The 72089-nt window shown below is 35.0% G+C and overlaps 7 protein-coding genes across 7 annotated transcripts; 2 read left to right on the forward strand and 5 right to left on the reverse strand.

The window, feature by feature from the left end:
- Positions 1-3252: 3252 nt before the first annotated feature.
- Positions 3253-9563, reverse strand: LOTGIDRAFT_223114 (hypothetical protein; the record flags this gene model as incomplete). Its single annotated transcript, XM_009068078.1, has 13 exons — positions 9476-9563; positions 9205-9295; positions 8427-8753; positions 7929-8110; positions 7327-7405; positions 6860-6945; positions 6566-6647; positions 6135-6229; positions 5766-5879; positions 5139-5229; positions 4456-4782; positions 3771-3952; positions 3253-3327 (listed from the first exon to the last, which is right to left on the reverse strand). Exons 1-13 carry the CDS (start codon positions 9521-9523, stop codon positions 3253-3255), a joined length of 1779 nt encoding a protein of 592 aa, XP_009066326.1. The 5' UTR covers positions 9524-9563.
- Positions 9564-10863: 1300 nt separating this feature from the next.
- LOTGIDRAFT_169785 (hypothetical protein) lies at positions 10864-15612 on the reverse strand (the record flags this gene model as incomplete). The annotated part of the gene is made up of 9 exons (XM_009068079.1): positions 10864-11027; positions 11496-11571; positions 11803-11906; positions 12125-12290; positions 12727-12896; positions 13213-13312; positions 13504-13687; positions 13985-14138; positions 15501-15612. Coding segments are annotated over 9 exons (1230 nt in total), but the record flags the coding sequence as incomplete, so codon positions are not given.
- Positions 15613-16447: 835 nt separating this feature from the next.
- On the forward strand, positions 16448-20916 carry LOTGIDRAFT_197780 (hypothetical protein). The gene is made up of 7 exons (XM_009068080.1): positions 16448-16522; positions 17294-17435; positions 17806-17899; positions 18232-18362; positions 18989-19117; positions 19760-19882; positions 20343-20916. Coding segments are annotated over exons 1-7 (636 nt in total). The 5' UTR covers positions 16448-16520; the 3' UTR covers positions 20358-20916.
- A 13-nt stretch (positions 20917-20929) lies between these two features.
- On the reverse strand, positions 20930-22422 carry LOTGIDRAFT_169787 (hypothetical protein; the record flags this gene model as incomplete). The annotated part of the gene is made up of 4 exons (XM_009068081.1): positions 20930-21079; positions 21386-21540; positions 21898-21985; positions 22286-22422. Coding segments are annotated over 4 exons (530 nt in total), but the record flags the coding sequence as incomplete, so codon positions are not given.
- Positions 22423-22711: 289 nt separating this feature from the next.
- Positions 22712-28909, reverse strand: LOTGIDRAFT_134177 (hypothetical protein; the record flags this gene model as incomplete). Its single annotated transcript, XM_009068082.1, has 11 exons — positions 22712-22872; positions 24429-24575; positions 25091-25205; positions 25403-25487; positions 25822-25991; positions 26272-26396; positions 26711-26836; positions 27478-27544; positions 27825-28017; positions 28254-28399; positions 28769-28909. Coding segments are annotated over 11 exons (1476 nt in total), but the record flags the coding sequence as incomplete, so codon positions are not given.
- A 1748-nt stretch (positions 28910-30657) lies between these two features.
- LOTGIDRAFT_169789 (hypothetical protein) lies at positions 30658-42927 on the reverse strand (the record flags this gene model as incomplete). The annotated part of the gene is made up of 27 exons (XM_009068083.1): positions 30658-30756; positions 31058-31220; positions 31538-31627; positions 31926-32095; positions 32563-32875; positions 33314-33434; positions 33735-33880; positions 34074-34191; positions 34566-34671; positions 34904-35007; positions 35236-35359; positions 35650-35820; positions 36201-36416; positions 36598-36732; positions 37064-37188; positions 37301-37450; positions 38032-38135; positions 38433-38554; positions 38865-38983; positions 39212-39315; positions 39637-39751; positions 40502-40589; positions 40851-40981; positions 41408-41580; positions 42041-42194; positions 42508-42588; positions 42747-42927. Coding segments are annotated over 27 exons (3723 nt in total), but the record flags the coding sequence as incomplete, so codon positions are not given.
- Positions 42928-50308: 7381 nt separating this feature from the next.
- On the forward strand, positions 50309-62836 carry LOTGIDRAFT_134252 (hypothetical protein; the record flags this gene model as incomplete). The annotated part of the gene is made up of 19 exons (XM_009068084.1): positions 50309-50432; positions 50901-50988; positions 51374-51439; positions 51768-51813; positions 52187-52279; positions 52640-52700; positions 53026-53093; positions 53489-53580; positions 53774-53842; positions 54226-54362; positions 56282-56349; positions 56758-56839; positions 57162-57174; positions 57434-57499; positions 57829-57968; positions 58365-58564; positions 58869-58985; positions 61894-62059; positions 62529-62836. Coding segments are annotated over 19 exons (2004 nt in total), but the record flags the coding sequence as incomplete, so codon positions are not given.
- Between the last annotated feature and the right edge of the window lie 9253 nt (positions 62837-72089).

Consider the following 72089-nt stretch of genomic DNA (forward strand, 5'->3'; position numbering starts at 1 on the left):
CTAGGATATCCTAGAAACAGTGTCAGAAGTTTAGACTCTAGGATATCCTAGAAACAGTGTTAAAAGTCGAGACTCTAGGATATCCTAGAAACAGTGTTAGAGGGTTAAACCCTAGGATATCCTAGAAACAGTGTTAGAGGGTTAAACCCTAGGATATCCTAGAAACAGTGTTAGAGGTTAAGACCCTAGGATATCCTAGAAACAGTGTTAGAGGTTAAGACCCTAGGATACCCTAGAAACAGTGTTAGAAGTTAAGACCCTAAGATATCCTAGAAACAGTGTTAGAGGTTAAGACCCTAGGATATCCTAGAAACAGTGTTAGAGGTTAAGACCCTAGGATATCCTAGAAACAGTGTTAGAGGTTAAGACCCTAGGATATCCTAGAAACAGTGTTAGAGGTTAAGACCCTAGGATATCCTAGAAACAGTGTTAGAGGTTAAGACCCTAGGATATCCTAGAAACAGTGTTAGAGGTTAAGACCCTAAGATATCCTAGAAACAGTGTGAGAAGTTAAGACCCTAGGATATCCTAGAAACAGTGTTAGAGGTTAAGACCCTAGGACATCCTAGAAACAGTGTTAGAAGTTAAGACCCTAGGATATTCTAGAAACAGTGTTAAAGGTTAAGACCCGAGGATATCCTAGAGTCAAGAGTGTTTGGAGGATACATATAGAAGGTACTTCTTGTTTTTCTGCAGGCTAACTGCACTGCCTACGAAAAAAAACAGGGGAATTAGCCCACAGCCAGAAAACTACTGTGAAGTAAGGGTGATGTGCAGTTTAATCAGATTTAAAATCTAAACTTTCAATTGATTTTCATACATTACTAGTAATTCTGAAGACTATTTACATAATATATTCAAGACCTAAATCAACCCTTGAAAATGGCGAATTTGTCCCTTCAATACTAACTATATGATAAACATGTATTGTAGTTGATATCTACAAGAATTGTAGTTGATATCTACAAGACAGTGTATAAATGGTAAATATTGGAATACCGTCTAATTGTTGGAATGATATTGTTAGTTTGTGTTCAGCCTTTATGATAAATGAAATATTCATGATCATGCTTTGTTTTGATAAACTCAGATGGGCTTATTTAGTCAATGACTTGTAACAAATTATGGATAAACGAATCAGACCTTACGCCCAAGGACAAACATTGATGCATTGTGAAACAGTTATAAAAAATCAGACCTCTGTCGTTTTATAAGACCTTTATTATATTTAAATACATGCACCTAAACATTACAAGGCAATGTCTTCTGAACTTTTATTAAGATAAGAAATTGAAGTTTGAATAATATCACAGATATACTATAAATAATGAGACATTAAAAATATACAATTTCTAAAATATCTACTGTACATAAAAATTGGCTAAAAAATACTAAATAATATAACAGTACAATATAACAAACTAAAAATATAATAATCTGGAGATATTTATGTATATCCTGGAACTTTTCAAATCATTTAGTCTCAATCAAATATATTTAAAAAAAAGGCTGTCCTGGTCCGATTAGAAACAAACGCAGAAGAAAATGTGACAAATGATCAGAGGCACTTGTAGTTAAATAAAGAATAAGTGCCAAAATCTTACAATTTATTTCACAACTATCTTGGCAATTAGAAAGGCACCTGGGCCTTTTAAGGTTTAAGCTGCTAGCTTTTGTGAAGGAATTTGGGATATTTGTTACTTGCATTTTTTAATTTAATTTTGAAAAGTAAGTTCCACAGGTTTACATTTAATTTCACAATTGTAAAGGCAGTTGGAATTGGACCAGCTCCTTTTGAGTGGTGAAGGCATTTGATAGCTTGAGTAGGATTCAAAAATTACTAAGGCCTACTCTACTATCAGATAGCATACAATAGCACAAGACATCACAAGTAAGATAAAGAAGAGAATATTATGTTTTAGAAGACAAGGATATCTTTAGTTTGATTCAATTAAGAGCTTGTTCATGATTATCTTTACAGTAAAAATAAATTAAAAGGTCTTTACATAATTTACATCCATATATTGGTATATATTTCTTTATTCTTTTTATCTGGAAAAACAAAACATCAATTATGTTGTATTTATTGATAAGCTATATGGATGAGCTATATTGATAAGCTATATGGATGAGCTGTATTGACAAGCTATATGGATGAGCTGTACTGATAAGCTATATGGATGAGCTATATTGATAAGCTATATGGATGAGCTATATTGATAAGCTATATGGGTGGGCTGTATTAATGAGCTATATTAATGAGCTATATTGATAAGCTAAATGGATAAACTAAATTGATCAGCTATATGGATGAGCTATATTGATAAGCTAAATGGATAAACTAAATTGATCAGCTATATGGATAAGCTATATTGATAAGCTATATGGATGAGCTATATTGATAAGCTATATGGATGAGCTGTATTGATAAGCTATATAGATGAGCAATATGAATGAGCTATATTGATAAGCTATATGGATAAGTTATATAGATGAGCAATATGAATGAGCTATATTGATAAGCTATATGGATGAGCTATATTGATAAGCTATATGGATGAGCTATATTGATAAGCTATATGGATGAGCTGTATTGATAAGCTATATTGATAAGCTATATGGATGAGCTATATTGATAAGCTATATGGATGAGCTATATTGACAAGCTATATGGATGAGCTGTATTGATAAGCTATATAGATGAGCAATATGAATGAGCTATATGGATGAGTTATATTGATAAGCTATATGGATGAGCTGTATTGACAAGCTATATGGATGAGCTGTATTGATAAGCTATATGGATGAGCTGTACTGATAAGCTATATGGATGAGCAATATGAATGAGCTATATTGATAAGCTATATGGATAAGTTATATTGATAAGCTATATGGATGAGCTGTATTGACAAGCTATATGAATGAGCTGTACTGATAAGCTATATGGATGAGCTATATTGATAAGCTATATGGATGAGCTGTATTGACAAGCTATATGGATGAGCTGTACTGATAAGCTATATGGATGAGCTGTATTTATAAGCTAAATGGATAAACTGTATCAATAAGCTATATGCCGATTTAACAATACCAGCAATGAAGTTGAATTAGTATCAGTTGCTCCAAAATGGTTAATACTAACATGTCCTGTTTGACATCTGTTTCCATTGCACAATAATATGAAGATGAAATGGAATAAATCTACTGAGTGCTTTCAGGAAATTTGTAAGGCTTTAACAAGTCTTAACTTACCTATTTTTTCTTACTAGGTGCCTCATCTCCAATCAGAATTAATAAAGCTTTCTTATAATCCCCAGAGGTATCATCCTAGAATAAAACAATGTTTGATCAGAATCTTAACAATAATACATACAGACTTGGTTCTTTCCTTTCTCTAAATCTTGTTTGCTTTCAAATAAATATACATGTAAATGAATTTCATCTGATACCTTGACTGCAATAACCACCTTTCTTGTATCACAAAAGTTTGTAAATGCTTCGATTTTTTTTAATTGTATGTTAGCGAATACAGTTAATCACAGTCCTCAACAGAAAGTTTGTAAATAATAAGCCATGCCATAATGTTGACAGTCTATCTGTGACTGGCTTACAATCCAATCAAATCATTGCATTATGTGATACAAGATAGGTGATTATTGAAGTCAAGATAAAAGAAGAAGTTTATAATAGCTTGACATTGCGAAGATATCCTCAGACAAGAGTCCGGAAGTATCGATAAACATCAAGCCAACTGTCAGAACATTACTTACCGTGATAAACATTCCCAGAGTTTGTTTATAATTCTTCTGAAATTCTTCTTTAATTTGAACCATGTCCACCTCACATCTAGAGACGACTATTCTTACCAGCGTGTCATCATCAGTTCCTAGACCTTTCATAGCACGATATAACTCACTAGCAAAATACGCTGCCTTGTTACGAATACACTTCACTGAAAAACATCATGTTCATTAATTTGATTGTTGATTAGTCAACTTAATATGCTAATTTAATGTAACTAGCACTAGAGACTGTCTTATGAAGATTACACTTCACAGAATAACATGATGTTCACTATTTTACAATGTTGATTAGTCAACTAAAGAAATTGTGAAAAGCATAAATTTTTGTATGTATCAGGGGCACTGGGTATGTTGATTTGCACCATTACAATTTTCATTCAGATATCTCTAAGTTTCCAATCCACTAAAACTATCCCAAAGCCCTTTAGATAAAATAAGTTTATTTTGCAACAGTAAAATTGTTAAGCATTTCTATATTTACAGAAACCACAGGAAGAAAATTGGAATGGTGCAAATAGAGCTATTAGCGCCCCTGATACACATGAAAAAAGTTAAGTTGACCACTTTGATAACGATATCAAAATGACGTTCTCTTTACAATCATATAGTTTTGTAATGTAAAAACAGTTTATATTCAGAAAAGATCTCTTACCAATGGCTAACATACTGTTTTTGATATCACCAGACATTTCACTCTTTATAACATCTTCAATATCATTATTAGCCAGCTTGGCATATTCTTGGAAGGTAGCTCGTAATTGTGCGTAGCTTCTCGATGATAAGATAACATTAAATCTTGATTCATCAGTTCCCCATTTCTTCTCTCCTGCTTCATGTAAAGCTTGAGCATCCTGTCTGGCCTTATTTCTATCAAATTCTGTTCCCTCTGGTCTGTTACATTGTAGTATGGATACAAGAATTCGTTTGAAATGACCAGATGTATCACCTTCTACATCTTTCTCTAGTTCTTTATTATATACTGAAATGAAGGAATCGAAATGGAGTTTTACACCCTACTGTTGAGCATCTAGAGTTTATAAGACTATCAGTGTAACCATATCCCCTAATGTTGCAGGCCTTCCTATATCAAATTAAAAAAAATCATAAATATATCTGGCTTTTTTTTTTTTGCACAGATTTTAAGTTACAAAATCCCATAACTCTAGTAAAATATATTACCCATAACTCTAGTAAAATATATTACCCATAACTCTAGTAAAATATATTACCCATAGCTCTAGTAAAATATATTACCCATAGCTCTAGTAAAATATATTACCCATAACTCTAGTAAAATATATTACCCATAACTCTAGTAAAATATATTAAACTTACATGATTTATAAGTTTCTTTAATAGTTTTCAGTTGTTCATTTGATCTGGTACAAATAATTTCCACTAAAACTTGTTCATCTGTACCTAAACCCTGTTGAATATCAAATAATATCAATAAGATATTAGCACCAAACTTAACTTTCTATTGTATATTCAGTTTGAGCCCGGTAACTCAAACAAATGGTTGTCTTGGGTTCTAATCTCAATCGGCTTGTGAAAGTCACATGACCATGAATAAGTCATATTTCCTCATTATTCCTATTAACCCAGATGAAAATGGGTATTGCTCATCCGGAAAAGATCAATGCCAAGAGGTTTGGTCAAGGACCAACTTGTTGAAAAGATGTAAGTTCTTATTCTTGTAAACGAAATGGTTGTTTATTCCATTGAATATCCCCAATTCACAACTTTGGCAGCTAGAAAACCTCTTTTAAATCTGTTCATGCAAGTTAACCTACAGTGTGCACAAAGTAAAAGGATGAACAAACCAAATACTAACGATCCGTAACCGCAAAACGAAACCAGAAATCCAAAAACAACATAATGGCGAAACATTGGTTGCAGCTAACCAAAAGATGTAATATTACTACTTCCAAACGTATTTAACAAAAGCAGATCCTAACTCACCTTGATGGCTTTATTGAGTTTTTTAGCATCAAATTCAGCACTAGATAACAATAGATCTGTACAAATTGTTTTAAAATTACCACTCAATTCGCTTTTCAACTCACTGGCTAAATCCTGTCAAAAAAAATAAATACATTAGGTTTAAAGATTACAAGGCACTATATTACTGAGGACAGATTTTACCAGATACACTACATGATGAGAATGTGTATACATTATACAGACTAGTCACAATTTTATGGTATGTGACAATACTGAAAATTCAAAAACTCAATGGTAATTAACTCGTTTAAATATATGGATGCATGGTTCAAAGCTATAAGAAAGATGAAATAATAAATAGTTATAACATCTTTTGGTATAAATTACCTTTCCGAACATTGTTTTAAATGATTTAGCTATCTCTATTCTCTGTTCATTTGATCGTCGTGGCAACACACTCAAGATGGCGGCCTCATCAGTTCCTGTAGAAATGAAAAATATAACAAACTATATATTCCAAGTTAGTGGGATATTAGAGAATGACAAGACGATGTTTTTTTCCATTACATACATTAAATCTAAAGATTGTGTAAATGCCATCTTTTAAAAATTAAATTAAATATATTTTCTTCTCCATTGTAATCTAACAAGTTTTCTTCCACAGTTCTGTTCCAATGACATTATTTTTAACCAATAAAAGCGTATCATGTAGATCCTGTTACTTGATCAGGACTGTGGTAAATTTTAAACTAATCAGATTAGGATAAATGTAAGTGATTCACCACAATGATCGCAGTAGAAATTATATGTGAACTCACCAAATCCTTTCATAGCTTTTCTCAGAACCTCACAGTCTTCTTCAGCATTAAAACCTTCAAATGGTTTGACAGTAGGATCTTCCTGTAAATAAAACAGTAGATACAGTCATTTCAAGTTAATTCATTTGTGATTTGCCATATCTTAAACTTACCGGTAAGTGTCAGTGGGAAAATATCACATAAATAGGATAAATGACTCAGCGAGTATGCCAGAAAAAGTATACCATACTACTGTCTCCCATTATTTAACAAGATACTTTGTAGGACTTCAGTTATTTTAAGATTAATACAAACCTGTCTTGGTTCATTTTCTAATTTAACATCCTCATCTAATTGTTCATCTGTTTTATTTTTAACAGCTTCCACAAAACCTTTACCAGCTGCAAGTATATAAGAATAAAACATTGGTCTCAATAGTTACAAGTGTCACATTACAGACTGGATAATGAGGAACATTGAAGGCAGTGAAATTAGAAATGTTAATATATATCAGTAATTTGTATATATGTAGCACAATTTGTCACTGATATTTAAATTCTTACAGACATAGAGATTAGTCATAACCAAATGAAATGTGTGACTTTGTTTTGTGAGGATTTGTGTAAATCTTAAAATAGTGGAAGAGAACTTGTGAACCTTTCATCATCTCTTCAACACGATCAAAACACATGTTTCTTAGCGTTTTCTTTTTAGCCGATAAGCCTCAAAGTTAGTGATAAGGGGATGAGGTTCTTACAACAAAGTAACAAAGGAAATCTTACATTTTGATGCTGTATCTGGTGGATCACCACCTAAAACCAGAGCTAGAATAACATTACGATAATCTCCAGAGATATCATCCTACAATAATATTTAATCAAGATAGATCAGAAGTGGCAGGATGACATTACTATTACTATAACACCTTGTATCACATAAACTCTTAAGTTTTCACCCACAGGGAAATTTAATTGTAAGCTTTTATACACTCATAGATTATATTATATCATTACCATTTTTTAAACTGCTCTTTCAAACCATAGGTCATCCATTTTTTTACCTCTTGATAATCTCAATGCAAACACTGAGCTATAGATAATCTCATTGCAGACACTGAGCTATAGATAATCTCATTGCAGACACTGAGCTATAGATAATCTCATTGCAGACACTGAGCTATAGATAATCTCATTGCAGACACTGAGCTATAGATAATCTCATTGCAGACACTGAGCTATAGATAATCTCATTGCAGACACTGAGCTATAGATAATCTCATTGCAGACACTGAGCTATAGATAGTAACAGTGGCAGCAGATATAAAATCAAGAGAGAGTGCTTCTGCATAGTCTAAAATTCAATCTAGTGAAAGAAATTAACTTACTGCAATATATTGTTCTAAAGTCTGTCCAGTCAATTTTTCAAATTCTTCTTTAATTTGAACTAAATCTGTTTCACATCGAGAGACCACAACCCTTACTAGAGTATCATCATCAGTTCCAAGACCTTTCATGGTTTTCTGGAGTTGACGAGCAAAATGGCCGACTTTATTTTTGACACATCTTACTGTAAACAAAATGATAGACCCATTAGAGATGGAATCATAGTTTTGTATCTTTCTTATTTCCATATAACAAGATGACATACAATAGCCCAAAATCACCATTTGTTTAACCATTTACTACATAACAAAGCATTTGATGTTAAGACTCCAATTGTGCTACAATCAAAACAACACAGTTCCATTTCTTAGTAAGTTGTTTGAGTGTTAAACAAGTAAAGTTATGAAAAGCAAATAAATAACTATGCATAATAAGGCGATTAAAAAATTCTTTGGCTCGTCTGGTAGCCATTTTAAAATGACAGTTCCAATGATACTTACCAATAGTTAACATAGCTCTTAATATATCTCCTGACATCTCACTCTTTAGAACTTGTTCAATATCCTTCTTTGATATCTTCTTATATTCTTCAAACGTGGCACGTAACTGAGGGTAGCTTCGACTTCCTAGTATCACATTGAATCTAGATTCATCCGTGCCCCATTTCTTCTCTCCTGCTTCATACAGAGCCTTGGCATCCTGATGAGCTTTATTTCTGTCAATCTGGTTACTATCGTTACGATTCGCCTGTACTAACGTCACCAGCAGACGCTTAAAATGACCAGACGTATCTCCAATTATATCTTTCTCCAGATCTTTGTTGAATTCTGGAATAGCATTATAAATATTTGATGTGCTTTTTTCTGCAATATATGTCATGATTTATTTTTGCTTTCAAAAGTAGGAAGATTATGAGAAAGAATAGAGTGAGTTAAATAAGACAATTTTATAGATAGATACTTCTAGAATATTTATTACTTCAACGTTTCAATGTGGTTCTCACACCGTCACCAGGAATATAATGAAGAGTGAGGTTCAGCACTTAGTTAAGACCTTGGTGGAGCTCATTTGGTGACTACTGCTCCTTTAGGATTCATGAAATCAACCAGAAATTCAATAAAACAAGTTGAAACAAGGTTCAGAATGTGTTTCATGTGCACCGAAAAAAAAGAAGATGTAAACAGAATTCATAACAACTTTTTAATGTAACAAACTTAGTCCCATATAGTCAATTGAGTCCGTTATTGTCCTTTTAAGGAATTAGTAACTCATACTTACTTTGTTTATAAACTGTTTTGATATGATTTATCTGAGCATTAGATCTGGTACATAATATTTCTATTAAAACATCTTCATCTGTTCCTAATCCCTACACAAAACAAAAACAAGATTTTAGAATTAAGTTAAACATGGATATTTGGGCTCTACATTCTTGGAAAGAATAGGGAAGAATTTCCACCTTTGATAATTCCGTCTATTGACCTAATGAGTCTTAGAAAAGCTACTGAATACTGTACTTGATGTAATTCCTAGTTGACTATGTTCATACCTTGATGGCCTTTCTGAGTTGGTAAGCATCAAATTCTGCTGGTTTCATACACAAACATTTTATAGTTGTAGACAAATTACCACTTAATTCACCTTCTAGTTCTTTTACCAAATCCTGAAATTACCGGTATTTAATAAAACATTTGGTTAAAGTAAGATAACAAAAAATGAAATGAATGGAGTTTTACGTCCTACTTTTCAGCACCATGTGGGAAGTAAGATAACAGACATAGTTGCTGAAAGAACAGACAACTTTGTTTTTATCACAAGAGATATATTCGAATCATACATCTTCATTAAATAATATAGGATGGTGTTTCACTTTATCCAAATAGCTTTGTATGAAGTGGTAAATTTAAATAAATATGAAATTCAAGACTTTTGTCTGTGTGTTCATATTCACTAAACAAAGAGTGTGTAAAGGTTTTTTGATTGGCTAGTTTGAAAATCATGTTAAAATGATATCAATCGTTTTACAATGATATCTTATATTAGGTTGACCTACTAAAATGAAACATGGTAGAAATATATATACATGTAACTTATAATTTTCACAATTGGCGTGTTTTGGATGTCATATGCAATGACAGCACAATTTCTATCTCTAATTTAGGAAATATAGTAGTCACCTTTCCAAACATTGTTTTAAAAGCAGATATTATCTCCTGTCGTTGTGGGTTGGTTCTATAAGCTAATACATTAATAATAGCATCTTCATCTGTACCTAAAATTGAAAACAAGTATACATGTATAAAATCATTTTCTAGACATACAACAGGCCAAGCATAAGATAGTTTCTAACACTAACAGCAATATGGAGTAATATAAGGATTGTAAAGAGGTTTTAAAACTGCTTGTATAAGGGACACTGATATCATCAATTTGCACCATTCCAAGTTTCTATCAGACGTCTGTTGTTCTGGCAGTTCCACTTAAACCTAATGTTTTATATGACACAACTATGTAATGGCCCTTAAATATTATTTGCAGCTTTTGTGATAGTAACAACATATATGGTTTATTAAGTATTTCTATAAATAAGAAACTTACCAAGCCCTTTCATAGCAGCTCTCAGTACTTCTGCATCATTTTCAGCATTAAAATTAGCATATTCTTTAACTGTTCCTTGGTGCTAAAAAATTAACACAAGATTAAGGAACAATTGTACAATCATTTAAAGTAATGTTCACAAAAGAAGATAAATGAAACAAATAGAGTTTGACATTCTACTTTTCTGAAATAAACGGGCTAATGAAAACAGGACCATGCAGTGTGCAGTGCCAGGTCAGCAGTATTAGCCTACTGGTTTTTTTTTATTTCTAACTGTTGAGAGATCTTTTAAATGCATATCCTGTAGCACACAAGACCTTGACTGACAGATACACTTACATCAAAATTTTCAGTTTCCATGGCGAAATAAGGATCTGATTTTTTAGGTACAGGTGGTTTTACTGGCGTAGTTTTTTTACTTGCTGTACTTTTATTAGAAGAATCTGATGAATTTCCTGGGGTAGGTTTCTTTTTTATTACTGGTGACTTCTTTACTGTCCCTCCTATAAAAATTAAAGATAGTGGACCACAGCCATATACGCCCACCACGGCATGCGGATGGTAAAAACGAAACATCCATTTTAAGTTTCATCAAAATCGGTTGAAAACTAATCGCATATTCAAGATTTTGGGGCAAGGGCAATAACTCTGCATCTAATGGTCCAAAATAGCTCAAATTCGAACTTGATCTTCGTTTTAAGAATATGTATACACATACCGAATTTCATTTGATTCAATCAAAAAATCAAGTTTTTAGAGCGTTTACAAGCAAATGTTGACGGACAGATGGACAGACAGATGGACGGACAGGGATGCCGACAATATACGTCCACATACAGAGATGTGGGCATATAAAAGCAATAATAATAATAATATAACATCATGAAACTTCAATTTTTAGGACAAAAAACATAGAAGTAAGATGATGGCAAATACAATCTAGCAATCTCTAATGATAACTTTATGCTTACTTTGAACACCAGGTTTGGCTAAGACCACAGTTAATTTATATCCATCACCAACATCTTCAAAATCTGCTTCATGAATCTAGAAATACAATACACACTATTTACATGTATATTACTTGGTTTAAGGTTTTCACGTGCAATACCTTCCCAATAAGGTACACAACTTGTCCTAACTACGGAAAAACTATTCTGCTTTTAATATACATAGCAATCATCCTCCTGCATAGTTTCTCTTGCATAGTTTCTCCTGCATAGTTTCTTTATCAACTTGAAGATTTATATAAAAAGTTGTTTGAAGCATTACTATTACCTTTCCTATTTTGGGTTCTGCCACAGCTAATCTGAATTTGTTGTTATTTTTAGCTCTGTCTATCATGTGGGCGTAAATATGTAATAAATTATCTTTAAAATCACCTGCAACACAAAACATTAAGTAATTGATAAACAAACAAAACCGGCCAATAATTACACAATATATAAGTGACGTCACACAATGTTAACAGCATACATTTTAAGTTATATTACTTATTATGTTCAGAATATATGACACTATTTCATTTACAATCAGTGTTCAAAGGGTTAAGGATATATATGTCGTTTTATTTCATTTACACTCAGGGTTAAGTACTTACCATTTCCAGCACTAACATTATTTAACGGTGGATCTTTATAGACTGGTTTATATTCTATGGCAGGAGCAGCCTGTGGGGGTGGGGTTTTTACTCTTTTATCATTCTGTTCATTTAACAACTTTCTTAAGTCACCTATTGTCACACTGGAATCTTTGGGCATTTTGCTCTGAAAGAAACTTGATTATTTAAGCAATAAACTGTTACCGTATGGCGGTTATGGTCGTATATCAAGACAAAGTTTGGCTGGGAAATTAATCATTAGTTATTAGTTCAATGGAAAAAATATTAGATAATGTATCTATTACTCAGTTAACATAATAATTTGAGAAATTAAATAGCATCAGATCTTAAAAGGAGTTCAGTTTTTTATCAGTTGTTTTATCAAAGACTTTGTTTTCACTTTGCTAGTTACATTCTCAAATGTTGATTTCACCAATAGAAATATAGATTTAATTGCAGACTATCCATACAACTGATTGTCTTTTTGAAATACACTATGGATTGCTGAAATTCAGTCCATACTATTCCCAGTATTCATTTAACTTCTGTCAAAAAGAAATTTACATGAAGTTTATCTGAATTTTCAGAAAAACTGAACCAACCTGTATCATTTGTTCAGTGAGGTAGCCATATTGTACAGGATAGGGTTGATTGGGATTACTGACATTGACTAATCCCTGCTCTAATCCCTGTAATCCCCCAGGGGGTGCTCCCCATACATTAATCTGGGTACCGGCATAGTTGGTAGGGTTGAAGGGTCCATCTGGTATAGCTGAAATAAAGTTAACATGTTTTCAGAAATAAAAAAAATGCAAACGGAGTTTAAAATCCTTCTTTCCTGCTCCTGTTTCTTTTTAGAAAAAGAATTAGTAATTAAAAATTGCTAAAGTACAAATAAAACAGGAACAGCACATGACATGTTTAACATCCATCTGCTCCCGACTTTACTAATGCAGACAGACAACACTATGCAGAGTGTAATAAGGGGAAATTTGGTCAAAACAGTTTTATAAGCTATATATTATCAAACCTCGAGACTTCAGGTTGACATGAAAGTCTTTGTAGTCAAAATAAAGAAATATACTTACTGACTTCATTGTAGGCTCCAGATTCATAATCAGTATCACCATTACTGGCCCAGGCTTCTCTAGGTTCAGTTTTAGATCTACGTAGTGAATTGGATCTCTGCTGAAAATAACACTTAAATAAAATTTCTTTTCCTGAGGCAAATAATTTCATAAAGGATAGAAGAATAAGTTTGACTTTTGTTGCAGTCAAAATATTGTTTGAAAAAAAAAGAGAAAGCCTAAAATTAAAGAGATAATGATTGCTTTCAGACTTACTGCAGGAAGATAAAATAAAAAAAAATATTTACTCACCCCTCCTTTTAAATTTTGAGATCTGCTACGAGGTCTCAATGTATTGTCTGTATCTGTGGTATCATATTGACTAGAATAACCAGTCCCATAATCATCTGTATAGCTATCACTCTCAGCAGTTGTTGTTCCTACATCATCCACTGAAAATGTTTTTGTGACTACCACACTTTCTTGTAGGCCATCTCTATCAAAAACAAATGAGCTCAATATTTATATCTATTGTAATCTAACAATTTTTTTTAACACAGTCGCATGAAGAATAGTGAGATAGTGTGAACTAAATCCAATTATTTGTTAATTATTGTTAATCCTTGAAATCATTGCCACAGGAGCTGGCCAAGGACAACATTAGATATCTTTGTAATCAAACAATTAAATGTTATTTTTTTTCAAAACAAATAGATTCTCAGTGATTGTTGCTCCATAAAGCTGTGTTTATATTGCTAAATTACTAAATGCCATTCTAAGACTAGATTCTCACCTGCTAACACAAATGGCCTTTAATGTTCTTTTACCAGGTTTTAAAGTAAAAGGAGCTATGTATTTAAATGTTGTTTCTCGACCAGAGATTTTACGTTGAAATGGTAGAGGTTTACTTCCATCTGTTGTAAAATAGATTCTACATCCTGGTGATTCTATAATAGACATGTTGAATTGTGGAAATCAGTGGCTGTAACAATCAGTTCTAATTATCAAAACTTTAATTAGGGGAGAATCTTCCTGGTTGCTCTGACAGTTTGTCCACTATTTAGTTAATCTGCCTCCTTTTACAACCAGTTCCAATGCCACTACTTGTTGAAATCTCATCAGGCATATCATGGTCATCAATTCTGTGTATAGTTCAATAAGGTATAATTTTGTGAACCTGGGGCACGGGGGCCGGGTGTGGTTCAATGAATTAGAAGCTTGCTCTGTAATTTTGAGGTGCAACACCATCAGGCTAGAGTCAGCATCAGTAAGAGATTATACATTGGAATTTTCAAGCCAATTTCCCCATAAAAAATTAGAAAAAAAAGGAGAAAACATAGAAATGAAGAAAGAACAGACTTGCCTGTGCTTATTTCAATGTATGTAAAATTATCTAAATAAGTACTGCGTACATCAGCATAGGGAGGTCTTAATGGCGTTATTTTAGGGGAATCAAGTCCCCCTCTAACTATAGGCATTTTAATAAGCTGTTATAAAACTCTAATAAAATATTTTCACTTATTAAATCTTTAGATCTGAAAGATCAAAATGGGAACTGATCAGGAAATTGAAAGACATGATGGTTTGAAAGTGAATTGTGAACACAGTGTGATAAATTGATTAAATGTTAATGAAGACAAAAATTAATGAAGTAAGTTAATGGGTATTGTGGCAGCATATTCCACTGTTATGTAATTTTGAGATGGAATAATGGAGTTTAACCTCCAATTTTTCTGTACCTAATTTGGCTAATGAAGACAGTATGTTCTTTTGAAAGATGGTATTGTGAAAAATACATACTCATTTGATTGTTACGAAAAGTGGTAAAGCCTAGTTTAAATGAACTTATGAACCTGTTGATAAGACAATATGATTTTATGATGCAGAAAAGAAACCTAAGGCTACTGCTTGAAGATAGTTATTATTATGAAAGAACATGTCAAGAAAATTTATTAAACATAATGTATAAATTTGTTAATCTGTTAGTAACCATGGAAATAAGCACAGTTAAGTTAACACACAAAATTAATATTTTAAACCAACATAATTTCTTAATCAATTTTGAAAACTAAAGATTAGAGATATTTCTATGAATCATTATGTCAAGTAGGGGAGACAGAATTTTCCAGGTGGGCTGACACAGGTGTTTCTTTACCAACATAAAATAATAAGAAATTTAAAAGAAGTGGAACATAATAACAAAGTTTGGAAAAAATCGAAAAAAATCTAGTCTTGGTTATATTTTCAATAAACTACTCAAAAGAAAAATTCAAAAGATTTAACAGAAAATTATTATGGCAGATTCCTACCTGAACTTAATGCAAAATGTGTGTCAATGTTGATCCGTTGTGCTGGTGCTGAATCAAAATTTTCTTTTAATGGTGTAATCACAGGAGCACACAGAGCTCCAGCACTGGGCATTTTCTTTATCTGAAACAAATTAATGAATATTTTTTATAGGCCCATATATGACAAAATTTGAAGAAAAAAATACTATTTTTGGCCTTGATAAATGGTATCATAACGTTTCTATGACACCTATCTAAAATGATTGTGGGTCATCATTGCAATAACAAGAATTTTAAAATGTTTATAAAGATCATTTAAGAAATAAAAACAGGCAAAATGTTTATTTCAATATTAGGCATTAATGAATGCCAGCAAGTTCTTACAAGTTTTAATTTTGTCTGTCTCTATTTTTCGCTCACATTTCATATAAATCTCTTACTTTTACCCAAAGATCAATGTTTTGTATTTTTGCACATTTTTGTACGTAGTTTTTTGAAGAAAACATTCAGAGAGAGGCAAAGAAGAAGCTACTAACCTTTTTTAAACCTCGATTGTTATCAATTGTTTATTTGTTGTTAGGCCGCCATGACACTCAACCGAAACCAGTTGAGTTAGGGCTTCGTCCCTAATTTTTTGGCCAATTTTTGTGGCCAATGGCCAATTTTTATGGCCGGCCAGTGGCTGTGTACAAAGGAAAGAATTTAATTATAAAAATTGGTCATTCTTCATTATCCATATTGGCTATCCGTCACTGGTGAAAGAAATGTTGAGAACTAAGTAATGATTCTATTCATTACACGCCTTTAGAGGCTTTATTTGAAAAATGAAATGAATTACAAATTTTTCGTTTTTTGATTTAATTACAACAATTACAATCAATCCAAAAAATTAGTGTATCCATCGGCCACAAAAATTGGCCGGCCACTGAAGTAATGATGAAGTGTCATTTGAACCAGTTTCAGTGGGAGCACCTGCCGGATATGACGTCAATATTCATCCCTTGCCGCCATTGACGATCGAGGAGAAGAACACAAACATACATGTGAGTTTATAATCCATCGACATCGGACAACAGATGATCGTTGGGTTTTGTACGTATCAGTTTTATGATGGAAGAACGATGGCTGGACATTTTAAGATCATAGATACTTTGTAAAATGGCAGTCGAAGGAGATAAATATCGTTGTATTCATCGTTAGGAGACATGATAGTAACATGTGGAACAATCGTTGTTGTGACTAACTGTTCGATCATCTCTTAGAACCTGTATTCTGTTAGCCTGATTGCCTTTATTTTGCGATGATGACAACTTTCCCCAACGTAACGATGAATGAAGAAAGCATTGCTGCATTCACATGCCAAATATGTCTGAGCAAATTTATGGCCATCATAAAACATTGGATTATATTGTCTACTGTCTAGTCTCTGCTGATTGGTTTATCACTAGTTTACGGACAGTTAGTAGGCTATATTAGCAGTTTCAGATAGATGACAAATGGTTTTTGCCATTTGTCCATATCACTTAATATTTCAAATAATCTCTGTTACTGTTAGACCTAATTGAGATCTAATTGAATGTGAGAATAAAGCAATCAGAGACTAGGCCCTCCTAGATTTCGTTATTTTCCCAGTGGCCTCAACTCTCCTCAATCTTTGGATTCTTTTCTGGATTTATCATTGTTTAAGATTTGGGCCTTGCTTTCAATATCAACTTATGGAATTAGCCATATCATTGCAAGGTTCCAAAGCTCTCTTTGAATAGATCCTATTTATGTCACTATAATTTAGTAATTACCGGTTTTTTATATTATAGGATGCCTACAGAAGCCGTGGAGAAGCCTATCATAGAAGATAAACCAGAAGATGTTTCTGGATCTGATGATTCAGATGGTGATGATGATTCTCCACCAGAGTTAGAGGAACAAGATCCAGCTACCTTAGCTCAACAAAGTCAGGTAGGCCTATGAGAAAGATATATGACCAGCCAATCAACCAATGACCAGCTAGTAAAATGGATCCTCCTGAACAAACCTTGTTATCCTAGGTTTCTTTTGATATGAGGTGGACTTTGAATGATTAGATTCTTGCAAATGATGAAATCTTTCCCCAACTAAACGATATATGGTGATAAAGATGCTGCTTTTAATAGCCAAACTTATCTGATGCAAGAATCTTGATCATTAATGATGTATTTGTTAAATATAGAATACATTCTAATTGATCAGTGCATTGGAAGAAACTGTAACTTACTGCCCTTCTCTAGCTCAATTGATTTGAGGTATTGGTAGACATATAGAGTATTTTAAAATGTCTTTTCTTTTGTAGTTGGCACAAGCTGCTGGTCTTAATGAAGAGACAGTCAGCAGACAGAAACAAAGTAGAAGTGAGAAGAAAGCAAGAAAGGCTATGGCTAAATTAGGTCAGTGCTTATATTTCTAATTCATTGCTAGGGTAATGATTCAAGGGAATAGTTTTGTAGCCTTACTATGGTTATTGGGGTCACATTTTTGGCTTTTTTTGTACACCATTCAGACTTGTTCAATGTCTGTGGTACTCATATTGTAGATATTATTTGAATTTAGTACTGGTAATTCTTGCAAATGATGAAATCTTTCCCCAACTAAACGATATATGGTGATAAAGATGCTGCTTTTAATAGCCAAACTTATCTGATGCAAGAAATCTCATTCTTAAAAAATACTTTGTGCAAGATATATATAATTTGATTTTATTATATTTTTTTCTCTGCAGGGTTAAAAGCTGTTGGTGGGGTCACTAGAGTTACCATTAGAAAATCTAAAAATATTTTATTTGTCATTAACAAACCTGATGTTTTTAAAAGTCCTGCATCTGATACCTATATTGTATTTGGTGAAGCTAAGGTGAGTACACAGATTTATATCTTATAATTGCATAGTCCAGACAATTTTTTCATCCCATTTTGCAGTTAATTGCAAAGATTAATTTCGCTAACCTTGATTTTCCAAGAAGCACTTCATTAGACTAAATACATTCACTTTTCACAAACAAAAGGTTAGACTAAAAAACAAGAATTGCTTGGATATTCTGTTTTCTTGAACTTGTACAAGGTATTTGCTAAGTTTAAAAAAAACTAAGATACAACATTATAGCTACAGAGAACTGTCCTGGAAAATTGTCAGTTTCCTGGGGTTGGAATTGTGTGGAATTCACAGATATCCCGTTTCAATGATGACAGCTTTCCCCAACGTAACGATGTATGAAGAAAGCATTGCTGCATTTACATGCCAAATATGTCTGAGAAACCAATACCTAGATTTCATACAAATGGAATATTAGCTCATTCAAAAGCCAGTAAGATTGTCTGCTAGGTGATTAGATGTCTTGTTTGAATCCTCAAGTTAGATAATTGGAATGCTGTGGGCAGGGCTTATGAAGGCTGTTGGTTTTTAACCCCCTTTACTAGTAAACAGAAGTTTTTTACTACAAAATATTTGGTTTTAGAGACTTGAACCCTTTCCCTTTTCAGATTGAAGATTTGAATCAAGCTGCCCAGATCTCAGCAGCAGAGAAATTTAAAGCACCAGATAGTGCAGGTGGTTTAGATGCTGGTACTATTCAACCTCCAATACAAGAAGAATCTGAGGATGATGAAGAGGTAACACTGAAGTATTTGATATCTCGATATCCTAAGGTGTAATAAGATGAGACCTCGAACCCATAAGTTCTCATTTGATAACCTAATGCACATGGAGTTTAAATGACTATTTTTTGGCATTCCGCATTGTGTGCTTAGTCAAAATTTTAAATTTCAGTAAATTAATGTTAGTAAGCAGAGAATACTCCTATGTTTCTGTCAACTTTTGACATGGTTTTGGTTGTGAAATTGGAATCTGATCAGAGGTTTTGACTTATTTTCAATGATGACAGCTTTCCCCAACGTAACGATGAATGAAGAAAGCATTGCTGCATTTACATGCCAAATATGTCTGAGAAAATTATCAAATATCAATGCCATAACCTTGGATTCTGTAAACATTAGCCGAGGCTGGTTTTGCTACAGGACAAATCTATGTATATGCAGTCTACAGTAGTATCACTGGCAAAAGTTATGCTTTCTATTCAAGATTAAATGATATATCTTGCAAATGATGAAATCTTTCCCCAACGAAACGATATATGGTGATAAAAATGCTGCTTTTTATAGCCAAACTTATCTGATGCAAGAACTTCACTTTTGGAAACAATGTCAAAAATACTTGCTGTTTTTATTAACCGTGATCTATGATTTATCTTTCAGATTGATGATACCGGCGTAGAAGCTAAAGACATTGAACTAGTCATGTCACAAGCCAATGTTTCTCGATCAAAAGCTATTAAAGCACTCAAAAATAATAGTAATGATATCGTCAACGCTATTATGGTAAGTACATTTACATTGAGGTTTTTTCAATCCTCTGGAATTTCTCCATTAGGCCCATTGGCCTGACAGTCATTTGCACAGATTTTGGCTTGACCAACCCAAAGTATGACTATAAAGACGCTTTTGAAACAGTTCTGATTATCTTGCAAATGATGAAATCTTTCCCCAACTAAACGATATATGGTGATAAAGATGCTGCTTTTAATAGCCAAACTTATCTGATGCAAGATAATCAAGTCAACTCTGCCTGTCAACAATTCATGTCCCTGATAAATTGATTTTTATATATACTTGACAAACAACAAATTGAGAACATAAAACCTTTTCACAAAATTTGGTACAGCATGTAGTCTGTTAGCAAGTATTCATGTTAAAAAAATAGTCATTATCTTAAAATCTTGTGATATATCGGACTCTTCACTGGTGTTTACCAAACTAAATAACATGTTTTATATTTCAGGAATTAACGATGTAGCAATTGGTTTGTATTTATCCACTGCCTGTTGTGTTTTATGTAAATTATTAGACTGTGTATAAACATCCTATCCACCCACGATGGATAATAAATCTTTTCATATTATATTAGTAGTTTTCTGGGTCCTATCACAGTATTTCAGACTTCTGTTGGAATCCCAGCAATTTATTTGAGACTATACATAGAGTCGAGCAATGGTAATGATGCAGGACACAAACCACGAATGGTTAGCTTTACTCTGAGCTAGGAAGTGAGTGCCTACATCTTTGCTTGACTTGAAAGCTAACTCTTTTATCCAAATGTCAATACCATTTTCACATGGTGGGTGGGTTCATTTTACACATTCCATGTCCTAAAGGAAGGGGACTGCACGTTGGGTAGTTACCAAGTTTACCGTTTCTGGCAATACCATGTTGTCATGGGTTGTGGGCTGTTTGACATGTTAAGAGGACGCAAACTGTATTGTGTGCCAGTTACCAAGTTCTGAGGCATTAGTCAAAATTTCTTAGTGTGGCTAGACTATTCTGGTACCAAACGTATTAATTTTATTAAGAAATAAAGAAAAAAAGTAATTAAGCGTCTGTATTGTCGGCATCAGCTGACTCTCTGCTTTTCATTTCTGTGTAGGTCGCTGCTATAGTTGGGTCTGCTGCCAAAGGATTAACAAACCCAGTACCACCATCCCTTGCCATAGCATTTGGTAATCCAGAATCGATCTCGACCTAAAATAAAGTCTACATTATAGTTGATTCAAAACCAAAAGTATAACATCATCAGTACCTCGACGGTATGGGATCCAATGTTATGTCTAGTGACGTTACGTTTGAATTGTTCACAATCTTGATTGCAATAAAGATATTAGTATTCCTTTCGACGAAGGTGACGATGGGCAACCGTGAGCAATTCGTCAGGACAGCGACACGAGCACGCCTTAAGTGCCGACGTATTATAGATAAACGTAAACCGCTGTATGATGCTGTACAGACCACATTAGATGTGTAATAGTATTTGTTGATCAAAATACTTACTGTTTGTGATCTATCGTATTTAATTTGTGTTCCTTCACCAGCTCTAGCCATAAACCTTCGTTTAAGAACCACTCCTGTGATAACGGCTACCAACAAGATCATAGCTACTATGCCAATAGCTATACCTGCTATTTCACCGCCGGTCAAAGAGAAATCTACAAGGAAGGGTTAATTCTCGTCAGTCTTACCAATCTTTGTTCGCATGATTTCGAAAGGATGCAAGATGCCATTCGAAATTTCCTTTCCTAAAACCCAATTTATGTTGGGTTATATACATGTATGACAATATCTTACTCGTTTGCATTGGTCCTTTAAGCACCTTGCCCGTTCTTCAACATGAATTAATAGACCCTTGTCGGTCGAGAAGTTCGCCTTGATTTCCCAGATTAGAGACGATCGTGGATGTTAACAAAGAGTGCCACGTAGATCCAAAGCGACAAGCTCTGCAGACTTATTAGTGTCTCTATATTCCTGTAGATAAAGGTTAAATAAAGACATAGGCCGAGACTTACTAAATTTGCCTGGATGGCTGACTAGATTTTGACCTAGTGCTGTTGTACAATACATATCTGTCCATCCATCTTGACACTGACATCGGCCCTGAAATATCCAACACCGCGGCACAATCAAAGTTAATACAAGACCAAAGAGGGTCTGGATCGATTCCAATTACTTAATGGAAAATGAAATTCTAAAGCGTGTTTTGAATGCCTCCACTACGCTACTGCTAATGATCTCTGAATAGGATCGTGAAAATGTAATATCCCCAAGCGAAATCTAATAGTGTCGTAGGTAGCCTATAGAGGCATGCTATTTTATTTCACAAAAGCAATCGTAGCGAAATGTTAGGCGCATCAATTCTCAATTTAATAAGATGAAAATGTGTTGCATTCTACTTACATCACTTCCACAAGACCCGCCATTCAGACAAGTCCAAGCTTGACATTGACAATCACCAGTATCCGACAGACATCCAGCAGAACATGATGGCGAACATCTATTGATACAGTTCTTACCCCATGTATTACCAGTACATACTGAAAATTATCATGATGCCTCTTGAGTGTGTAAAGTCTGAAATCCTATCTAGCATTGCTATGAATCATCTGGTGCGGTGGGGGCAGAGAAGTGACCACAGATATGACGAGATGCTCACGTGCAATTCTTTCCCTATGTGCAATGATATGAAATTTAAAAAACAGGACGGGGGGGTGCTTTGGCCATGGCGGATTGAGGAGTTATGAATTGCAGTCGGCTGTTGACCAGTCTTATAAGAGCGCTTGTATTTGCAACGCTGGACATATTACATGGTTCGATACATACTTGTCAAGGTGCCAACTTATATTGCAAAAACTTACCCTGACTACAGTTGAATCCCTTAAAACCATCAGCACAAACACAGGCTCCAGTAGTTTGATCACATGTAGCTCCATTCAGACAAATACAAGTTAGTTTACATCCCTCGCCATATCGCCCTGGTGGACAAGCTAGAATACAAATTTTCCATTCATGTGTTGTATATAAAGAGTGACATGATGAAAAGTTTGATATACAACTACAAATCCTGTCGCGCAGAGACCCCTAAGGGAAGGGAACACTCGAAATTCAATGTTTACCTAGTGATAATTAAAAAAAAAAACATTGACTCTCCGAAAGATAATTGACAATTGATGTTCAGGAGACCCTAAAAAGGATGCTTCCCAATGATCCATGCTAATCTCTTGAAATCTCAATTAGGATTCAGTTTCCAGATCTTCCAGAGGTTTTAGTCAGCCAATTTATTTCCTACCAAGGAGTAAAATGAATGATGCTTACACTGATCACAGTATCTACCAGAGTAGCCAACTGGACAGCGACAACTACCAGATACAGTATCACACGGCGCACCATTCTTACACTGACAAATCTGGGCACATTGAAATCCAAAATAATTTGGTTCACAATCTGAAACGAAAAAACAATTTACAGACCTAATCAGTAGCATGTTATAGCTAGATCGCTATGGCACCACATGTCTTGATTTGTTTAATTTTCCACTGGTACGACTATCTAGGGAATAAAAGATCACGCTGGTCGTGATTCTGTGTCTGTTCCAATGCTTTACATCATCACGAGGAAGGCCTCAGTCGGTAGCGATCCGTTTGTTTGGCGAATTTACTCCATGGGTTTCAAATATCTCTGTTTGGAATTATGTTGATGTTATAGCCAGTGCTTCCGAAATTTGGCCTGGTGCTTTATAACCCCTACCTTGTTCACAGTGGTTGCCTTTCTTCCCAGCTGGACATTCACATACTCCATTTCTGTGATCACAATGATGTCCATGACAGTTGCAAGGATTTAAGCAATTTTTACCCCACAGCACATCTTGCTTACATTCTGTTAAAGAAAAGATTATTCGGATTATACAAATATCTAGTGTTGCTGCCGTTTAATTTAGTTCAATAGATACCCACAACTTCAAATGTAGTAGTTGGATGTTGGCTCGTGGGAAGCAAACAGTCCACGTTTCAAATTTGGTTCGAAAAAGTCCATTACATCAGTTGAACCTGCATTACATATAGGCATGATAATTAGCATATCTCAATACTACGTAATAGGATTTGGATGATTTATTGGGCTTGGACCAGAAACACTTACGTTTATCACAGGCAGTTCCTATATATCCTGGTATACAGTCACATCTTCCCGTCACGCTGTCACATATTCCATGGTTGTTACATAGACAGGTCTGACTGCAGTCTCTCCCCCACGTACCCGCTTTGCAGGCTGCAACAAAATGAGTTACTGAAGTACAAAAGCTAATGCAACAACTGCATAAGCTAGTGACGATCCAATGATCTATTACACACAAGATGCTGACGATTGTAATGTTTTATCTGCGATAGAGTATTTAGTAAGCCATGGACTTCCAAGATATAGTTTGGTGACCCATGAGAATCCTTTCATAAAAGTTCTAGCCAAAAGGCAATTATATCCCTGTAACACGGCTAGCGGCTAATGAAATCTGAACATAAAGCATGTGAGTTGCTTGAAGATCACTTACGTTGATCGCAACTAGAACCCGTATAGCCCTGATGACAGGAACAGCTTCCATCTAGGGGACTACAGTAACTAGTAGAACTGTTACACTGGCAGTTGTTGCTGCAGTCCTGTCCCCATAATCCCTGCACACAACTCTGTATACACTTCACTGAAAATATGACAGAATGCCACCTTAATAACTAATTTAATTCTGTTCAAAGGACAAAAAGATGATTTTTGTTTGGACAAGATATTCCCAGATGTCCAAGGTTTCAAAAGCCGAAATGATTGATAAGATATTGATTACAAAAAAGGTGATGATGATGAAGTAGGTGAAATGGTGATTATGATGATGATGACGATTCTGATGATGGCGAAGAACGATGGGATGTTGATGTTGATGACGATGATGATGATGATGACGACGGAGAACGATGAGATGATAATGATGTATGTTGTGATGAACAATTAAGACACGGTTGCTGATACTAATGTCGCTGCTATTGCTTCTGATGTTTATAATGATGAGGATGGTGAAGAATTTGGTGTTAATTGTGACAGAGCGATGATGATGATGATGTCTTTAGTGATATAATACCAAAAAGACGCTCGTAAATCTGCTGTTATAATGATAATGATAATGATTACAAACACCCCCAAATGCTCTGTTGATGACAAGTTTACCTCCCGTAAATCCAGGTGTACATGTACACTGTCCATTAATTCTATCACAGCCTGTAGAGTGAGAGGGACAATCACATTTGTTTATACATCCTGGACCCCATGTTCCACTCGTACACTGGAATTATAATTTTATGTCATGACATAGTTGTATTTGGTTGGGCAGAAATACTTGATCAAATGTATCTGATGACCGTTAAAATCTGTTCGTCTAAGTAATCTTTTATAGTGATATGAAATGACCAGCACCTCAGCTTATAATTATTAATAGCACACACAACAGACCGAAAACCGAAAACAGAACAGAACAGTTACCATCTGATTACACAATGGACCCATAAACCCTGGACTACATACACAACTACCATCAAAATTATTACAGCTACCGTTGGTGGAACATCTACAAAAGCAAATGACAGTTAAATCCACCTTGATATGGGAAGTATCTTTTTTGGGAAGTTTAAAAGATGAAGTCTCCAACTATTAGTCCATTAGTCCCTTTGTTTCGAGATCACAAGGAAACCTTGTCAGAATGTCGAGGAATTTTTCCGAAGTCATAATATAAATAATACAGTTAAGTATAGCTTTAGTATGAATCAAACGTTTTGGTATAAGCATTATACAAGTTATTGAGATGAGATCTATCAAGTTTATTTGGATTTAGATTTGGCTCAATATACTGATATTGACCATATCTGGTTCGAGATTGTCAGGAAAGTTAAATAAATTCGTACTTGCATGAAGTTTTACACCCATCACCATAGTAACCAGGAGAGCATGGTTGATCACATTGAACGCCAAGATATCCCGGTGTACAGATACAAGTTCCCTTGATGGGATCACAACCAGCAGAGTGAGCACAATAAGGACATGGTGTTTGACAATCAACACCGTACGTATTGTTCTGAAATAAATCAATAACGGAGTTTACCCATGTGGACTTTCAAAGCCACAAGTTGGTTTGGACTCATGGACTCATCTTATGTTGTTTGTTTGGATAAGGATTCAAGATTCAGATGTAAAGCTAAGTTATTTAACTATTTTTATCATAGGTGTCGGAATTAGAGTTGATTCTTTGAACCGCTCTGTATATTCTAATGGATTTGAAAATTTCGATTGACCTTCCGCCTAAATTCCCAAACTGATTCAGAAATGAAGTTAATGGTGACATCAAATTATAGTACCGGACATTTCACGTCGCACTTATCTCCCGTAAAACCAGAACTACAAGCACAAGAGCCATCTGTGAAATCACAAACACCACCATTTTGACACTGGCATACACCAGAGCATCCACTACCATAATGATCTGTAATAGAAGAGCATACAATAATGGAATCGTATTTCAAACCAAAACAGTTCGTAATGGTAATGGTAAGCCACTGTTGAACATTTGTGTCAACAAAGTCCTTTACACATAAACGTGGTCAACCGGACTGACGTAAGAGTTCCTCCAGATCTCCGCAATGGAAACTGCCTAAAAACTTGGCAAAGAATTGATAAAAATGAGATATGCCTTTAGTAACCTCACGTCAACAAGTAGTCAATCCATAACTAAATCATTTCATAATATAATGTCTCAAATACCAGATAAGGACAACATAAAATATTTGAAGATCTTACTAGCTGTACATTTGTTGTTACAGGTTGGCCCAGACCATCCAGGTAGACACGAACAACTTCCAGTAGACGGACTGCAATCGCCACGTAAACAATTGCAAACTGTATTACACTTATCACCATAGTAACCTGGTGGACATTTACCACAATTACCACCCTATAAACAATTACAAACATTATTACACTTATCACCATAGTAACCTGGTGGAAATTTACCACAATTACCACCCTGTAAACAATTACAAACATTATTACACTTATCACCACAGTAACCTGGTGGAAATTAACCACAATTTCCACCGTGTAAATTTCCACCGTGTAAAAAATTACAAATAGTATTACACTTATCACCATATAACCTGGTGGAAATTTACCACAATATGGTGAATATTTACAATAAGTTTACCTATATTACACTACAACCTGGTGAGTATTTACAATTACCGTGTGATCCCTTGGTAAAGATTTTAAATTTGGCACAAGCAATGCTTGTATACCAACTTTCTAGAGAACAGTGTATAGCTCTCCTTTTGGGCTGTCTTCCTATAGCCAGTCATCAAAGAACTTTGAAAATTGCCATTCTGTGTTCAATGAAGGAAAGTGTGCAATGACAGCGGTAACCTCCTCTTGTCGATTAGCGGCAAATTTAGAACGTATTAGTAGACATCTCTCGCTCCTTACCTGACATATACATTTTCCATCCACTTTACTACAAACAGATCCTTGAACACAAGCTGAACAAGTCTTGGTACAATTGACACCATATTTACTTTCAGGACAGGCCTGTTCACATTGAGAGCCTTGAAATCCTGCTAGACAAATACACTGACCGCTAACCTGTTGGTTAAATATCACAGAGAGTTTAAAGGGTGTTTGTTAAATAACCATTACCTGTTAAACTCCGAATCGTGGATTGTTAAAAGGGACAAAGTGAAAGCTAATGTTGTTTTATTTATATTGAATCGGATCAGACCTATTCAATCAAAACGAGATGTAGATCTAGAGGTTGTGTCTCCATTACGCAACAAAAGCTGCCTTTTTAACAAGCTAAAGTCGACTTTGATATTTCTATAATTATACAAATAAAAGAAAATAAAAAATGTCGGAAATTACGTACTGGGTCACACGGTGCTTTATTCTTACAAGAACATATTTGGTTACAACTTGGTCCATAAAGTCCAACTGGACACGGCTTCTCACAATGGTTGCCCTGAAATCCTGGTTTACATTTACACGTTCCCAACACAGGATCACATCCAGTGGCTTGAGACATCACACATGGACAGCTCTGTTGGCAATCCTGACCATACCTTGTGAACAAAGAATAGCTGTGACTGCAAACTTAGAAGAGCAACCTTACTTTTAGTACAAGCGGAATATTTAAGGATTGCATAAGACATCTATAATTTTCCAAATAAGTAACGTTGGTGGAATGTAAGAGATATGGTGTAATTTTGAAACAAACATAAATTCTTTCGATACATTGCCGAAACTAGTTTTTAACAGATTATGGGACAAATTCACTAAACATAATATTTCTACTTACTTTCCATTAGAGCATTTTAGATCGCAAGAAACGCCAACAAATCCTGGTTTACAGAAACATTGTCCAGTCACACCATCACAGCCTCCCTGACCATCACAACTACAGGTCTTTTTACAACCATCACCCCATGTACCATGTGGACAACTCTACAATTCGATAATGAAAAATAATCGTTTTACCTTTTTACCTTGTTATCTTTTCCTTCTGACTCATTTTTATTCTTTTTTTGCTTGTATTCTTTTGGAAGTCACGAAAGTACCACCTTAGATTCTGCACCAAAGCCGTTCTGATGAGGGGGAGGGGTTTCAATGTTTTGTTAAATCCAGCACGCATTGTATAGTCGATAGGAGCTATGACACCATCATATTGACTAAATATATTTCTACCTTTGATTTCAAAGATCGGAAAGTGTCCCACTGAAGACTACGACACCCCACTACACTACTTGTGCCATTATTAAATCGATCAAGCCTAATTAGCTTGCATACCATTCCTTGAAAACCAGATAAATGTACCTTTTCACACTTGCTGCCAGTGAGACCAGGTCCACAAGAACAGACTCCAGTTAATCTGTTACAACCGCTACTCGAACAATCACAGTCGTACATACAGTTAGGTCCATAATTAAATGGATCACACATCTCCGAACAGAAAGCTGGAAACAAGATAAGAAGGTATTGGAATCTGCATAACGATTTCCAGCCACTCTAGAGATCATATATAGGACAACAACCTATGTTGTTGATACTCTGTTGCACTATCGTATGGCTTGTGAAAAGTAATATTTAAAGCCATGTCTAATTTTTCTTATTATATGTTACAAACGATGATTTGAACTTACGTAGTTTGTATCCTGGATCACAGTTGCATTGACCCGATTCCGGCGAACAGGATCCTTGAAAACAGTTACATTTCTGAGTACATCCCGGTCCATAGTATGTAGGTGGACAAGGTAGCTTACAGTCATTACCTGTCCAACCGGCTTTACAACTAAAAATCAACAAATTAAATTCTATAAACATGTTAGATATTTTCCCGAGATGGTTTTCGATGTGTTTGCACCAATAGGCTGTTGACTCAGCTGATGGACAAGGTCATCCCCGAGGAAATTCTTAAATGTATCAAGTGTCAAGAATTGATTTGGTCTCCAATGAAATAAGTATCACGATCAATCTATGATACCACTCTGTGATACCGCCCGTGTCCTGGCCCCGTATTCTCGAAACGATCTTAGCGCTAGGATGTCCTAGAATCAATGTTTTAAGATAAGAACCTAAGACATCCTAGCGCTAAGATCGTATCGAGAATACGTGGCCTGGAGCCACAAGATCAAAATATGTACTGGTTGATCATACCTACAGCTACCATCTGATGTACTACATTCTTCTGTTTCCTTACAGGAACAAACTCCTGTCAACAACAAAAACGTGTGATATTAACAGGTCAGAATATTTCATGGGCTGTGGTAGACCGACAAAGCTGGCCCTACCCGCTCCTCAGACGTGGTATGCGAATGGTATATTGACATCCGTGTATCACGTCCGAGGAACGGTCAGCTTTGTATGACTAGGGGTCTGGGTGGAGGCGAAAAATTTCTCAGAGAGAACAGTTAAAAGTTTCTCTGAACCACAACTATATAATATATGTCAGTTTTTAAATAGAAATGGTGCAAATAGCGCACAATCTAAGACCCCCAATTATTTCTTTTAGAAAAGACGTTAAATGGCTCCTACCTTTACAGTTTTCACCAAACGATCCAGGTGGGCACCGAGAGTTACACTGATTTCCCATAAACCCTGGTTTACAATGACAGGAACCATCAATACTGTTACATTCTGCTGTATTGTTCATGTTACAATTACACTGATTACGACAACTTAATCCCCACGTGTTATTTTGACAAGACTGAAAATGACCAAAAAGGTTAAAAAAGAAAACAATACTTGAACTCTGCAATTGATCGTGATTACGGATGAAAGCCGACACCTTGCGACTCTCAGAAGCATCAGAATTGTTCTTGCTTTGATTTGATCCGAACACACAGCACCTAATTCGCTACCCACCGAGCTATTCCAATGTCACCACTGTCAACTAATATTGCCTACACTTATATCCCTAACGGGTCCGCTTCAAACAGTAAACTAAGAGTAAAGATCTGACGGAGCTGAAAAACCTTCAACACATGTGTCCAACTACATCATTTTGTACTTCTCCTTTTATGGTCAATTCTCACAATATAGTAAGAAATGGACATTGATCTTCAAGGTATCAAGGAAACTTTGCTCTAACCACGGGTTGTCACATGCACTCGAGCTTGCATGACAAGTAAATGGTAATTGATGAGAATATACAGGCATAGGCATTAGGCATAGATTTCGGCATAGCTGGGAAATAAAGTACCCACCTGATCACAGTTACTACCTATCATACCAGCAGGACATTGACAATGTATTTTATAAGATGACGATTTCTTACTACTTAAATCACATTGTCCCCATTTCGGCTGAAAAACAGAGAAAACATTGGGTTTGACTAAAGACCACGACTATTCATAACGCCAATAATTCCCTAATGTAGCGAAACGGACCAATAATTTTAAGACGCTGACATGAACATATGAGCGATTTGTTCAGGTTGGTTGCTAATTTCTTGGTGATGTGCCACACAGATCAGAACGACTGATAGAACATCAGTATTATAGCATATGATGTTGTCTTTGCAGGGCATTCCTGAACACCGATGCCACTCTTCAGAGAACTCCCATAGCCAAAATGCATACAAATACAATAAAGTGTAAAACTTACATTGGTAGTGTCAGTATCAGCAGTAACACACCAGGGTTGACACTGTTGTTGTACACCATTATATCCAATAGCTAAACTCATAGGATGAGGACCATATATAGCCATGCGAAGACTCCCCCCACAAAACTGGAGTTTATCACCAGCACATGGCATGTTACAATCACTACAAAGAAAGGATAGCATATCAATAATTAAAACGATCAAAATGGGGCCTTTAAAAGCAATCAATATACATGTACTAGTAAGTGGTTCGATAATTGGAATCCAGGGTTAAAAGAGCACCAGCACATAGCGAACAGATTGTATTGTATTTCTAGGGGAATTGCTTTATATTTCAATCAAGTTTGTCCGGGTGATCTGGTAGATGTGAACCTCCGAGGACCATGTATTCAATGCACTCTCATTTTGTGTTGTGTAGTCCCTATTATACCTTTGTCATTATTTTCAATGTAATTCCAGGTCTAAATCATAGAAACTTACTTATCCGATTTCTTCAGCTTCCAGTCGAAAGCATTATCACAAAAACATTCTCTACCATATTCCACGGCCGCGTATCGATAGTTATTGTTCCTGCAATACAAATTTCGGTTTATCAATCCGAACTGTATTCTGTATTCTGTGAAGCAACAACAGAAACAAAAGCAAATTTTTTTGGCAGCTCCACTCCGACATGAAGATTCCATATATGTATACCTCGGACTCATCACTTAATATGTGATGGAATCCTAAAGAGTCTTCAAATATAGTTAGGAACAAACCTAAATAAATGTCTGCCACATTTAAGAAAAATTCATTTATTAAGAGTGTATAAGGTTCCATTTCCACAACTTTTGCCGAATCAAAATTGCAAATATAGCTAAGAACGAACCTACACAAGTTGATACAATATTGTGGTGTTATCTTGGATGACGTGGATTGACCGACTTGGTGATAGAAATGTCTATTATTAGAATCATCCTGAAAACATCCTCTATAAATCTCATTACCATAGACAGTTGTTTTAGGAATGATCAATTTCTGACCAGGAATGGACAGATCCTGAAAATCCAAAACAAAAGATGATAATTTAGGTAACCTTCTTTCTATGGGGGAATGGGGTGTGATTTACAGAATTTACAGCACTTGTAAATGAATAGTCGTTGCTTAACTCCCAATCTTTGTTCCGAAATTTGATTTGCTGGTGATCAAAATTGCTATATCCGTTTTTATTGTTGTGAGGAGTGGTCTTGTCTATTGATTACAACTGCATTTGCCATAACAGAATTGGAATACTGTGGCGGAGCCAAAGGGGAGGGTGGAGGGGGCCGGCAGAGGATTTACCGCCCACCTCTCAGCCCCGAAGGAATGTTTTTCGGGCAAAAATCTCATAACTTGGTTAGAAATTCGGGCAACCTCAGACGTAAACCTGGCTCCTGGAATGATTGATTAAGGTCCCATCGGCTAACATGATACGATCATATATGGACCGCTTGGTTCCATCAGCTTGATATATATTAAATTCTTACTTTGTATGATGATTGAGATGTCACAGTCTGAAGGTATCCGCTTTTCCCTTGTGTCACATAACCTTTGAAGATCTGAGCATCAACGTGGATCCTCCCAACACCACCATCTCCGCCACAACCGCCGATACCACCGGCACCTCCAGAGCCCCCCATTGCCCACAGACGATCGTGTCCAACATCAACTATCTGACCAGAAATGTAAACACTGCCACCACTCCCTCCGCCACCTGGTCCTGATGTATCCCAGCAGGATTTAGTGGAACTCCCCTGACAGTTCTTTGAATCTGTACATGCTTTGGGACAGGTAGAGCATCTGGAAAGAAAACAATTGGAGAATAAATAACTGAAAACTTTTATCCTAAGAAATCCTTAATATCGTTTTCGCCACATGACGACAGGATGCTAGATGCACGATATAGTGGAACCTCCAAAGTCCCAAGTAGTTCTGAATCAGAACATAATATTGGTCACGCGCAACATCTTGAAACGAAACTTAAATCCTTAGAGTTTATCGTTTTTATAAACTGATAACAGTGTGCAAGATTAAACTCCTAAGCTCATAGCCGTGTATTCTTGAAATGATCTTAGCGCTAGGATGTCCTGGTATTCTAGTGTAAGAAATTAAGACCCCGGGACATCCTAGCTAGATCAATGACTAAGTACATACGTACATGTATACTATAGAAATCGAAACTTTAATCCTAAGAGTCTATCGTAAGACTGTATAGTTTTTGACAGACTTACTGCTTACCCTGAAGAACTAACCACATCACCCTGGCCAGTTTCACCAGATACATTAATAATACCAGTTACAGTGACAGTTCTACTGGCGTACAGACCTATTATACCACCTCCATTTCCTCCTCGTCCTCCTGAATAGAATTAAAGATCTATGTATCAAAATAGATGTTACAAGAAATTTTTTTTAAGAATTTTGTTAGAATCAGCTAATCCACCCTTGCCACACATCTTTGCGGATTATCCATGCCAAATTACGATTTAAAAAATCGCAAGAATATTGTTTAAGTTATTCATTTAAGGTCCAAGAATCGGATGAAATCACCGACGTCTTTCGTCCGCGTTGCTGAGTGCCAGGCAGTTCTCAAGAGAGTTCCGCGAAACTCGCAACTCTAAAGCACTCACGACGCTGAAGATGATATTTGGGATGTTACCTTTAGGAGACTTTGTGAGATCCTTTGCATTTCCTCCACTTCCACCACCAGATCCTAGATAAAGAGTATCTAACTGGGGTGTACCGTAAGTGGTACCGTACATAGACCAACCAGAACCAGAGTTCTTCTGCTTGTTTGGGGATTGTCTGGAAAATTAACAAATTTATATCCTAATTATAAATTGTATATGTATCTTGTTATCGAAGATAAATTTTTAACCGTTTTCAAAGGCATTTTCATTACAGACTCAAGATAACCAAAATAAACAAAAGAAAAACAAAATTGCTAGGAAGCACTGTGTAGCTCGAAAGCGATTGAGCAATTAATGAAAACCTTTACCCTTTGGTACCATATCCTCCTCCAGCCCCAGGTCGTCCATAACCACGTCCATTGGACTTCCCACCTGCACCTCCTCCGCCACCTCCCCGATTACCAGCCGTTGATGCTTTTCCTTGCCCTGAAACAATCATAGCATTGTGTCCATCAATCACAATTTTAAGTATTGAGCTGTCAACATTTCCAAAATGAATTGACAATAAACTTGGAAGTTAATCTTACTTTAATTTAACTTTTGATTTACAAATATATTTCCATATTATTACCATATACTTCGGAGACGGTGAAACCATTTGATAATTACTGAAGTCGATATGAGGTCCAACTGGCCATTCTTCTTATCAAACATTTTGGTGATCAAGTGTAATCGGTGTATGTTGTCTAATTGTGTAAACGGTTATTATTTGCAAGACAAGAAACATAATTCTTATCGCGCAAATCGTATGATGTTTCTTAAATGATTTAACGAGAAGAAAGCTTCAACTTGTAACTCACCACTGTAAGATTCTCCCTGGACACCATTATCAGCAGGGTTAGCAGGTACAAGGCCACCTCTATAACCACTGCCACTGCCGTCCAATACACCTTCTATACTGATATCCTATAATGACACCAAAACCAAAGCGGATGAAAGTGGCATCATTCCATAAATGATTGTTTAATTCCAATAGAAAAGGACGACAAACAACAAATAACTTTTACTTGGTCTGTGCATTCAATTGGAAAACCAGAATCCCTAGGATAATCTAAAGAAAGAGAATTTCCTCAGAATTATCTGAAGGGTTGTAACAGATATAAGACCTGATTTTTTTCAGGATGTTGCTTCTACTTACCAGTGCATACACTTCAAAGGTACCACCATTAGTACCATCATAGGGTTTGATTAAAGCAATAATTCCCTTTGGAACAGAAAATCGCGAAACATTGCAATGGATTCCTGAAAGTAAAAAAAAACAAATAAACACAACCAACAAAAGCAAAGGACTTGAAAATCCAGAGGCCTATGGCCAACTTAAAAGCTCAGATGTACTTCCTGTGGACTGTCCATACAGATGTCAAATATTGGTGTATCCGATCCGCTACGACAAACTTCTTTTGTCATCCAAATGGCTTCACCAGAAAACTTCTGGTTTATAACTATTTCTTTGTGTCATATTTAGATTACCCGAAAGTTGTTGTGAGTTTCTGACTTCCCAATCATCACCACCATGATCAATTCCGTTACATGGTAAATTAACATCATGTCCTAGTTCATAATGAGAGATCAATCCACCATACATAGCTTCCATCTACAATAAGTAAAGGAATAATGGACAGGACTATTGAACTCTCTACCAATGTCTATTGAAACGTGTTTAACCGAACGGTCTGTACTCCGCGGTAGCCAGCGAATGAAAACCGACACATTATTAACTATGATGTTATGAAAATGTGTTATGTTTCGTATAAGACACTCACTCTTGAATGATGTAGTGGAGTGAAGGACTGATTTGAACTTGTACTCAGGAGACTGACCCCGGGTATAACCCCTTTAGCCACCAGCATCACTGAGGTATAGAGAATATCAGTAGATACTTACAGTTGAGTTGATACTGTTAACATATCTCATACTCATCTTCACCTCCTCTGTTAATAAAGCTCTGTTCCAGATTTTAATAGATTTGATATTACCTTGGAAAGTATCACCAGCACAGCACTGTGATCCTCCTATTCTCAGGCCAGTAGTGGTTAAGATTTTATAATGTTGAACCTACAATGACACCGAACTTTCAGTGAGATTATTATTATGGTCGAACTAAACAACTCTGGTCTCAAAGAGCTTTCAACTGTTCCTTATTAATACTTATTTACTAGTTCAAAGTCAATGCTTTGTGACTTAAAGTTCAAATATATCTGGATCTAAACTTATCTTACTACCCTTGTTCCCAAATAAAGAGTCGATTGTGTTTCCGGTGAACACTAAGGTCATACCGAGATCATTCTCCGGGACTGTTTCGATGCTTTTCGGAGCTGCTTGGACTACCTTTATTAAGAAAATTGGGCTTGGCATCTCATTTTATTGGGCCAGCTGAGAGTTGTCCTTTTGCCTCTTAACAGCAGTGTTCTGAATACAAAGACTAGTCTACTTACAGGAACCAGGATACTGTCTGAACCTGAAACATCGAGTCTCATGTGGGTACCATTATTACTGACACTGACCAAATACCATTGTCCAACAGAGTAAGAAGCACCTTGTAATGGAGCTGTACATCCAGCTTTACTAGCAGGGTAATAAAACGCATTGAAATGACCATTTTGAAGATACAAACCAAAATCTCGACATATATTTACACCACCTATTATAGTCTGAAAACAGAAATCAAGACCACACTTTTGAAATGATCTGTTGATCTCGGTTTTTTATATCTACTTTATCAGTGCCGCTGACAGTTTGGCTTCCTCGTTTGGAATCTAAACCACAACAAAAATCTTATCTCATCTTCAACAATTCCGTCTTCCCATAGTCTTTAAAAATCATATCAGTTACCCTTCGAGTCTTGTCTTTTTTGGTTGGTTTAACCCAAGCAGCTATTGTATAAACGGGCGCTGGGCTCCATTGACCTAAATCTATATAATCATTTTTACCATCAAAATATGTAGAACAGGCGAATGGAGGTCCAACCTGAAACATATAAGTCATTTAGTAAGAAATATGAGTATGGTGTCAATATTTGGCGAATTAGATAAGGAACTGAAAGAAAAACCATTCAGATTGTACCTGGTAGAAACTTCGCAGATCTTCTCTACCAACAACTTCTTTGCTAAACCTCTTGACATTGATCTTTCCATTTTAAAAGAGACCCTCATACACATTACAGCTGGGTCGACCGGAATGATTAGGAAGATATCTTCAATGACACGTTCACTGTTCACATGATCCTTAAGATTGACAGATCGTAGGTATCGGCGCTGACCCCAGGACGGGGTCACAAATACAATTATGTACTACGTACCCCGTTGTCCTCGACACATCTACTGTAAGAGTTATCCTGGTATGTAAAAGGAAATACACAATGGTCACCAGCTAGATCTCCACCAAAAGCTCTGATATCACTGGATGGTACTGCCTGACATTCTCCTGGAATATTAGAGCTTTTTGAGTAACGTTAGCTCAACATTCCCAGCCTTTTGTTTTTATTTCAGAAAACAATGAATAGACCACATGAATTAAGATAAAATGGTTATTTTACCTGCTTTACATGCTGTTTTGTTATATTTATCTTCATAAACACTACAATAATCAAATGTTTGACATCGACTGCCTGTATAGCCTGGTAAACAACTACATGTACCAGTTACTTTACTACATACTCCATTATTCTCACAGCCACAATCATACTCTACAAATATAGGAGAAATTCAGAGCGGCGCCAGCCCTCCGGGACTGGGGTTACAAATAAGGGTAGATTGACTCAATGGGGGGACAACTGCTTAGGCTGAATTCAAATTTTGGCTACTCTGTGGTGGTGTCATGGTCGCAAGCCTATCATAGAGCATCTTAGAGGGTCAAGAAAATTTGAGAAAAAAGGTAGACATTTAGATTTGTTGAAGATAAAGTGAGAATACAAACCACTGTCTACGGGCCTGGTTGTTGAGAGTGACATTTCTTTTACTCCACAGTGTATGAGTGCGCATTATATTCGGAATTATGCAGTATATACAACTAATCAAAATATACTGTATAATTGCAAATATAATGCGCACATATTCTTGTTATTTTTTGCAACTTGATATTACATCTTCTGTCACTTCAACCGATTGTGGATTAGGATTCTAAAGAAGTAATCGCATTTATTTGAATAATTTGATCATACAAAAAAAAATGTCCATGTTTGCATGGGTCTAATGCATTAACTTGGTTTAGTTTGAAACTTCAAAAAGTGAAGAAGGGTCGATCTCAAAACGTAACACTAGAACTTACTTTTACACCTAGCCGTAACCTTACACGTGCTACATCCTTTCAATGAACAATGTCTAGATTTGGTATCCAGGGATCCCTGCCCATTTCCAGACTTTCTGTTTTTACTGTAAATATTACACAATTGAAATGTGTTATGTATTTGTAAAAAAAAAAACATAAAAAGGTTCGAAATGGGTGCTATGGTAACATATGCAATCTGAGATGAATATGAGTATGTGAGCTTGGTGACACCCAAAGTATCTCTATACAGAATACAGGTTTTAGTGCATCAAATTATACAAAGAAACTCCTCATATGATTTGTACACAGTCTGTACAAAGCAAATAAATGATTATAGATAAGAAAAATCCTTACAAGCAAAACAATTCCAGTAACCAAAGCATGGCAAGATGGTAACGTACCTATCCCAATAGTTACAGCCCACTATCTCTGTTCCTACAGGACAATAAGCATCACTTGCTGTGCCTTGAACATTAAATAATATCACGTGACCCGGATCATCATATCTACACGTTGTTTTGGGCTGGAAAATTTTTATGAAAGAATACAAGACTATTAGAAATTAGAAATCAACCATAAAGTAAATGAAATAAATGAAGGAGCGTTGGCTATAGTTCTTTAATGACCATCCACAGTTTGGTCTCTGACAAAAGAACTTATGAAACACAATGTTACTTGCGAGGACACTACAGTCAAAACATTGTTCTTAAAAGGGATACAGTCTGTTAAGTTTCTGTGAAGTGATTAGTTCAAACCTAAGACTTTCTAACACGTATTAGAGGTAATTAAGCTTCTAAAAAGTTTGATGAATCTATTCAAATTGTGTACATTACCTTCCCATTGGAAGCCACACAAACATCACCATCAAACCTCGCACCAGTACATTTATCACATGAACATTGCTCTGGTTGTAATCCAGTAGGACAGTCAGAACCACTAGCTGTTATTATTGCTGAAAACACACACATTTTGATAATTAAAAATTAACACTTAGGAACACAACTTTTCAGCTAAAACTATATGGCATCCTATATTTCACAATTCATTGCTTTATCAAGAAACGGTCCAACAAGACATGGTTTAAAATAACGTCGTTAGAACGGGACTAACGTAGAAAACGTGTTGGATTACAATGAAGATGAAATATATCAGAAAAAATATTGATGTACACCATACTTACTTTGTAAATTTTCACACAAGCTACCAACATAGCCAGGCAGACAGGAACATGTAAACTCATCTTCAGTGAGAGCAACACATATAGCTTCATTCTGACATGGATTTCTGAAATGTAATGAAATCCTTTACTTAAAAGGCCTGTTGAAAATCTGTGAAAACTATGATTTACTAATATGCTTCGTTTTTTGAACGTTTTAGGGTCACACATTTGGGAGATTATTGATTGGCAGACGCGAATAGTTCGTAGGACAAGTCCGACAAGACGCCTTTCTTTAACATCCTTCTCGATCATCGTGTCCAAAAGGCCTGTCCGGTTTAATAGCAGACAAGCGAATCCGGATGAAGAATCCGAAGTTACCATTTAGAAGCTATGACAGGATACAACCTTATATTCATTCTAATTGGAAGAGACTGAATCAAACATACTTAAAGCAAGGTTGTGTTTTCACCAGCTGTAAAGTAAAACCTTTCTGGCCATTGATAGTAGGGTAACAATTTCCGGGATACCCACCACAAATTCCCTCAATAACTTGATCTGTTCCTGAAACAGATAGCAAACAATGTTTTCCTTTAATTGTTAACGAACCAGACATCAGAAAAGTGATATCGGAAGCTGAAACTGAGACTTAATGACTGGTAAATTGAATCTTTTAACTTCTATGTTTTTTTAAAGTGGTATTTGCCCCCAAACACAGTTAAAAACCTAATTTATGTTGAAAAGAGAAAATTGTATTTCTGAAATACAATAAGTCAATGAAATTCACAATACAAGGCTTATTCTCTCGATTTGCGTCCATGTAAAAAACAAAATTCACTTAACAATATTAATGGTATCATAGGCAACTAGGAGACATGTCATAGTTCTTGTTTTCATAAACAACCCCTTTTTAATATTTTGTCAAGAAAAGATTTTCGGTGTATGATAATTTGAAGGTTTCCAAAATGCAAATACATCTTAAGACTGCAGTAACTGCGTTATTAGTCATTAAATATTCTTACAGACAATTTCGCCATGAATCGGACATTGTGCTATAACTTTGGTAATTTCCACGTTCACAGGTAACAGCCACGGGGTTAATGCTAGGTGTGCGAAGGAGAAACTTTGTTTGATTCGGCAATAAGGTTACAGTGGAAACAATATATATAGTGTAGTCATATATATAATGTTTGGTGTGCGATGGAGAAAGCATGTGGTGAAGCCGAGTGTAATAAGAACCAGGGACAATGGAAATCATAATACTTGTAGAATAAACAGAAATCCTATAACTTCCACCACATCTGTCAGTTTTACCTCCACCACCACATTTCATTTTACATTCTGATTCTTTACTTATACTATATTTATTGTGACTATTACCACAGAAACATTGGGTACTATACTACATTACAAAATAAAAACAGATTTATTATTTGTTGCCTGAATCATCTATTCAATTATCGCCCTTTAACCAAGACATCACATAAAACATACTTGTTGGCTTCGAAAGACAGATAGTTTCGTGTGCACGAGATGATTCTGGCAATTGGTACAAATGAGGAGCTCGTATTTGTGGATACCTTAACACCAAATTTGAAGCCTCGTGAGCTTCTAATGCTTATTCGTGGACCTCAATAATAGATAGAATGAGTTCAGGACCTACCTGAGCACCGGCATATCTGTACCCCTTAGCCTTACATTTCTCGATACATATAGGTATGGTCAGGGTCTTGCTGTTATATATCATCACTGGTAACAGTCTATCAACTGCATCCTTAAAACATCCTATATACGCTGAAACAAACCATGATATTATCAACTATCTATATATCTATCTATATTAAAGAAGTGAGTTATACCATAATATATCCCTTGTGTTTTTTGTTATATCTATATATCAGCTTCAGCTGGAAGAACATTAATTTACCATCTTCCAACCAACAATGAATTTGTAATTTGGAAATGGTGAAACATTGAGAGGAGATTTCCGATACTTTACAATTCTGGAACTCTTGATGCCATTTTGAGACAATTTGAAGGATAATTCTCGATTTCAAATCTAGTGGATTGTCTTTGCTTGCAGAATACATTATCATTCTTTTTGGCTTAGGTTATTTAGTTGGGATGTAGGATTGGTCACCAGAGCGACTAGGATTCTAATCCAGAGTACCCCAAGTTACCAACTGGGCTTTACCCATGCTCGAGTTAACATGTACTTACATGTTGTTAGAATGTTAGCTTGACCGCTTGTTGACCCATCAGGAAACTGCCCGGTCCATTTCCATGCCACCGAATCATCAATGGAGAATGGTGTTCCTGCTAAGCTTATCTTAAACTTTCCTCTCGGTGGACATTTTGGAGTGGCCGAGAATTTATCTCCTGCACAACCAAAGCTGAAAGATAACAAAGAAATCAAAGATGACCTTAATATTGGTCATCATGCTGATATATGATAAATGCCTTGACCGACAGATTGGTCGACAATTAACCCAGATTTTCTATTTAGATGGAATCTTGGAATAATAATACTACTGACGTTGTTGGATAGTTGGTCTGTTCAGAAACGGCTGCCCACTAGAGTAAGAGTAACCACTTTCTATCTACTTTTCAACTTCTGATGGACATAAGAACACCGTCAAACACTATGCACAATCCAGTGTAGAGGAATATGCATAAACTGCAGCACACGAATCCAAATGCTTATTTTTCATTTTAACCGTAAGACCTCTGCCGGAATTCCGCTCAAGACCTCCGAACAAAAGAACTGGGCAATTAGCCACTAGCTTCTAAAGTCCAACACCAGACTAACCAACTGAACTCCACACTAAATTCCTTAGAAACTCAGAAACCTACCATATCTGGCGAGGTCCGATGGTATGAGTGAATTTGAAGTTATTGAGATCAATCTTGAGATGAACGGGATCAATCTGTAATCTGAGAAACTCCGTTCTTCCCCATGCTGAATAATTCTGTGGGGGTACCACTGTGCCACAATCCTTCACCGAACCTGAATTACACCAAACAATTGTATGATTAGGTGCCGTGGGTTCGAATCGGGATAGTTTCTTTTCAGTTGAAAGTGGGTCTCCGAGATGAAGTTCGGAACCTAGGAAAGGTCATCAGGGAACTGAAATATCTTTTCAAGTGTTTGACTCGACTGTAATGCCATACCACATGAAAAAGTCTGTGCCTATATCATGCGACAATAACAGGACGTTGAACGTCATCGGTCAAAAGGTTTTCAGTGGTAGGAATTCTGTGCTCGGTATACCCCAGTGAAACAGCCATGCCAGATTTTCCAAACAATGAAGAGAACTTACCAACACTCATATAAACGCTTCCAAAGTTATTAACTCTTCCTGATTTTAATGGAACGTAAGCCTGAGGGTTCCGATCCAAATCTAAAAGTGAAACGTTGTCATTTATTGTCAAAAGGTCATCAATCCCAAGGTTTGTTTACAATGCCAATGGTATTCTTTCAAATCTTATCTAATTTCACAACTCTTGGATTGCCTTACGACTGTGCATTGAAATATGCTTAATAAAAGCCATAACTTACCAGCACAATATAAAGGTACTGCCAGACGTTCATCAATCTTTATTGGGTATTCACCATCTCCTGCACCTGATCCTAGAGCACGAGCTACACCATCACAAGAGTCATAAACCTGAGATTCACAGATACCAACCAACACAGCAGCTAGAGTGATATATAGATAGATATTCCGGGAGATACGCATACCTTCGACAGTTTTTCTTTTGATATAAACTATAGTTATTCTGAAATGAATTTGGAAATAGCCTATATCACCCCTCTTCGGAACTTCGCTTACTAACTACAACATTACGTATAGCTCCATAGAGAATCAAAACAAACAAATCCAACTATTTATGAATACCTAGTTTATTGTTAGAGTTCCCGAAGACACATTTTCAGATCTCAATGATGCCGGTGTTTAAGTTGGGCACGTTTTAACAATAAAATAAGATACAACTGATTAAAAAGTGATAATAAAGAGTTTATCAGTTTTGGCCTTGCCGGGGAGATGAACATGGTACGAATTTATTGATAATTTTCGTTATCGGTTATCCACACGCTTTTAACAGTTTCAGAAATACTACAGTAGGGTTCAATTCACACGAAAAACAATTTCTAAAGATTGTTATCGGCCATCAGCCAAACGATTCTTAAAGTCTGATATAGGGGATACAAAGTATAGTCGAAAATGTTAGGCTTCCATCCCAAAATTTCTCAAATGGTTTCTCCCTGTCCATGATCACGTTTTTGTGTTTGATTTTGATAGCGAAAGCAGAACAAACAAAAAGGTGGTTACTTTACAATGCAAGTTCAGAAAATGGTCAGAGCAATTGGATCTGAAAGTCGCGGAATTTTCTAGCGATTTATAATCGACCAAATCCATCAGCTGCCATTTCAAACGATCTTCTGCTCTACGACAGATTCAGCTTTACCAAAATATGGCGAAGTTTGTTCTCATGTAGTGCTAAATGAAAAACACGAGTTTATTTGAAAACAAAGGTATGATCTATATCACAATTTACTCTTTGATAACAATAAATAGATAATGTAGACTATGTTTACCAAGGTCAGCAGATGATATTAACCACGTCTAGATGATAACTTGGATATTGAGTGCACAAAAGATCTTTTATCATTAACGTGAATAACATCGATAACGCTTTCAGATGAATCATTTAAAGGCGACAGAATCTGAGAGCAAGTGTATTTTGCAACTGCTAGCAACTATTGCTGGCACGGCATATCGGTGAATCGGTTGCAACCATCCACTTGATCTGACTTGCTAGATATCAATATCAATCGTCTTGACAATTTCAGCCACTCCGATCATCATCACTGACACAGGGAACCCCGAATTGAAAATCTGAATAAAGCTATGTATAGTGAACTTCCAGCCTTTATTTGTCAAGAGTGTTGAATAGCCTCGAACCCCCACCCCCACCTCCTCTCAATATTTATTTTCTGTCAACGTAACGTTGATCTGACGTGTCGTCGTTCTGTTGCAGTTAAATATCGTCAAATTCCGATTTGATAAGCACTTCAAATCTTTATGAGACAATTTACAACTGTTGACGAAATCAAAAATTCATTTTGAAGCTGTCTTGAATCAATTGTTGATTAGAATTGATTATAAGGAGAAATCTGGCGGCTATTAAAAGGTAAATGTATAAATAATTGATTGTCGTGCTACAGATGTTGCTGTTACACGCCATACAACCATAATGCATTTGATTTATGTGTCAATTTTGTACAAGTCTATTGGAATTTATAAAGTTTCCTGTCATAGTTTTATTTTAATGAGAGGGGGGGGGGGGGGGGGATCAAGTGGTCCCGGCTTATGTATTTTCATCTGTACCTACACCGAAAAAATGGTTCCCCCCACCCCCTTAAAAATTCCGACAACCAACCAATTCCATTACTATACTGCAACTGAACGCTGAACTCTATTCCCGATGCCCCTCCAAAAATTCAAGTCTTGCTACGGGTCTGCTCTTCTCTTTCAATCTTATTTTATCTTTCCTATGAACCCCCGTTGGCTAATCTGCGGTCCTTACACTGTCTCTTCCTTGAATGATTTATAAAAAAACCATCAAAATTCCAATAGCGCCAAGTATCGGTTTGAAACAAATATCTGCGGTTTGTCGGGGAATATCCTATTGACTGAACAAAGCTGAATCCACTTCTAAAGGCTTATTTGATATATTGGGACCTATCTTTGTACCTTTCTGTAGGCTTATCTGGTGGTGGCAGAAATTTGGTGCTCCATACCCAAATAATGAAAAGCTATTTCTAGTTTCTACTCCCACTAAGCAGTGCTTCTTTTCTCAATGGGTACTGAATCGGAAGACCATGGGGAGGAATTATTGCCAAGGGGAAAATGGGGAGGAATCGTCGGACCAGGGAGGAAATGGGAGGCAAGGTGATCTACGACTAAAATTGATATCATTCACCCCCCCGAAAATACAGAAAATCGTGAACGAACATCTGGCCCAAGGGTCACATTGAACTATCTCGATATGTGATATGATTTTATATCTATTTATGGTTAATCATTGAATACATTTTTCGTGTAAAATACGTTTCAAAACGGCTGATTTATTTTGGGGAGGAATAAATTTTCGAAAAACTCTTACGGGGAGGAATGATCTCAATGAGGTTGAGAAGCACTGTCTTAGGTAAATTAGGTGAATAGCCTATATTACAAAACAACCCAGTCCGTTAGCTTAAACAAAAAATACATGACAAATATAATTGTGGGTGACAATAGAAGGGTGTTGCCATTTTTGGCTGTTAAGTGCAGCCAAGAGTCAAAAGCCATTAGAGTCCACAGGCTCCCATGTGGGATACAGCACTATTTAAGATTCTTTAGAAGGCATTTCGTATATATCTTTTTAGTCCCTCAAACCAAATATCATTGGCCAGAACAATAGAAGAATTCCTCAAAATAAAGGTATAGTCTGGAACCCCTGTGTCTTTGACGTCTATGGGTGCCTTCTAGCCTGCTAAAATTATTACTATTCTTGGCTGATTGATTTAAAATACCTCATGTTTAACAAATCATCTAATTTGTTTTTAAAAGTGAAACACGTATATCTATCATGTTACTTGTAGAAAATCAATAGTCTTATAAAAAGAACCTTCAATCAAATTCCTGTAAATATCTGTAGATGCAAGCGAAGGAGACGAACCATAAATCGACACGCGATTCTAAACTTAGCACATGCGCACTTAGACAAAACCTAAACGTGGCATCATGGCGAAGATGGGAAGCTCACGTCTCCCGATTATTTTTCTCTGTTTGGTGAGTAATATTGAGATTATCATTCTAAAACTTTTGCAGCCACGACAGATTTTAGGGACAATTCCTGTCACCTTACTATTTGAACCCAAATATGCACAATTTTGCAGTAAATTCGTCACCAACACAACCGGTGTCCTAAAAGTTAAAGAGTCACGTGACACCTTAAACAAATCGAAAGTAGAAATTTTGTTTTCGTTGACATTAGGTTTTTTAAATAGATTTTTAAGAAACATTTGTTTAACTGAAAGTCTTAAAGCATGTGGCATTTCAAATTAATGAATTCTCTGTTTTGTCTCAACGATATGATACTTATCAAAGTATGCTTTGAAGAATAAAACGAATTTAAAAAGGTAGGAGGGGAGGGGGTGGGGTGGTCCTTTGCCACTGTCACTGTCAGTACCTCTACAAGGTATCCTATTCACTTTTTCCCTAAAATTCAAACAAATAAACAAACAACTAAATTTATAATGTTTAAGTTGAAGTAAATTAAATTCAATACCAATACAAGGATATCTTGCTTCTTAGTTTTTTAAGATGAAATATAGGACAGGAAGAAAGAAGCAATAGAAAGGACAGACTGAGTGTAGGCTAATGATTAATGTCATCAGAAGATTTTATCATTGATCTCTTTTCTTCTGAATATACACAGACTTTTATACTGTTAAACATTAGTAATGGAAGAAATTGCACATAATTGGATCTTTGTATCTTGAGCTATTCTTTGAATATCTTTTTAAATTTTTTGAGATTTTATATGTGTTTTTTTAATGAGGATATTATTTAGACACATTATTATTACCAACTTTGTACTTATACCTTGACTGCAATAGCCACTATTCATGTATTATGGACTGCAGTAATTTTATTGGATTGTATGCCAGCGAATACAGCCAGTCAGAACCCTCGACAGACTTGCAAACTTTATGGCTTTGTGTTCACAGACTTTCTGTCAAAACCTCTGATTGACTGTATTCGTTGGTGAACAATCCAATCAGATCCCTGTATTTACGAACTTGCATGATACAATATTGCAGTCAAGGTATAAGTATGAAGTTCGTTATAGCTTGACATTGTGAAGCATGTAATAAACCCTGAGATCTCATTTATTTATATTTAAAAATAATGTACAATATCAAGTGTTTCTCTTTCAATGAGATTCAATGAAGCAAAATATTGTGTTGATTGGGAATAAGCTTCATCTTTTAATTGCTATCCTATACTCTATTCTAAATATAACAAGATACCTTACTGGTTTTATTGTATAACATAAGTCACATGTAGCAAGGATAACTCTTAATTATCAGGAATATCTTGTTCCTATAATGATCCCTGGATGTCGAATAACCAATTAAAAATCCTGGTGATCAATTTGCACTAATTAATCCTTTCTCTGAAAAAAGAGATGGAGCTGGTGTGACTGTGGAAACTAGTGTGAGTGATGGTGAAAATACCTTAAAAATTGTAATATTATTCTACAGCTTAAATTAGAATCCCGATTTTTATATGCCCACACGTAAGATGGGCGTATATTGTAATCACCCCGTCGGTCCGTCCGTTCACATTTGGCTCGTGCTCACTCTACAGGCTACAGTTCTTATGGATTCTTTTGATTTTTATTTTGTGTGTCAATGTCATTATGAAGATGATCCCTATTGATTTTCGTGATGATCGGATAATTTTTCACCGAAATATCGTGTCTGACTTGACGTTTTTCTCTATTAGCTATATTGTGCAACTCGTGCTCACTCAACAGGCTACAATTTTTTACAGATTCTTTTGATTTTTATTTTGTGTGTCAGTGTCATTATGAAGATGATCCCTATTGATTTTCGTGATGATCGGATAATTTTTCACCGAAATATCGTGTCTGACTTGACGTTTTTCTCTATTAGCTATATTGTGCAACTGTTGCTCACTCTACAGGCTACAATTTTTCACAGATTCTTTTGATTTTTATTTTGTGTGTCAATGTCATTATGAAGATGATCCCTATTGATTTTCGTGATGATCGGATAATTTTTCACCGAAATATCGTGTCTGACTTGACGTTTTTCTCTATTAGCTATATTGTGCAACTCGTGCTCACTCTACAGGCTACGATTTTTTACAGATTCTTTTGATTTTTATTTTGTGTGTCAATGTCTTTATGAAGATGATCCCTATTGATTTTCATGATGATCTATCGATTTTCATGATGATCGGATAATTTTTCACCGAAATATCGTGTCTGACCTGACATTTTACTCTATTAGCTATATTGTGCAACTTGGCTCACTCTACAGGCTACAATTCTTTACAGATTCTTTTGATTTTTATTTTGTATGTCAATGTCATTATGAAGATGATCCCTATTGATTTTCGCGATGATCGGATAATATTTCACCGAAATATCGTGTCTGACTTGACGTTTCACTCTATTGGCTATATTGTGCAACCCTGTAGTCACTAAAGACTGTTTAATCATTTCTGACAGCTGCCAGTCGGCGTATGTTACCTTGCCTGGCAAGCTATCTTTAAAAATATGGTCATCTTATTGGATGGTTAAACTTATCTTAAAATATAATTTAATGATCAAACCAATAAAATGACTGGAACACTAAAAACATCTAAGTGAAGAGAATAATTCCCCATGCTTCTCCTTGTCAGTATGAAAAAGGGTCTATTAGTTTAAATGGGACTATATATTTAGGCCCTGTAGCTATAAGCCCCTATCCATGCAAAATTTCTCTCATTGCACACTTGCTAGAGTTGCAATATTTAAAGCTCAATCACATGCAACATATTGACAGGAAATAACACTTCCTTACGCACCAAATATGGTCGATCAAGACCACTGTTTCTTTTGTAAACAACTCTTACTACAACACAAATCACATTTGCCTTTAAGTATATTTCTATTTGAAGAGTAGTAGAGTAGTAGTTTTGTACCTGTAGAGAAAGTATATGTTGTTCAAACATAGAGATAAATCCACTTGATAAACTCTCTATTAGAAACCTGTCTTGAAGCCATAAATATGTTTACTATTGAAACAATGAATATGTACTTTTTAACTCTTTTTTTTATTATGTTGACATTTAATTTCGAAAGAAATTATTGACACAAATGATTGAAATCCAGTGTAGAGAAGCTGAGGTTGCTAGGATTCCTGATATTGTAGGATTTTGGTCAATTAATCTTATTGCTCACTTTAAGATAAAACTTGGTGATGTTACTTAAAATGGATATCACAATATTAAGCATTAATATATCACAATATATGTATGTATCGCCATATTTCTTAAGCATGTATTTACTGATTCTTGAAACAATTTTTTTTGTACCTTAATTTACATGTAAGAAAAAGCAAACAATATCTCAGCCCTACTTGATAACTAGCATATATCACAATATGGCGATATTTCCATATTACCAGCCCTACTTTAAGATAGCAAATTAAAATGGAAATAACGAAATATATGAGTAAATTATTTAGTTGAAATTATCAGTCCATGAAGAAGTGAAATAGGTTGATGAGAAATAGGATATGTTTTTGAAAACAAAAATTAGCTATCTGTAGCATTATTTAAAACGGTGTCATAGATTTCTCATAAATTTCTTAAGAATGTTAAAGTGATACTACGTCTTAGAATGAACATAAAATTTAAGTTCTCAAGAATGGTCAATATGAGTATATATTCGTCAGCTAGCTTACCTGGTGTCATAAATTACAACACAATCCCTGTAAAATCAAGAAAATTGGAAAATTCATAAAACTAAGTAATTATTGAAAAACGCTTAATCATAATATTAATCTTTTTTCAATAGTTAATTGCATTTATATTAAGTTTCTTAGATTTATCGGATTATATAAGGATCCTGTATGTTATTTATGTCACTAGGTATATCTACTGATGAATAGATGCTCTTATTGGCCAAGTTTAAAATGTTTAAATTTATGTTTATTCTAAGACGTAGTGTCCCTTTAATAACTGCCTTCAATTGATAACAGTGTTAAACTATCAACAGTTATTAGTGTTATGAATAGCTGTTAGCTAAAATTAGGTTTTAATATTAAAATAGAAACCAAAGTACATGTATAAAGTATTAAAACTTGAAATCCAAAATAACTGCTTAGTAATAAATGAACTATTCATATAGGGAAGTATATCAATTATTAGTGATTAAGTATTTCATAAAACGGTATCCGGTGTTTAGAAGAGTTGGATTCTATCAGCTGATTCAGCACTTCTATAGACTGCTATATCTCTAAAAGAAAGTTATATTATTTATTTCCAGGTATTTATCCCATGTTACCTACAAGCCAATAAAAAGAAAACTGATCTGATAATTAAAGTAGATGATTTTAAAGATTTCAAGAAGTTGTTAAAAACTAAAACTAATTTATTAGTAATATACGCCCAGTCTGGTAAGGAGTTATCTTCTCTTTTTATATATCAAAATTCATATATACTTGTTTATCCTTTACATCTGTCATTCTTTAATCTGGGGAAAAAATGCCTCAAGGTTCGGACAAGGACCAGCTGGTAGACAGAATACTTAAGGTATTATCTTTGTCAAATCATTGTTCTAATTTGGATGAAACTGGCTTTGCTATGGCATCTAAGATGAGTTTGATTTCGAAAACATTTCATTGAAAGTTTTTTGAGTTATGGCCCTTGACTATGATTGTAAACATCTGAATTGTTGTCAAGGTCATACATCTCTTATTGTATTTCTGACATTATCACTTACCAATTACCATAAGCTTATTTAAGTGCAATCTATTTAAAACTTGATTAAAATTTTTTTCATTTTTTTCACCTGCATTGTAATCTTACTAATTTTCACCACAGTCCTGTTCTAATAAGTTTTTTGTCTTATCTTATATTTATAGATAAATCAGTGTCTCAGTCGTGGTCTATATTTCAAAATGTAGCCAATGAAATCCGAGGGAAAGGAACATTGGCTTTCATCAACTGTGGGTAGGTAGTATTAGTTTGGTTTTTGGTTTTTTACTAGGACCCAGTCAAATAATCTATAAAGAATTTATAATTTCAATTATGGATTATCAAATTCCATAATCAATTAAATGTATTGTATTCAAAATATTTGCTTGTTGAAATTATTGCTTGTCTTCATTAGGACATAAAACTCCATTTCATTTCATTTGTCTTCATTAGCAAATAAAGTGCAGAAAAGTAGGACATGCCTTCATTTCATTTCATTTTTCTGATCTGCTCTTGTTTAATGAGAAATCCCTGTCATTTGAGAAATGGGTCCTTAACCCATGTTTTATATTTGAATGGAATACAATATTGAATTAAATTGAATTAAATGTTTATTAATTGTATTACTTTGTATTTTCAGTGAAGAAAAGAAATTATGTAAAAAATTAAAAGTTTCACCAACTACATTCGATATAAAACATTATAAGTAAGTATAGTTCCATATAGATATTAGTCCTGCCTTGATCTTAGTGTTTTGTTGATGTCAAAGACTCCAGCTAATCTTGTAAGGGAAGAAGAGGTTTGGGGCAATCCTGACAGAGAGGATTTTCAGATCAGATTCTGACATAAAACAGTACAGATAGTGTCTAATCCTCCAGAGAGGAAAATAAACTGAGGTCCTGTGTAAAGACAGAAATCATCAAGCTTCTGCCAACCATTTCCACCAACCACCCCTCCTCCTCCCCCTCTCCCCTTCCCATCAACCAAATTCGGAGCAATTGTTTAAGTGATGTGAAATTTGTTATATTTTGTAGAGATGGTGAATTTAATAAAGATTATGATAGAAAAATATCTTTAAAAGTAAGTTTTTAGTTCTGTCATTTTTCAAAGCTGTGACGTAATGGGGATAAATTCAAAAACTTTTAAAACAACAACCAAACTTTGTAAATATTTATTATGTGTCAATGTAGTTCTAAGATTGTTGACAGCTCTAGATATTTCTTTATGTTTTGTGTATAGGCTTCATAAATTGATCACATCTGTTCCATAATCAAGTCTGACCCAAGAGCTTTGCGTGTACAATGATTAACGCAAATCAATTTTACCCTATCCCCGACAAGTGACTAACTTCTTGCTAAACAGAATATTTGATTGATTGAATTTTCGATTGACTTCACTATAAATATCTTCTGATCATAGAAAATATTCAGAACAAAATATCTTCTATTTTCAGTCTATGTTGAATTTCCTATTGGATCCTACTGGTGATTTACCATGGGAGGAAGATCCAACAGCTCAAGATGTAGTACATATAGATACAGAGGGAGTAAGTAATTAAAACAGTCCCCACAACTTTTAGTTGAACTGTACTATAGTTGTATTTGGGTGTCCAGAATAGTTCATTATCAAAATTAAGGGTATTTTTTGGTTGGTTGTTGAATTCTTGTCACATTTATCAAATAAAAAAGAAACCGAAAGTTGAAATTCCATTTTTGAACATGAATATCTACTATTAAACAACATTGTCAGACAATATACATTACTATTAATAGAATTTATCTAAAAAATGTACAGCATTAGCAATTTTAAGATGTTAATTGATAGGTGTCCTATTGTGTCATGATTAGCAAATCCAATTGTACTGACACTAACATAACCACTCAAGAATTGGGTTTTTTTTTCACAGGGTTTAGCTAAACAATTAAAAAAGAACAAAAGTCCACATTTAGTGATGTTTTACGCACCATGTAAGTTTTAACTGAAGTTATTATATTACCAGTTTCATTTTTAAATTTTGCAAAAACTCATCAACACTTACACTTTCCAAACAGGGTCCAATTTAATCGGTATTGCATCTCAATTAGCAAGTCATCCAGACCTTCTTTTGCTATTTAATATTTCCTAGGATTAGCTGAATAATTAAAATCATCAAAAAAATCTATGAATCGAATTAATTCTATTGCCAAATCTAGAAATACACAGCAACCCTCTGTCATCTCTACAGCTGAAGTTTTGAGAAATGTGAATCACAATTTAACTTGATTTATATAATATCTGGTGTTATTTATTTAGGGTGTGGATATTGTAAGAGGTTGAAACCTGATTATTCTGCTGCTGCTACTGAGATGAAAGGACAAGCTGTAAGTAATTTGTATTGAATAATTCAAATAAGAGAACAAAGTGAAATATTATTAAAATTTGGTGTTGGAAATATAGGCCAAACTTGAGTAATGGATTTTAATAGAACATGAATAAATTAAGTTAACAACAGAAATTCAACAAAACAGAATATCTTTTTGGTATGGAGTTGCATCAATAGACTGAACTTGAGTTAAAGAATGTGTCAGATCACAAGTAGATGAAGTGACCCACGAAAGTCTAATAAAATGGATTATCTTTAGGATGGGATTTATATGAATAGGCTAATCTTGAGTATTGGATGGTGTCATATTTTGAGTGAGTGAACTAACTGACAGAAAATACACCAAACAAAATATCAGAATGAAGCTATAATAAAATGTTTTATATACTCTAGGTATTAGTTGGTATTGATGTTGATAAACCACAGTTAATGTCATTAAGAACACAGTATAATATCACTGGATTCCCTACACTCTATTATTTTGAGTAAGTCAGTAGTTTTAGTGATATTATTTGGGTTAATATTTACACATCTAGTTTATAAAGTTCTATAAAAACACAAATGATTGGCAACTTATGAGTCCTGTTCTGTGTACGGTGGTAAAATGAGACTTGGCTGTAACTCTTCAAATTTTGAAAAAATCTTAATCAGATTTAAAATGAAAATATATTATTACAGAAATGGTAAACTAAAATATCCATTTGGTGGAGAGAACAATAAAGATGGTATTGTATCATGGTTAAAAAAGTAAGTTATTCCTCATCTTATCACAAATGTTCGTTAGGATGGTGAATGAGACCAGGGTGTGTCATGTAAGGTCATGAATATAAAGGCTTTGGTCAAAACAGACCCATTGAAAACAACAAAATTAACAAATTGATGTAAAATGGACAATTTCCCACTTTGAATTTTGCTGAGAGATGACATAGATATCAATCATGATGTTCACAGTATTTCTGTCGTGGACTATGATTGGCTGTATTCTCTGGTGTAAAATCCAATTAAATCATTGCAATCTGTGATACAAAAAAGGTGGCTATTACAGTCAGTGTATAATTAAGAATTTTGTAATACCTTGACCATTGTGAAGATGCTGTATAACTAATAATGTTATTGGGTATATTTTGCAGTCCTGGTCCACCTAAAGAACCCGAGAAGGAAGCAGAATGGTCTGATGAGGAATCTGATGTTGTCCATTTAACAGATGAGAATTTCCAGGAATCTCTTGATAAAGAATCATCAGCGCTAGTCATGTTTTACGCACCTTGTAAGTCTTTTTTTTTATTGATTCAGTATTGACATTTACTTGATTACCCTTTGTTCAGCCCTTCAAGGAGATATTCATATAGCAAGGCATGAGCTTTATTTGCTTGGTAGTGTGTTATCTCTGGAACTGGTTTTTAAAAAAACAGACCTGCACATTACTAAAAAGGGTGACCTGCAGAAAAAACAAACAAAAAATCTAGATCTACAAACAGCTATATTTAGAAACAGCTAGATCTACAAACAGCTATATTTACAAACAGCTCGATCTACAAACAACTATATTTACAAACAGCTAGATCTGCAAATAGCTCTATATACAAACAGCTAGATCTACAAACAGTTATATCTACAAACAGCTATCTATACACACAGCTAGATCTACAAACAACTAGGTCTACAGCTATCTATACATACAGCTATCTATACAAACAGCTATCTATACACACAGCTAGATCTACAAACAACTAGGTCTACAAACAGCTATATTTACAAACAGCTAGATCTACAAACAGCTAGATCTACAAACAACTAGATCTACAAACAGCTATCTATACAAACAGCTATATTTACAAACAGCTATATATACAAACAGCTACAAACAATTAGATCTGCAAACAGCTAGATCTATAAACAGCTAGATCTATAAACAGCTAGATCTACAAACAGCTAGATCTACAAACAGCTAGATCTGCAAACAGCTAGATCTGCAAACACCTATCTATACAAACAGCTAGATCTACAAACAACTAGGTCTACAAACAGCTATCTATACAAACAGCTATCTTTACAAACAGCAATATTTACAAACAGCTAGATCTACAAACAGCTAGATCTACAAACAACTATATTTACAAACAGCTATATTTACAAACAGCTAGATCTGCAAATAGCTAGATCTACAAACAGCTAGATCTGCAAATAGCTATATATACAAACAGCTAGATCTGCAAATAGCTATATATACAAACAGCTAGATCTACAAACAACTATATTTACAAACAGCTAGATCTGCAAATAGCTAGATCTACAAACAGCTAGATCTGCAAATAGCTAGATCTGCATACAGCTATATATATAAACAGCTATATCTACAAACAAGTAGATATACAGATACCTAGATCTACAAACAGTTATATTTAGAAACAGCTAGATCTATAAACAGCTATATATATACAAAAAATAGATCTATAAACAGCTAGATCTACAAACAGCTAGATCTACAAACAGCTAGATCTGCATACAGCTATATTTAGAAACAGCTAGATCTACAAACAGCTAGATCACAAACAGCTAGATCTACAAATAGCTAGATCTACAAACAGCTAGATCTAAAAACAGCTAGATCTAAAAACAGCCAGATCTAAAAACAGCTAGATCTACAAACAGTTATATATACTAACAGCTAGATCTACAAACAGCTATATATACAAACAGCTAGATTTACAAACAGCTAGATCTACAAACAGCTAGATCTACAAACAACTAGATCTACAAACAGCTATATTTACAAACAACTAGATCTACAAACAGCTAGATCTACAAACAGCTATATATACAAACAGCTAGATTTACAAACAACTAGATCTACTAATAGCTTGATCTAAAACAGCTAGATCTACAAACAACTAGATCTACAAACAGCTAGATCTACAAACAACTAGGTCTACAAACAGCTATCTTTATAAACAGTTAGATCTAAAACAGCTAGATCTACAAACAACTAGATCTACAAACAACTAGATCTACTAATAGCTTGATCTAAAACAGCTAGATCTACAAACAACTAGATCTACAAACAGCTAGATCTACAAACAACTAGATCTACAAAGAGTTAAATCTGCAAAACTCTCCTCCTTCAAATCATTTTCATTGCCTTCAATTTATTTGTTATATTCTGAAGTATATTTTATGTAATTATAGGGTGTGGTCATTGTAAACAGATGAAACCAGGTTATACAGAGGCTGCTGCAACATTAAAATCAGATAATGTAAGTTATTATGTCTCACTCAAACTGACATTTAAATAGCTGGCATATAAGAGACAACAATTTTATGGATATAGACTTCTATTTATTATTCAAACATAATGTTTCATTACACATACAGGTAACGTTCAAATGTACGAAATAAACTTCTTATAATTTGTTGAGTTGTTATGTTTTTTCCAAGTCTTATATTAGGAGTATATTTTTTGTATGGTTAATTATCATTTATCCATAAAACTGTTGTCTCTTAATGTGCTGTGATACTTCTTAATGTCTTACAAGGATTAGCTGGCATGTAGTCATTGTTACATATTGTTATAGAAATGTTAACACAAATATTATATGAAATATTATATGAAACAAAACTTGGTATGAAATAAATAGTTATAAATAGTTATAATATTTCTACAGATACCTGGTATATTAGCTGCTGTAGATGCAACCAAACATAGAAAAGTAGCTGAAGAATTTAAAGTGAAGGGTTTTCCATCAGGTAAAATATCAATTTCATTAAAATGCAGATCTGAATAATTGCTTTCATGCTTTCTGCAGTCATCCAAGTGGAGTTGCCCACAGAAAAAAAATGCTATTAAACATTTGCCTGATCATGAACATATACATTGTTATTAGAAGTTTTCTCATCTCTTCTTACAATGTGATACAGATTTTATTAGACAGTGTCAGTCATCAACTTTGTATCAGCATTCTACTTCTTAGAGGCTCTTATAGAGTAACCTTGTATAACCTTCATACTGGCAATTTATAGAATTTACTATTTATTACTTTTTTTATCTTTCCTTTTCATATCTAAACAGTTAAATATTTTGTGTAAGTATTCTTTTTAAATTCATTAAATATTAAATTTGTATTTACCAATGTTGGTGCCGATGATATGGCTTAGGGAAGATAAAAACATCTTGGTTTGTCTTGTAACATTAATGTGTGTAAGAATTTTAAAAACACAGCAGTTTGATTAGTTACTATAGCAAGAGAGACGACTAGAACATTTAATTCATCTGTAATTTTTAATCTTACATTATAAATAATTTCTTCTCTCAATGATTCCATACAATCTCTTGACTTGTAGAAATGGTAAATATGAATATGATTTCAATGAACGTTCTAAAGAAAAAATTATGGAATTTATGAAAGAGTAAGTTTAATTTTTGTGATGATTTAATATTTTAATGATTCAGTTAATGACAAATGGCTTTCTTTGTATATTTGTGTATGTCTTTGGCTGTCCCATGAAAAGTTAGTACTGAACAATAATCATGATTTAATGTGTTTCCTAATCCTTATCAATGGCAGTGGAATGGCTCAGTCAGTAGCGAGGAAGGTGGTCATCTGCTAGGTGATAAGTCGATGGGTTGGTTGCTCCTCAAGGTAAAAAAAACTCTGATGCCACAACAAGTGCTTCTAGATTTGACCTTTGAACCCGATGACGTAAGACAATTCACTTTCCATGTCATGTTATTTCAGCCCAAAAGAACCACCACCCCCTCCCCCACCAGAGCCTAAATGGGAAGAAACAGAAAGTGATGTCATTCATCTAACCGAAGATAATTTTAAACCTACTTTAAAGAAGAAGAAACATGCTTTAGTTATGTTTTATGCTCCATGTAAGTCAAAAACTTTTTTATATGGATTCTAGGCTTACCCTCATAGCGAAGCTTTTTGTCTGAAAAATGGGAAACGCTGCCACTTCAATGGCCCACTCTCCATAATTAGGTGTTTTTAGATTACAGAAATTTACTTGACTCTAGCTCGGCTGGCTTAACACACAGTCTACAGCCAGACCCTAAGTCATTATCTAACCTGAAGAAAAATTTTCCAAAGTATACACTCATTGGAATATAATTATGTTTAATACTGTTAACACCTTTGGATTACTTTCTTTTGTGACAGTCTTGTTGTTTGCAAGGCAATTAGTTACCATGAATTTGAATCCTTTCATTAAAAATCCTGATGCCATGGCCTATCATTTATGTGTAGTCATCAGTAATTCCTTCTTTCAGGGTGTGGACATTGTAAGAAAGCGAAACCAGAATATATGGCAGCAGCTTCTAAATTAAAAAAAGATAATAAAGTAGCTTTAACTGCTGTTGATTGTACCACACAATCTGGTGTCTGTTCAGCACATGATGTATCTGGTTATCCAACCTTCAAATATTTTAATTATGGTAAAAATCCACAGGTTTATATGGGAGGAAGAGTGGTGAGTTATTTTTTCATTGAATTTTTGAAGACCATATTTTGAATTCTTTATCGTGTGGTTAAGGTACCCGACCTGGTTAATGTTTTTTCGGGGTTTGGACAATTTCTGGTGATTACAATGGAAATGTTCACAAGATGGTCATGCCAATAATAACACTACAGTTGAAGTTCTTATGTCTATGAATCATTATATGATTGTATTTGGTGGTATCAAAAGTTTGTTTCAATCTGATTGAGATATCTCACTTAGTCTTAAAACTTTTCAGCCGACCCTCACATATTGATTGATATTGGAATCATTCCAGGAAGCTGATTTTATTAGTTTTATGAAAGATCCATTGAATCCAAATCCAGGATCTCAACAAGCTGAGAAAGCAGCTGATCCCAAAGATGACTGGAAAGAAATAACAGGATATGAAAATGTTCACTACCTCAATTCAGCTAATTTTGATACATTCCTTAAAGAACATAAATCAGTATTAGTTATGTTTTACGCTCCATGTAAGTTTTGAAATATTTCAAAATTGATGTTATAAGTATAATGTGAACTCTCTGAAAGGGATGCAGTGTTGGCTAAGCCAGTCACAGAAAAGCAACAGAAGAAATTTCAATTGATAAGTCTTAAAGATGGGTTACATTAATTTCATTTATGAAAATGAAAATGCTTATATTTATATGAATAGAAAGTAGAGGTGTTCTAATGACTTGGAAAAATACCAGTTTGTCTCACATGTCTATAATTAATTCATAATTAGCTAAATTAGAAAAGAATTACCAGCAGAATTTCAATGAGTGACCGAGCAAGAAAGGTCAAAAAGTCTCTTTATGTTTATCCAGACTACTTACATGGACATTTATGATTGGTTAAAACTCTTAATTGTATGCAAAAAAGAACATAAAGATATGATTAAGAATACATGGTAATTCATTAGAAACATTTTAAAAATAAGGAAACCCATCTTTAAGGCTGAAATGATTAAAGAAATGAAATGATTATGAGCTTGATCATCATATCTCATAAATCTGATCGCTATGTTTATTCAGGCTTTCCAAGGCTTTCAGGCTCTCATAAGGGAGATAACTTTCAAACAGATATATCTTAAGTATATAAGTATAACAACTACTGACAGCATTATTGCAAAAAAAGTATTTTTATAAACTAATTGAGTATGATGATGTTATGAAATAAGGAAATTTGATCATTTTAGGGTGTGGACATTGTAAGAATATGAAACCAGCCTACGCAGAGGCAGCAACTATTTTAAAAGATGAAAATGTAAGTTTTAAATTTTAGATTTTTTGTCATGGTAATAAAGTAAAAACAAATTAGGAAATATTGCTCCATCTTGGATTTGGCAATCCCACTGATCTGACACAATTTGATTGGTTAGAAATAATGTAATTAGAACTGGACTGCAGTTGAAAACTTGTTAGATTACAATGGAAACGAAAAATATAAGAAAAATATATAGATTGTCTTATCACTAACAGCGTGTCCTATTTGGTACAAATAAGTAGCACGCAAAATTTCATTTTGTCAAAATTAATGTATTTGGTGGTGGTATCTTTCTAACATATGATAAATATGTTTTTATGTGTTTATTTTTAACAGGAAGAAGGTGTATTAGCAGCAGTAGATGCCACTATAGATAAAGATATAGCTGAAAAACATAAAGTTACTGGATTCCCTACCTGTAAGTACACCTGTTAATTACTGATCACTAATATCTGATCACTGATATCTGATCACTAACATCTAATCACTAACATCTGATCACTAACATCTGATCACTAATTACTGATCACTAATATCTGATCACTAACATCTGATCACTAATTACTGATCACTAACATCTGATCACTAATATCTGATCACTAATATCTGATCACTAATTACTGATCACTAACATCTGATCACTAATTACTGATCACTAATATCTGATCACTAACATCTGATCACTAATTACTGATCACTAACATCTGATCACTAATATCTGATCACTAATATCTGATCACTAATTACTGATCACTAACATCTGATCACTAACATCTGATCACTAATTACTGATCACTAATATCTGATCACTAACATCTGATCACTAATTACTGATCACTAACATCTGATCACTAATATCTGATCACTAATTACTGATCACTAATATCTGATCACTAATATCTGATCACTAATTAATGATCACTAATATCTGATCACTAACATCTGATCACTAATATCTGATCACTAATATCTGATCACTAATTACTGATCACTAGTTACTGATCACTAATTATTGAAATAATTCTAAGTACATTTTAGGTGTTTGGTTACCATAATTAACATACCAATCCAATTGAGAACGTCTTACTGAAAAAGATGTCAGATTATACAGATTGTCGGAATTCACAAAGTACACTGTATTCTAATTATATTTGGCTATTAGAATTAGATATACCATTACTTTAACATTGTCAGAAAGATCTGGGCCCGTTTCACAAAAAATCTTAAAATGAGAAGTAGAATGTGGAGGTGTAGAATTATATATTGAGAAATATCATATTTATGTCAAAATCGATTGTAAGATTTTGTGTGGAACAGAATTATATAGATTAAGACAATTTCCAGTGTTCAATCTCTTAATCCAGTTTTCTTTCTTTTTCATATTTGGATGTAAACAGTAAAATATTTTAAGTAAGTATGAGTTAATTGTAGTATACTACTTGAATAATAAACCACACCCTACATAATTTAAAGTGATTGTAAAGAAGATTTCTAAAAAATTTTTTGTGTAGTGGGGACACTAGCATATCAATTTGTACCATTCTTTTGAAGGTTTTGCCCAATCATTATGTATCTAAAACTCCTTTATCTAAATTACAGTTTTCTTGAAAAACCAAGAAAAAGAAGCGAGCCTACATGTAATTTAAATACCAATTCTATAGCATGTTCTTCATCGATTCTTATGGTTTTCTTTGATTATTTTCAGAAATGGTGAATATGCCTTTGAAGGCTCCTCTAGATCTAAAGAGGGTCTAATTAAGTTTATGAAAAAGTAAGAAAATGTAGACTTTTTTTTCTTTTTAGTTTTTGAATGTAATTGCAGTTGCAATTTGCATGCAGTTATTGCCCTTGACATTTATTATTAGCTTACATATTGATTAAGATAAATCAGAGATGAGCTTTTTATATGGCTTAGATCTGCAATTGACCAGGAAAAGCAAAATTGAAATGAAATATTTATCTTTTTTTTCAGTCCTCAAGCCCCACCACCACCTCCGCCCCCAGAACCAAAATGGGACACAGTGAAATCAGCCGTTACCCATCTAACTGATAAGAGTTTTAATGACTATATTAAAAATAATAAAAACGTATTAGTAATGTTTTATGCACCATGGTGTGGCCATTGTAAAAACGCGAAACCAGAATACCAGTCTGCTGCGGATTCTATTCTGCCAGCAAGTGAAAATAAAATGGCTGCTGTTGACTGTACAGAACATAAAGGTAGGCTTACCATTTTCTTTCTATTAAGATTGAAATGCTTAAAATTAGCATAGAAATAGTCTATAATGCACACTCAAAGTTAAAGGGATTGTAAAGAGAGTTTCTAAACTGTTATGTGTATCAGGGACACTGATATCTTAATTTGCACCGATCCAATTTTCAATCAGATGTCTTGCAATTCCACTTGAACTAACACGTTTTATGTTGTCAGTAGAGGGGAGCTACCGGAAACTACTATTGATATATATGCAGTTCCCCTTTTGTGACGTCATAAAACACGTTAGTTTTAGTGAAAACCTCTTTACAATCTCTTAAAAGTGAAATGAGCACCATGACAGACAAGAGCAGGAAAGTGTTACGTAAACTCTCATTGGAAAAGGGATGATAACAATAGTTGATTAGAAACCAAAATTATAAGCTTTCATGTTATTTTGTAGAAATGATTCAAATTCTGTTAATATTTTTTTAGAAATTTGTGGAAAAGAAGATGTAAAAGGTTATCCAACGATCAAATTTTATCAGAATGGTCAATTTTCTAAAAAATTCTCTGGTTCCAGAAATAAACAGGGATTTTTAGATTTCTTCAAACAGGAAGAAAAAGCAGCTGATTCTCAAACAGATAAAAAAGATTCTAAAAAGAAAGATTCTAAAAAGAAAGATTCTAAAAAGAAAGATTCTAAGAAAGATAAAGATTCTAAGAAAGATAAAGATTCTAAGAAAGATAAAGATTCTAAGAAAGATAAAAAGAAGGGTAAAAAAGATAAAGAAGAATTATAAGACTTATATAAGATGTATATTTATAATTCTAATATATTTTACTTTTTTTAAAACTGTTTTTTTCATTCCTTCATTTGAATCGTTCACATCCAAAGATTTGGTATCAATTCAAAACTTGATTCAATTCTGTCTACTTGATTGTGGGGAATGAAGAATGACTTTCCAAATACACTAGAGACTCTAATTTTCGAGCAATTGCATTGAAACTAAGTGTTGACGACGTCACAAATCCCAAATATTCTTTATCATATAAGGTCACTGAGTTGAAATTATAAAGTCCTTTTAAACCCATCTGACACCATCTTTGTTTTTAACAGAAAGAAGGGTAATTCTGTGTGACACCCCAATGGAAAGTGGTGAATTAAAGTTATTCAATAAGTGTAAATAAAAAGTGCTTAAGTTAAAAAAGGACAAAACACTTTATTAATGTTAAAAAAAGCATTGTTATAAGAAAAAACTTCACATGAATACAAAAAATATGGCAAAGAGTCCTGCAATACTACAAGCGAATATTTCAAAGGAAGGAAGCACTTGGGTCTCACACACATAATTCTATCTGTATCTGATAGATCACTTGCATTTAAAAGATCACTTGCATTTAAAAGATCACTTGCATTTAAAAGATCACTTGCATTTAAATGTGTTACAACAGAGTTTCAACCCCTTGCTTTGTTTGCAGGAAGCGTCATTAAAGATATTGCAGATGGAAAAAGTTCTCCATTAATTTAGGCACATAATACACATCATTGAAAATAATTCACAGATATTCACACATCAAGGGTTTTAAAAACCCAATTGTTCTTTTTGAAACGGTCTAACCTGAAAATTTCCATTGCACTCTGCAACTGATTCGGCTTCACAAAAATTACCGAGGATTGCCGAATGCTTAAAGCATTATTGTAACGCCAATGCTAAAAATAGTCCTATAAAGACGGCAGTAAACGACACCGTTATAATTGAACTTCCGGCTCGGAAACCTTGAATACTCTTCGCCATCATATCATCCATCTGAATTTGTCCACCTAAAACGAAAAAAGAGAAATATTTATTGACTTTATTTGGTCGTTTCTAAGATTGGTTGATGGTTATGACTTGGTTTGCTCACGACGGTGCAGATTCTGATTCTCTTTTTCAATCAACTTGTCATTGATAGTTTGCTTTCTCCAGCCTTGTAGCTTTTGAAATTCTTTTCATCACGATTAGGTGGGTTCTCGTCTTGTTAAACAGGGCAGGATGACTTAACACTAGCTTAATATCACACTTCATCTAAACAGCGGAAGCGAAAACTCCCGAAGACGTGATAAGGTGTCTTACCTAATGTAAAATATTGTGTTGGTGATTTCTTGCCTTCACCAGCTGCACTGATACCACCAACTCTTAAAGCATACACCACATCCTTCTCGAGATCTTCAAGTACTGCTTCCGTCACAGTGTGGTCTATTGTATCATAGAACTGGTGGGCCATGAACGTCTCTCTGGCTTCCCAGTAATATACCTGAAATATTTAAGGGTTTAAGGGTCCTGCAGGAACAATTCGGACTGACTTTAATCGTGAAAGTTCTACTGTAAGAAATCGAGGTCTGACTCTCTGATGCCACTCTTAGGCTAGGTTTGTCTACTCGGCATATCTATTGGAATGTTAACACAGCTCATGTTCTTGCTAAACCAAAACGAAGGGCTTTAAAACGCAGTTGCAATGATAACGTTTCGTGGAACCGAACAACGGAAGGCTGTTTAGCAGCTAGTACAAGCAACGGAAGCTAAGAATCATGCTTACCCTATAGCCAGTAATAAGAGCTTCATCATACGTGGTGGTAATACCTCTCCACCATACTCTAGCAGTGGTTTCTCCATGGGAAAATATTCTTACTTCTTCAGGGAAGGAATTGGTTGCTATAAAAAGATAATAGTGATAAATATGTCGAATTCAAGTCTTTCTTGCATGGATTTTACTGGCACTGTGCAATCATCAGAACACGGAATATTTGCACTGCTTTAAGTTTGAACTCTGACTACATTGAATTCGGCCACATGGTGCAGAAAAGTAGGAGGTAAAACTCCATTCATTTCATTTGCATTGAATTCGAGCTCATAAGTACTGTGGTGGGGGACAAACTCACTGTTCCTGAACACCTTGGCATCCCTTACGAGTCCACATGGCTCATACTGTTAATTTAATATATCTATACTCTTCCTACTGTTCCGGATGCTTGTTACCACTCTGCAACCGTTTTTTGGCAACTCGACATCGCTAGCATAAGTCAATATGTTTATTTACCAATTTCCGAATAAAGAATCGCTCGACTTATAGAGTATTGAGGAACTATTTTCATACTTACGTAATCTTGACGTCTCCATAACGAACGCTTCACTCCTAGGTCCCAAACCAGCTGAGTTGTACATCTGAACATCCACCCAATAATTCTGATCCGACTCTAAACCAATAACTAATCCAGTATCTCTTTGACCTTCATGTCGGACAAACATCAACCAATAATCACCTTCATCAGGCCAGTAGTTAATCTATGAAAGATTATTTAAGGTTAGGATAATATATTACAGCTGATATTCCAATTCTCATAAAATGATCGATAAAATTTTCCACGAGTGTGCAAAGACACTAGGATATCTCAAAAATGGAAGCTTCTTCTACCATGTACTATAAAAGCGTACTACTTGATCTCCATCACAATCTTACCACAGCCAACTAGTCATTGGACTGGTTTAATTTAGGTACGTATTGATCATGCTCTTTCGTAAAAGGAACGTTCGTAAGTAGCATATCTTTACGGGAATACTGACTGTGTCGTTTTATGAAAGTCATTAGAACTGATTGTTGGTAAGGTTGTGCAATCTTGGATGTTTACAATACATTGACCAACTGCAGCTCTTACAGTCTGCCCTATCTCCTTTTCACCAGGGTCATTTGTGAGTTAACAACTTACCTGATAACCAAGGATCTTTCCCTTGGCCGTTTCTCGTCTGTCATCTATAGGTTCCCACGAGACTTCAATAGATGTTCCATTGTAGGTGTCGCTCTCTACATTTGTTGGAGTCAACTTTGGCACTAGAAAAACATGTCAACATGAATTATCATGAATTATCACACAAAGAAATACTTATGAAAATCTTTGGACTCAACAAGATATCCTCTCAAAAGCCGTTGTAAGGCTAACAAATAAAATCAATAAAGTAAGCAGGGCAATGAAGTCAACATCAAAATGAGTCTTCTGGATACATTCCATCGATTCTTCAACACGGATGAAACTGTTACATGTTTACTGATGAGGGAGCTTGGTTTTTACAAAGATGAAGGCAACATAACAATAAAACCGAAACGGACCGACTGGTGCTGTTTACGGAAACTGACGAACATAGACGAAAGAAATAGAGCATGTTTAAGGTAACAGCAAATGAGGAAAAGTGTATCTACTCCCGAAATAAGCACTTACTGTCTGCAGCCGAGAAAATAACTTCTGTAGAAGAGTTCTCGCCCCTTCCTTCATCATTGTAAGCCTCAATTTTGACTTCATACTCTAAATAATAATTGGCTTCACCTACAGTCTCCACGTGTTTATCAACATTTCCTGCTCTGAACTATAAAATAATAATAGTAATAGGTATTGATGAGTTGTCTGCATAGCAACTAATTTCAGGTTCTGTATTATTATTTCTATAACGCCCTGGTATTCTTAATTATTATCTTCTGTAGCATCTTGTTTTGTACATATGATCGTCGATTTTTTTTAGTCTGTTTTCCATTTAGAAACTTATCACATGAGAGATACGTTCTTTGTCTGCAATACCCTTAAATGGTACATTAGGTTAAATATGTAAAAAAAAGACTCACCTTTCTCCAAGCACCATAGCGATTGTCAAGTTTTCTCCAATATACTGTATACCCTATACCACTTCCACCTTGTTCATCTCGAGTTAGTTTCTATAATCAAACCAAATCAAATCAATCAAGCTCAAATTAAATCAAGCTCGAACCAAATCAAATCAATCAAGCTCAAATTGATACAATGTATACAGATGATTGATATTATATTGAAACAGACAATCTCTTCTTACATTTTAAGTAATACAGTAATCTAATCGGATAACTAAACCAAATTTAAAATCATCTGGAAGTCGAGTTTTCGTGATTAAGACCCTTGACCATCTTAAATTGTAATTTGAGTATCTTGTCCAAACTTAATAATCTGCGAGAGCATCGGCGAATTCCATTACAATTGAGATTACTCCAAGCCTTCCAAATTAAGATATTACAAGGTTGATTCAGCATAGGTTGAACAGGTGATGTTTACTTACGTCCCATCTGATAGTAAGATCTCCCACACTTCCGCCTCCTCCTCTCACGTTGACTACAGCCGCGGTTGGTGGTGCATGCGGTGTGGACACACCAGCTGTAATGAAATTGCACACTCAATGAGTAATTTGTCCATCAAATCTCACGTTCATTTTTGAGCTAATTAAATCAAGAGTCAGTTTCCATTTCGATGTTTAAGTTAAATGAATATTTGACATGTTCCACAGTTGGAATACTATTTAGTTACTGTGAATCCCCTTTGCGATTCTGTGACCACCACTACTCGGTCACTACATAATGATTCTACGAAATGACATTGCCCCAAAGGACATATACGTACCAGAGGGAAGACTTGGTGGACCAACACCATAAGCATTAGCAGCTCTCACTCTGAAATAATAGGATACTCCTGGGTTGAGATCGGTTACTATAGCTAATCGTTTATTTTCACCATTCACTATAGTATCTGGTTCCAATATACCTAAAACATAAACGATAATGATTATACAATTGGAAATCGGTTGATGTAATTGTGATTTGACCACTGACTGGTTTCAATGTACCTTTATTGTAATATAATGATAATGTATATGAGAACTGGGTATCCTTTTCAGGATGGGGTTCGAAGTGCGTATATTTAGCAATGGGTTGTCCACTACTATACTATTATTGCTCTCGATTTTGTTTTGCTTTTATCGGTATTTTCGGTTAATTGGATTGATTACTTGTAAGGATTTTTATGATCCTGTGGGACTTTATTTTTCTGATGCGATCGTGTATATATGAGAAGATTTCTGAAGCTGTTGCATAACATGTGATTGGTAATTCGGCTTTGGTTAACAATGCATTTTTCGCTTCCGTCCATTCTTTCGGATTTGATATAATTTCAGTAAATTGTGGATAATTCATTAGGTGATTAACATACTTGATAGCGCCACCTTCCATTCGTCGTCGTGTTCAGTTCTGGCTTCTATTACATAATAGCTGATGATCTTGCCATTGGAGGCTCCAGGCGTCCATCTTATATGTAGAGAATCTTTAGTAATTATATCATCATCGACATACACTCCGCCTGGTTCACCTGGTGGACCTGTAAGAGTACAATTATTGATTTGGTTTCTGTATCGAAGATTGAAGCATAATATTGCCCAATCCGAACAATTGTGGACTTTGGCCTGCTCAGCTTGCACCACTAACTTAGGAAAACATGCAGGTTGGTGAGACAGTCCAAAAAATAGACTTTTCAATGGGATGAACAATGTAATTTGAATTCTTCAGAAGGTGGTGTTTCAGAAAGCCAAAAGATAATTCATTCCTCAATAGCTGGTCGCGCAAAATTCCCATGGATCAACTTCTCCAGGCAAAGACCATACATGATGTAATCTATCCTTATCTTCAGAACACATAACCCCAGGGCGGGGGGTGGGGGATTTGGGTGGGGCCGGGGGGTTTCTTGGGTTGAACTTTCAGAAATATTTACGGTTCAGATTGAAATGATCTTACCATAAACTGAGAGATAGGCACTCCTGGTATCCGAGTCTAATGGTGTTACACTGGAACATTCATAAACACCACGATGTCTCAACTGAGCGGACATTATGTATAAACCTTTCCGTAGCTGGCCCGATTCCTGCAAATAATAATACAAGTATCAGCTCAACCGTGAACAAAACTGCAATGTAAAATGATATGAAATGAATAGAGTTTTTACGACCTACTTTTCTGAACCTATCGGATTGGATGAAGCTAATCCGTAGATATCGGCGACTCATGTGTGAAGATGGATTAACCTTCCAGAGAACGGTGTTCCTTAAAGTGAAAGTATGCTTATCAATATCAGTGTTTAACATTTGCATACACGAGTCTCCTTTCACAAAATCTCAAGATTGTATCAATATAAAATTTCACATTTAAAACAAGATATTGTTCAATATTGTGTCAAAGCTTCGTGACTTACTATCAGTATATGAGGATCGTAGCCGTTTCTTAAGACATGTCCGTTGAATTTCCAGGTATACACCATCTCCAGGTTGGGATCATGTGAGGCTTCACAATACATAAAAGCTGTAGAGTTTACATTGACTGGTGTAGGTGACGGTGGTATCACTATTTTGGTTCCAGCTGGAAAAGTAATTTGACAGTCAATAATTTGTTTTTGTTTAAAGATTTCTCTCAATTTGACATTCTTGTTTTTCTTTATGAGCCAAACATTTCCTTCCTGAGGTTCTTGATATTGCTATTAGAGCAAAGCAGAAAGCAACATTCCGAAACATCCCAACGCACTCAGATAGAATAGGCTAAACCTTCAAAGTTCAGATTTGACTAAGCCCTCCCCGAGAATTCTGGTAGAATGGCTGTTTACGCTAGCGTACAATCCAATTAGATAGCTCCATTCCTAATACAAGAAAGGTGGCTGTTGCAGTCAAGGTATAAACTGCAGTTCGTAATAACTTGATATTGTGAAGATGAGCCCACAAACATATATTTAATTGCATAGAGATGATTGTTTTGAATTAAAAGAACTTGTGGATGAGTAATAGAGAACTTACAAGTAACTTTAACCCAGACTTTATCTTCAGCTTCTCCTACAATATTAGTAGCTTTACACGAATACTGTCCTTCATCTCCTGAACCGAGATTACTAATGACCAAAAATCCATTAGCCAGTTGTTCATAGTGGCTTCCAGAACCCACTGTTAATGGTGATCCGTTCTTAAACCAGGTGATCTCCGGTGTTGGTGCTCCTTCCGGTTTACACATCAATGTAATGTTACCGTTCAGAGATCCATCACTGATTTTATTCATGGGGAATCGGTCGAAGTTAGGTTTGAACGCTACAATTAGAGAAGAATATAGTGAAGAGTGGAACATAGAGTAGAGTTTGGTGGAAACGAAATTATTTACCGTTAACTGCTCTGCAATCTCCGCCCTACATAGGTTCAATGCTACAGTCGTATCTGAGAACTGCAAAGGAGAAGTTCACACTAATCTTCATCAAACCCATTAATTTTTAGGTTTACCGAATGCGTAAATTTATGTAATAACGCAAATGTGCCAATTACAGTTAGTAGATATTTATATTTCCAAAGTGAAAACCGACAACTGCTTTGCCGAATGGCGTGGCCTCAGGTGATCTGTGAGGGTGAGCATGAGTTGACTCAGTTTTGCATTATCTTGAGTGTCATCAAGAACCAACTTATATAGAAGATACTAACATAAAACACGGAGTTGAGCACTGCTGAAAGTTTCACCATGAGTATTGGCAGCCCCACATTGATACATGCCGTTATGTTTCTTGGCATTCAAGGACTCGATAGTTATTACATTGTCATTTACTGTCATCTCTCCTGGTATGGGCTCAAGAGGATCGCCATTTTTATACCAGGTATAAGTGGCTGGTGGATTAGCCGTAGCTTCACATCTCCAGGTCAGTTGAGCTCCCACATCCACGTGCTGATTCTGGAGGTTGGCGATGAAATAAGGTTTGGCTAAAACAAAAGAGCACTAATAAGCCAATTATTACAAAATGTAACTTGCATGTCCTTCACCTTGTCGAAAAGGAACAGAGTAGGAAGGTAATTACTAAACCATTCGAACACTTTATAGTTCTAGGGTATTTGTGTATTTGAGGTTAATGGTGGCTCGCTGCCATCGTCTTGCAAATGGACACGTTATTTTCGTCTGATGGCCTACCATTCAGAGTGCTCTTATGCACAGAATTGATTTGAGTTTTTAGAGGTGACTCCTTTCTACCAATTAGCTCTAATGCCGCTTTAAACTGTGGCTGGTTTTTGAGCTGATACAACTAGAAATCTCAAGTTTTAAGATGAAAAGCCTTGATATACTGACCTCCTAGTCTCAATACCACAGATCTCTCATCACTGGCAGCATTTCCACGACTGACTCTACAAGTATACTCTCCTTGATCCTCCAACTGGGCGTCCGGTATAATAATCACCCGATTGTGGTCGTAAAATTTAGTCTTTTGTGGCATGTGACCTTCTTTCCTTCTCCATTTATAGGTGAATGTAACTTTTGAGCTGAAAGCAGAGAGAATTAAAACTTAAAACTTTCCTTCAATTTATTCCATTTGAAGACATAATGGTGTCTCAAGGTATAGGCCTACTATTGTTTTCAACAAAAGGCCTTTGACCGTCATCTTGGACACATCGATGCGGAGGGGATGAAAGCTTCCACATCTACTTCATCAATATGGACGTCAACCCGAATTATTTTCATCTCATTTGAAATCTGAGACAAGTTTTTACAAAATTACTTACGTGCCGTATGCAAAGCATTCTATTCTGACATCCGATCCGCGTATCGGTGGTTGAGGAAACACGGCGAGGAAATCATTCTGGATTTCTGGTCCCCATTCAGCTTTGGGAGCTAAAATAATATTTTCAGAGAAATTGATTTAGATTGCAAAAACCGGACATCATGACCTGGAATATGTTATATTTCCCCATTTAACCAGTGCCAAAAAGTTGAGAATTTTTGTCAAATTTTGTTGTAATCAATAAGTGTACTAATAAGCAGATTCAAATGAGATCTAAACAGTATGACCATAAATATTACTGAATTACTGAAATACTTACTATTATCGTTGACAATAAGTTGAATAGGTAAACTGCTTCGTCTTGGAACTTGTGTGGCTCTAATAGCATGCTTATTGATACCAGTCAGTTCGGCCATACATCGATACTCTCCATGATCAGAACTCGTCACCTCCGAGAAATACAGTTTACCATTGGCAGATACAAACATGTGTGGGTTTAAATTGGTTCTGATGAATCCACTTGAATCGAATTTCATCCACTGATATCGAGCAGCTGAAAAAAAACAGGACATACTTTTGTCTTGGCATCATTATTTCAAATTTGAGAGATTATTAAAGATACCCTGCTAAGTGGCGTTTCTACCGGGAAGTGTTGGAGGGTA

This window comes from Lottia gigantea (assembly GCF_000327385.1).
Source record: "Lottia gigantea unplaced genomic scaffold LOTGIsca_89, whole genome shotgun sequence".
NCBI lineage: Eukaryota > Metazoa > Mollusca > Gastropoda > Lottiidae > Lottia > Lottia gigantea.

Excerpts from the sequence above, each read along its gene's own strand:
- LOTGIDRAFT_197780 (XM_009068080.1), top strand. Across the intron at positions 17,436-17,805 it reads CCTTAGCTCAACAAAGTCAG|TTGGCACAAGCTGCTGGTCT; the intron begins GTAGGCCTATGA and ends TTTCTTTTGTAG. Across the intron at positions 17,900-18,231 it reads AAAGGCTATGGCTAAATTAG|GGTTAAAAGCTGTTGGTGGG; the intron begins GTCAGTGCTTAT and ends TTTTCTCTGCAG.